This window comes from Melospiza georgiana, chromosome 1 (genome assembly GCF_028018845.1).
Source record: "Melospiza georgiana isolate bMelGeo1 chromosome 1, bMelGeo1.pri, whole genome shotgun sequence".
NCBI lineage: Eukaryota > Metazoa > Chordata > Aves > Passeriformes > Passerellidae > Melospiza > Melospiza georgiana.
In genome coordinates this window covers 13299729-13371817 of record NC_080430.1, presented here as the reverse complement: position 1 = coordinate 13371817, position 72089 = coordinate 13299729, and positions in this window count along the sequence as shown.

The window sequence follows — 72089 nt, the reverse complement described above, 5'->3', positions numbered from 1 at the left end:
ATCTGAAAATAAACTGATGTTTGAGATCCATGTCTTTTAACCACAGGCAGTCATACTTCAAAGACCACAGTGTTACACCCACATTTTTTGCACACATCTTGTTAAAAGAGTCAAAAACACCTGCCAGTTTCTTCTCGTGTGCCTCATCAGATTACCTGCTCCCAGTGATGGAAAAGGGGGCAATACCCAGCTTAAGTTTGTTAGGATGTAGAGGAAAGACACATGCTCTGCAGGTAATGCTGCTGCTATAGAAAATGTGGGCTCTAGAACCCATTGTGCAAGACTCCAGGTTGTGCTAACAGCCCAGAAAGTGATTTTAGGAAGAAAGCAATCAATAATAAATGTGTCAGGATCTCAGGAATTATGGTTTTGCTGTGGGGTAATATTTTCACGATGGCGTTCTCACAGTCAAGAAATTGTGCTGTTACACAATATATAGTTATCATAATTGAGAAGATGTCTTTTGTTACACAATCTGTTGACTCAATACCTGTGTGAGAGAGTTGATTGTTCACTTTGGCTCCTTCCATAATGAAGCAGCAAGGAAAAGGACAGTGAGATTTCTACCTCTGTACTTCTGAATTACTGCAAGCTACAAATTTCAGCTAAAAATCCTGTCTGTTCTTAATTTACCTATTCATAGATAAGACTTTCATTCCCTAAAGTCCTAATTCCTGCTGCCTTCAGGAAACTGTCTGTACAGCCAGGTAGTCATGCTGGTCAGCCAGCAAGAACAAATAAAGGCAGAGCAGGCAGCGGTGACATCAGGAGCTTTTTCAGCAAGCTTCATTACTGCTGGGCTGCCTTTTCCTGCCTCGTTAGTCACTGCAGGCGCTCCGGGTCCGGGCAGTGATTCAGGGAGCTGGCTCTGGGCTGTGTCCCGGGGCGGGATGCCGGCACCAGGCAGTCTGTAGGGATCACTCATCCCTCCGTGTCAGGAGCTGCCGCTCGAACCGCACAAACTCCCCGGTGATGAGAACCAGACTGCGCCGCTCGGAGGCACGTTCCGTCCGTCCCTGCTCTTTATCTCCACCTGCTGGGGCTGTTCCAAACATTCCCCGCTCCGAGCTCCTTCCCAGAGGTGGAAGTACAAAAGATGTGGGCAGGATTAGCAAATCCTAGTGACGGTTGTAGCAACGCTTAACCAAGGATGCATTGTGGATATGGAAAATTGTGGACAGAAAATTGTGGATATGGAAAAAAACCCCTGAAATTTTAGAACGATGCAGATGGACTTTTCTCATTGCACTGCACTTTGAAATGTGCTTTTATTTCAATCTTTATGTTGCTATGCCACAAATAGTAGAAATTAGAAGGATTTTTAAAGTGAATAATCCAGCTCAAAGAAAAACAGTCCCAAAAGGCAGATTTATCTTTTTGTTCGTGTTTGAGAGGCACACCAGTTTCTGTTAGAACTTAAATAAAGCACACCTTTCTATTATACTTTAGTCCTGCTAATTTTCTCTTTAAATGATAAAAGATAATGTTTATTTATAGAGATTTACAACATTTAAATACTAATGGTAAAATCATAAAGTCATAGAAGGGCTTGGGTTGGAAATGACCTTAAAGATCATCTGATTCCAGACCCTGCCATGGGCAAGACCACCTTCTACCAGATGAGCTCAAAGCTCCATCCAACCTGGCCTTGAACACTTCCAATTATCCTTGAGCACATGATGGGAAGTCAGCAACTTTGCTGGGCAATGATATCTTAAGAAAACGATATGTTTAAAACCAATATTTTCTTGACAATACTTCAAGAAAAGCTGAATTTTTTGTCTGATCTCAAGGCTAACTGGATGTACAGGAGTATCAGTATCACCATTTAAAAATAAATAGGAGAAAGACTTCAATTCATTAATAAAGTATTGTATTATGGAAATCTGTGTGAAGAAAAAGGAAATGGAAAGAATGAATTTTTCACATACTTTGACAGTGAGATATCTGTGGTTTATTTATTTCATATAGAAAAGTGAGTTCCATTCCATAGGCACAGTGCTTTTGAATTTTCCATCTCCTTTGCTCATACATTTTTTAGAACACAGTTCTATCATTGCAGCAGAAGATATCTGCTATGAAACATGATGGTCACAAAAGGAGAAGTGATTTAGTATTGATGGCTGGGATGAAGAGAACCCTTCAATCCAAGCTGCCTATTTACAGTTAGTTCAGTGGTGTGGGATTACCCCAATAGATTCAACACTGCTTCCAGCCTGAGGAGGTCCAAGTTGGCTATTCCATGGACACAGGAACTAAGCACTGCTGTTGTCCCTGCAGGCACTATCATGCCTATGGTGTTTTCACCTCGGCTGGATGTGAGAGGTGCTCTGATGACACAATGAGGGGCACTCATGACTTGGCACTTGTTGGTTCTGCCAACAAGTTGTTAGTGGCACACTTAGAGCTATGATCCGGGATGTAGATGTCTTCAGAGCTGATAAAATGATGGCACAATTAAATGTATGGGTTACCAAAGCCTGGAAACATTGCAAAACAAATATCCTGAATAACCTCTTTTAGTTGTGTAAATAGTGTTGAGTGCCTATGGTCTAAATTCCCTAGGAAATGACCTGAGTTTGGCTCTGAGGCTGGTGTAGAGTGCTGACACTGTTTGTTTGTTTGTTTTTATGAGGGAGGATGGGGCTGGGGTTTTGTTTGTTTGTTTTGTTTGGGTTTTTGTTTGTTTTCCCTTTTTTAAAAAATCTCAATAGGAGAGACGTCAATGAACCTGGTTAAATAAAAGCAGCTTTCCCAGGATCAGTACTATGTCTTTGATAAGGAAACACAGAAAGCTGATGCTATCAATGGCTAAGATATCAACATCAATGAAGAGATCATGAGCAATCAGATTTTTAAAGAAGAAAGGAGAATTTTCTGAAATTGTTCTGAAATTGTTTCTTGTCAAAAAGACAAAACTTGGGTAGTCGAGAGACTAGAGGTTAGCAGAAAGTGGTAGATACTGTTTTCACTAGTCACAATTTGGATTAACTCAGAGACTAAGGCTCAGGAGAGCTTATCAAAATTTTTTTGTCTCGGGATCTAGATCTGTAGTGAATGAAACTCTTCAGAGAACAAGTTCAGCTAATATAGAATAAACTATCAATCAATTTTCTGTGATCAGAAAATGTATTATATTGCAGCATTAATGCATGAGATATGCAAGTGTATTTTTCATAGCACATCATTCATACACTACAGAATATTTCATTTTGCTATGATGTATCATTTAAAAACCAGAATCTGTAATGTGATGCTACAGAAATTCTATTAACTTGCATGTATTCAAAGCTGTACAATGACTTGGAATATTCAGAAAGAAACGTTTAAATAAGTGCAAAATTTTCCATTGAAACTACTTTATCCTATATAAAATACACTCCTAATTATATAAAAATATTTCAATCTATAGATATTTAAAATTTTTAAAATTATGTTTTAAGCTAGTTTATGGGGCATTTTAAGGTACACACATTGTTTACAAAACTTTAACTACTGTAGGAGAAAAAGGAATGTTATTAGTTTAAATATATGGCCTCTGTAGTTTAGAACTTCTTTTTTACAAAGTCAGACCTTAAATGTGTTAGTTTTGTCCATAACTAAAAATAAGAGTAACAAAATCTGCTCTTATTTGAATGAAAATTGGAGGATGGGTTGAGTTTCCTGAATTTAGGCATCTCTTTATTTAGTTTTTGTGGTGCTTCATGCCTGGTCTCCATTAGACACTCTTGATTCCTCATCGTGTCCCTGATGTCTTGTGTTCAACCTATAATGTCAGATTTTGCAGGTGATTTAGAGACTCTCATATAGCCCTGGTGCTCATGTTTAGGCAGCTGAAGTCACTGCTGTGTGCACTGTTAGGCCATCAACCAAAGAAGGATTCAGTTTAACACAGCAACATTTGGGGGATTATTTGTAATCTGAACTCCTTGCACAGTCCAGAGGGATCAGTCATTCAGCTCAGTTGCCTAGAAATAATCACCTAATGGCAGCATGAAATGCTTTGGGATCTCACCTGACTCCCCCATTTTGCTGTAGAAGCACACAGGTTTTCCATGAGTCTTATCTGTTGATCCTCCATGGACATCTTGGATTCTCCAGGGCATCTCAAATTGCACCAGAAATCTTTGTTTCAGCAAACCTATCCAGGCCTTAGTTGAGTCAGGTGATAGAATCTGCAGTCACCCAGCTGACTGGATGCTGATGTCCACATTGGGCTCTCTACAGCTCTCCAGACACCTTGGAGTAGGTACTTACATTTACCTGCCTCCTGCTGGGAGCAGATATGGATTTCTTTCAGAGGTAATGGGAGATAAGAGACAGTAGAGCCACATGGCAATGGCACTTCATCTGGAGGGAGCTTGGTGGCTAAAACCAAGTGAAATGAACACACTAAAAAGTTACAGTACTCAAATTTTTGTTGCTATTTCCTTTCTAGCAAGAAACAAGAAAGGATGAAAAGTAGGCAGATAGGCAAGAAAGAGAAAGTGAGTGGGGAGAGAAAGAGAAAGGGAAGTAAGAGGAAGGAAGGAAGGAAGGAAGGAAGGAAGGAAGGAAGGAAGGAAGGAAGGAAGGAAGGAAGGAAGGAAGGAAGGAAGGAAGGAAGGAAGGAAGGAAGGAAGGAAGGAAGGAAGGAAGGAAGGAAGGAAGGAAGGAAGGAAGGAAGGAAGGAAGGAAGGAAGGAAGGAAGTGTCGGAAGGAAGTGTCGGAAGGAAGGAAGGAAGGAAGGAAGGAAGGAAGGAAGGAAGGAAGGAAGGAAGGAAGGAAGGAAGGAAGGAAGGAAGGAAGGAAGGAAGGAAGGAAGGAAGGAAGGAAGGAAGTGTCGGAAGGAAGTGTCGGAAGGAAGTGTCGGAAGGAAGGAAGGAAGTGTCGGAAGGAAGGAAGGAAGGAAGGAAGTGTCGGAAGGAAGGAAGTGTCGGAAGGAAGGAAGTGTCGGAAGGAAGGAAGGAAGGAAGGAAGTGTCGGAAGGAAGTGTCGGAAGGAAGTGTCGGAAGGAAGGAAGGAAGGAAGGAAGGAAGGAAGGAAGGAAGGAAGGAAGGAAGGAAGGAAGGAAGGAAGGAAGGAAGGAAGGAAGGAAGGAAGGAAGGAAGTGTCGGAAGGAAGGAAGGAAGGAAGTGTCGGAAGGAAGGAAGGAAGGAAGGAAGGAAGGAAGGAAGGAAGGAAGGAAGGAAGGAAGGAAGGAAGGAAGTGTCGGAAGGAAGGAAGGAAGGAAGGAAGTGTCGGAAGGAAGGAAGGAAGGAAGGAAGGAAGGAAGGAAGGAAGGAAGGAAGGAAGGAAGGAAGGAAGGAAGGAAGGAAGTGTCGGAAGGAAGTGTCGGAAGGAAGTGTCGGAAGGAAGGAAGGAAGGAAGGAAGGAAGGAAGGAAGGAAGGAAGAAAGGAAGGAAGGAAGTGTCGGAAGGAAGGAAGTGTCGGAAGGAAGGAAGTGTCGGAAGGAAGGAAGTGTCGGAAGGAAGGAAGGAAGGAAGGAAGGAAGGAAGGAAGGAAGGAAGGAAGGAAGGAAGGAAGGAAGGAAGGAAGGAAGGAAGGAAGGAAGGAAGGAAGTGTCGGAAGGAAGGAAGTGTCGGAAGGAAGGAAGGAAGGAAGGAAGGAAGGAAGGAAGGAAGGAAGGAAGGAAGGAAGGAAGGAAGGAAGGAAGGAAGGAAGGAAGGAAGGAAGGAAGGAAGTGTCGGAAGGAAGGAAGGAAGTGTCGGAAGGAAGGAAGGAAGGAAGTGTCGGAAGGAAGTGTCGGAAGGAAGGAAGGAAGGAAGGAAGGAAGGAAGGAAGGAAGGAAGGAAGGAAGGAAGGAAGGAAGGAAGGAAGGAAGGAAGGAAGGAAGGAAGGAAGGAAGTGTCGGAAGGAAGTGTCGGAAGGAAGTGTCGGAAGGAAGGAAGGAAGGAAGGAAGGAAGGAAGGAAGGAAGGAAGAAAGGAAGGAAGGAAGTGTCGGAAGGAAGGAAGTGTCGGAAGGAAGGAAGTGTCGGAAGGAAGGAAGTGTCGGAAGGAAGGAAGGAAGGAAGGAAGGAAGGAAGGAAGGAAGGAAGGAAGGAAGGAAGGAAGGAAGGAAGGAAGGAAGGAAGGAAGGAAGGAAGGAAGGAAGGAAGGAAGGAAGGAAGGAAGGAAGGAAGGAAGTGTCGGAAAGAAGAAGGAAGGAAGGAAGGGAGAAAGAGAGAAAGAGAGAAAGAAAGAGAGAGAGAAAGAGAGAGAGAAAGAGAGAAAGAAAAGAAAGAGAGAAAGAAAGAAAGAAAGAAAGAAAGAAAGAAAGAAAGAAAGAAAGAAAGAAAGAAAGAAAGAAAGAAAGAAAGAAAGAAAGAAAGAAAGAAAGAAAGAAAGAAAGAAAGAAAGAAAGAAAGAAAGAGAAAAGGAGTGGGCTTCCAACTTGCTAAGCATCTCCCCACACATGACCACTCCAGCACATGTACATGTGTGAATTTGCATGTGTGCGGGTGTGTATCTATGTTCTTGTGAGTGTTCAGTGTCATCATTACTACAGGAATGCATCTACTGTTTAGAAACAGAAATAAACACTGTCAAATCATTCAGGATGTGTGAACGCACTGACCCTGTGTTTGTACCCTGGAGCTATTTATTTTGTCTTTATCCTAAGCCCTTTGTTGAATAAATGTCTTCTGCTTCCACAAGGAACTAACGACCACTTAGCTAACTGAGATCTAAAACATTTGTGTTTTTATCTGCCCCATGTTTATTAGAAGTATTTTAGTGACAGGAATAAATTTATCACTTGCTACTCATACTATAGTGCTCATTAATGTTCAGAATTAACATTTTTGCTTTTCATTATATCTTAAATGCATTGGTATTGAGAAGAAGTGGAAATTTGTTTAGGTAATTGTGCAGATCTACAACTAACAAGAACATCTGGGATGTCATGAACATGACAGATACTGAATAAAACTGAGTTTTGCTGTGTTGGAACAGAAAGAAGAGTAACTTTGCTGAAAAGTAATTCACAAAAGGCAGATGCAGAGAGACACGGAGATATAGCCTGTTCTTCAACTATGCACATATATGAGCTTACAAGAGGGAGGCTCTGCTGTCCCATCTGTGTACAAGCGATATTGACACAATTTCTTCCATCCTTGTAGTCTAGACCAAATAAACTTACACAAAAATAGAAAAAAAAAAGATATTTTGCATGAATATGTGACAAATGGAAATCTCAAGCAATGTGTCAACCTTCCTTTCTTTCCTTTATCAGTTACAGGCAATTACTCTTTTCTTTATCAATTACAGGCAATTATTCTTTTCAGTTATTATATGATTTTCTTTACTTCCTTGTTTTGCTACAGTGCAGTTTTGCTGTAGGTATCAAAGGTGGCAGGTGCATGAGGAAGGTAATAGTGAGGAAGCAGTAAAGCTGAGATGGCATCACTAGTTAAAGCACAATTATAGTTGGCAAAAAAGGAAAATAAACCTAAAAAATACATTTAATATACACTGAGAACTAAAATTTATGTCTCATGATGATCAGGGGCTTTATAGAAAGATACTGATTTTATGGCGGAGTAAATTCTCTATCCCTTTGCCTCTTTTTGCCATGTTCCACAGGACAATTTTCTTTCTCTTTTCTGTAGGCTGAAAGAACCTCACCATCTCACTGCTTCTCTTCTGCCTTCCCCTAATTACATCTCCTATACTCCACAGTCACCAACTATCTTTTCTTTCAAAGTTGATCTAATTGATACATGTCTAACTAAACTCTGAGTCATTGGTCTCTACTAGTATCTAGTTCTTAAAGTTCTTTCAGGCCTAAAAAAAGGCCTATGTGCCTGAAAGCCTGTCTAATTTCTGCAGCCACCCCAGGAGGTGGAATGAAAGGTACTGTGTCTGCCTGCAGACCTTGCCTGGCTTTGTTAGAGGCCTCCTATGGAGCACCGGTGTGAGTTCAGAATTCCCTCCACTTGAACCTGAAGTGCTGGGGAGCAATTTTTTGACAAAGCATTATGACTCATTAGTGACTCAGAAACTGAGCTGGCTCAGGCAATCCCTGGGGGATTTATATCAAGGCATTCAATATGACTGATTCCCCTAGCACTGAAAGCAAGAAGTTCCTCAAGGTACCTGGCAACCCCAAGAATGGCTTAAATTGTCATCCCAAATGGCTCAGTTCTGGCTCTCTTGTTTGAGGTAGTTGGTGTCCCCTTAAATGCCAGTTTCTTCTCATTTTCAAGTTGTTTTTGAGATATGGAAACTGCAGAGAACATAACAAACAGCAACAATAAAATCTAAGACTGAAATTGCTGTCAAAAGCAGATGTGTTACAATTCTTTGGGATCTAGTGTAGAACTTCTTAAGAAAAAGTAAGGAAAAGTGCAAGGAATTTATAGTAAAAATAAAATAAAATAAGGACTGCAGAATACTCTAGGTCTTTCTTTAGCTTTAAAACATAGAATAGTTGTCAAAAGCTAAATGTTTTTTGTTTTCTTTCAGAAGCCATCAGAACACTAGAACTTATTTAGGAAAGTTCTTATTTAGCAAGGAAAGAAAACTGAACACTAGTTCTGTAACCAGGGAAACAGTTATACCTGCCTTAGTAAAGACCCTTTTTAGCTGGTTAGTAAAGAAAAGAACCAAAAAAGCATATGTGCATTAAATTATACTCATCCATTTCGACTTAGAGGAACAATTATTAGTCTGGAGGCCTAATCTACAGGTTTTGAATTTCCACCATGCTTCGACCACAACTTCTGCAGTCTGTCTGCAGGTTTAGGGCCTCTTGTGAATCCTCTCAATCCTCATAAACTGGCTGTGGTTTGTCTGCAGAACTGTACTGTGAATCCAGTCTGAGTGTGTTCCTGGAAAATGTAGGAACAGAAATGCTGCTAACTCTGTTCTAAGAGACCTGCCAAAAAGAAACAAAACACAATCACCATTTCACAATTTCATTCCCCCTATAAACTCCACCTCTGTAATATTTAGGCTGACTTTTCTAAAGACTTTTGTGAAGGGAGAATACAGATACTTGAAAGGATTTTAAACATAGAATTTCTTCTCTTGTTTTGACAACAGCAATTGAAGCAATAGCAAGATTCATTTAAAACATTTTAAAATAGATGTTTGTCAGTTTTCTGTATAGATTTCCATATTTTATGCATTTGTCCAGAGAAAATATCAATAAAATTCATAAGCCTTCATAGGGCTCAAGGTACATTGGTCAGCCAGTGAATGATGATGAAAGTACAGGTATATTTGAGTCCTGCTGCATGTAGGCACCAAGGTTTTCATCACAGGCCAAGATCAGACTGAGATCTAGTTGAGACTAAAGCCGTAGCAGAATAAGACAAAACGAGGATTTGTTGAAATCATTGACAAAACTGGCACTGTTTTCCACACAAGTATCACCTGTTCATTATTTTATTTTTTAATGCTGTTCCTTTTTGAAATGAATTTTAATTTAGAAAATTGTAATAGAAAGGTTAGCATTTTTTCAAGAAGTAAAAATATAAAAAATTTTTTTCTCACCCAAGGTTAACTTTATTGTGTTGATTTTATGCCTTCTTGTTAGTAGCCTGTGTTTTCATTCTAACTCCTTTAAGGAGACTGCCTGTGTTTCTGTTCACTGTATCATTGCCCTAACTCCCTTTGCCAAAATTAAATTGATGTTCCAGATGCTTAAAGCTCTAATGAAAGTGTACATTTTAATTCCTTGTCACCTCTAAAAATCAGATCATAAATTTAGTTTTGGCAAAGTCAAGTAGAAATAAGTAAAACAAAAGAAAACAATGCTATAAGAAAATGAGGATTCAGACAATAATGCTTGAAGACTGAAGTGCCTGGAAATGTGGTTCTCCTCCATTCCTGCCTGCCTGTGTTAATGATGTAAATGAGGTCAGGGCAAGAAACTGAGAATTTTCATGCTACGCACTGTTTAATTATTCACATTTCTTTGTCATGGTTTTGGTTACGCTTATTAGCACTATCTCAGACAATGCCTGGGTGAGGATGAGGGGATGGCATTCCCCAAGGACAAACCAGTGAAATCATCCGGCTCTGGGACGTGTCACAGCGAGTGACAGACACATTTCCTTAGCCACCAAACCTCTGGAGCAAGAGGCAAGGGAGCTTCTGTCCCCTCTGACAGAGCAGCCCATGGAGCAGGAGCCGTTCATGGCAACCCTCACGCCCCGAGAGCAGCCTGGCACAAGGGGGTTTATCCATCAGGTATTTTAGGGCCTTTGCAGTCAAAGCAAGCTTCAATGTAATTTCCTGCCTTTCAGGAAACTGCCCAAACCATTAAGGGGAAGATTTTGAAAAAAAAAAGGTTTTGAATTATTTTTTCCAGTTCAATCCACACACTTAGGTAGTCAGGAATGGGAATTCAATGGCTGTGGAAGAACTGACACTCCTGCCTGTTGTCTGGGGTAAGTCAGAAGAGTACTCTTGGGATTATTTCAGTTTATGGTGTTTTTTTCCTGTACTAATTATCTAATAGAAAATTTATATATAAAAACATATGGAGAGGGGTTTAAAATCTATAGCTCACCACTCAAAGCCATTTCTTACTAGACTGCCTACTTTGTTCTTGCCCTACTGTTCTTGAACACATTGCACAGTATCTCCTTTCCACCTCTTGAAATTTCCTTATAGCCTTGAAATGAAGTCTGTAAAGGGCTATTTTAATATAGTATGCAGAAACTCAAATTAAATATAATGTACACAGTTGTATTTTCTATGGGTTTATGCATACCCATACATGATTGGCCACTTGATTTTATTAAGTTCGCAGCTGGTTTATTTTCTGTATTTTATTATCTTGCCTTGTGTCCTGGGTTGCAATGTTGTCTCTCTGTAACACAGGGTACTTTGTCATGTTAATATTTTATTGTGTTAAAAATATCCTGCAGGTCTGCACAGCGGGAACTTCTAGGAGGGTGGGGAGGGGAAAAATAAAATCACACACTTTCATACACTTGTGGAATAAGTCTGCAGCTTCTGGCCCAGAGTTAATTTCTCAAACAAATCTGCAATAATAATTTCCATTCTAAATGCACGCCCAAGGAAAGGTAATTATTGGCATAATTTCAATATGCATTGGACATTGAGGTTTAATTAATATATTATTTTTTTGCTACATAAAACCAGAGCCTGGAAGCCTATTTTATTGTGGTAGCTGTAGAAAATATGTCGAGTTTCTGAGGTCATGTGATACACACTCAGACATTACAGTGACCTGTAGTTTTGGAATGTAGAAATGCACTGTGTCATTATTTTACATGTGGTAAATGGTGGGAAAGTTTGCCAAAGTGATAAAAAGAAAATAATCAACAATACAGATAGACAAACAGAGAGGGGAGAGCAGTTACTCACCCAAATCCAATTAATGTTCCGTATTACAGAGAGTTTAGGCTCTAGTAAGTGTGTAAATGAATTACCATAATATGCCATAACCTGCTGTAAGAGTGTTTAATTTCCTTCTATGAAATGGAAAACCTTCTTTTTCCAACTGTTCCTTAATTTCTGATTTTAACATATGTACAGCATCTGTACATTTAATCAGCATAGTTTACCATGTGTTGCTGTCTTGTTACTAATATAGCTGATATTTTTCCCATTTTATTAACCCAGGATTTTGATGCTGTTCAGATCAAGGTGGATCATGCAAACTCGATATAAATTTATTATTTATAGATGCAGCCAATAATAAAGAGTAAGAGAACCTGATGAGGAGTTAAATAGATGTCATTATCCCTATGTATCATTTGTATTGCTGTTAAACATTGATGCTATACAGATCTAAATTTTAATTCAGCAACAATTTATCTTCTTAGGTGTATGAGCAAAGCAGGTTTCACATTTTTGCCTGAGAATTAGACCTTTTTATATTATAATATCTAATGTATGTGAAGTTATGAAGAAAGGTCAAAAGAAATGTTGCAATGTGACATTGGAAAAATAATAAAAGGGCTATGCAATCACTAAAACCTTTTTTCTGTAAATTAGGAATGAAGTTGTAAATAAATTATTTTAAAAAAAGGTTAATTTTCAATATGGAATGTTTTTATTTCAAGATAGTTCCAGTTTTCCGCAAATTGCAAATTTGTTTTTCCATGATCCCTCCTCCTAGTAAATTTCTGCTTCTCAGATGCTGCATTAATAACAAACTACAAACTATTATTTTGGTCATATGCAATACACACTCTTAAGAAATCTTGAATTTGTTACTTCCATATGTGCTACCACAGTGTAAATGTTAGAGTGCATTTAAATTATTTGCTTTACACTTGTATGGGTACTTTAAGATTCTCTTACCCAAAAACATTGGGTGCAGAGCTACATTTCAGGGCTTTTTTCCTGTCAGTGAAAAGGAGAAAATAATGTTTTGAAATACTAAAGGCTGCAATGTTTGACTTACTCAAGTGCACTGAAAAAGGAGAAAGATGATTTTTACGTACAGGCCTTCATCACAGAAGTGTTTCCCCTTATTCCTGTAATCTTTCTGCTGAGTTTCACTGATTTTGAATTCTGAATGCCATTTTACTTTCAATGTGAGAAAATTCAAAGAGCTGGACTTGATTTTAGTACAAACCCCAAGTTTAAAATCAAACATTTGTACAGCTTTATCTTTGCTGTCAACTGTCAGGCAAATGGGCATGATAGACACTGGTCTGTGCTCCACACATATTCACACTCACTGCAAAAATCCTTATTCTCTTTACTTTGTGGAAAAAGACAGAAATTCACTCTTCTATAAACAAACAAAGCTGAGTTTTGCAATGCCAAACCCAGAATTAGCAGAGGCTGGAACACAGCCAGGTTATAAGAATTTATTTTTTCAACAGTTTTTTAAGCCAATTAAATAAATGTGTTCAGATATTTTCATGAATCTGAGCGATTCTTTGCTAACAATTTGCACTCTGAGCTTATTAGGAAAGATCCAGATTAGGAAATATATTTTTTCCGCCCTACAAATTGAACAGGGCTGCTGAGCAGTGCACTCAGAAGTGAGAATAGTGAGCTCTGCCACTTCATCAAATTGCTTTGATTCCTACTCCTTCTTCCTTGTTTTAATAAGCTAACCTTGTCCAGCATAATTCAAGTTACGTAGACTGGGATTCTTAAATATTTTCACAGGACTACAGGGAGAAAGAGAAGTCTATTTTTTGATAATGTTTCAGATGCCAGAGAAGATTAGAACCTGAGGAAGAATGCTGGAATGGAAAGTTAATTTGATGGCATTACAGCAGTTTTGAAGAAGAGGTTAGGGAAAAAGTACATTAGTTTTGAAAATAAAGCCCTGCTTCAAAAGTTGAATAATGCCTTATTTTTAACTTCATATATATTACAAATTGACTTTGCTGCATAATTTTTAGGGTTAGAGGAATTTTTCTGCTCCCCCTTCTATCACTTTTAGAAAATTAGACTTGTCACAGCTGTAAATTTGACATTTTTAATGAGGAAATATTTCTTGCCTCTAAGCTCTAATTGTAGCAAATTGAGTTTTTATACATGGTGAAATACTGGAACAAGTTGCCTGGAGAGCTGGTGGATGCCCCATCCCTGGAAACCTTCAATGTCAGGCTGGACTGGATCTGAGCAACCTCATCGAGGTGAAAATGCCTTTGGACATTGCAGAGGGAATTGGAAAACTTGACCTTTGAAGGTCCCTTCCAACACAAACTATTCTGTGATTCTACGACATATATTTTTTTATTGTCAAGTCCTGCATTTCTTCATGGTAGCCTACTTTGCCTGCCCTCAAAAATTCCCCTTAAAAGTTACAATTGAGGATGATTGGCCAGAAAATCATCTTGCTTTAAATGCTGTGCTTTGAAAAATGTGCAGAACTTTTGGTGTGCTGGTCACCACAATTCTTCTAGCTATAAAGGGTGTTTGTTGAGGGGTTTTATGAAGTGTTTTACAATATATGAATATCAAAACAATTTTGGAAAGCAAAAGATAGGTTGATTTGTTTAGAAAAGAATATTTGTTACAATGTTTAGAGAATGAATTGCAGTATTAGTTTTGAAAATACCCCATGCTATTTTGCTTATATTTGCTTCCTTTATATGTATGGTCAGGACATGAAACCACTGGTGTGTTCTGTGTAAAGCAAAGATACTGCTTTGGTTCAAAGCATTCCTAATTAGAAATTTGTAGAGGGGCACTGAAGTCTTGGTGTGTGTTCTGAGCCTGGGCCTTAGGGATACAACCAGCAAAATAATTTTTGCCTAAGACTTCATCAAATGTGGGAAAATGCCCCAATTATTATAACTATTGATTAATTCATTTTCTGAGGGTAAATCACCTGTCATCATTACTATTAATCCCATACATACCTACCTTCTCACTATATCCAACATCCTATAGGATCTCAACACTTATGTTACTTCTCTCCATTGAGCAAAAATAGTTTAAATGTTTTTTTGCATATCAGCTCAGTCTTCCTGGTATTGAAATACAACACTTCCTAGCACAAGCAACTTATTATTGTCGTCTGCCAGAAAAAAATAAACAACAAAAGCAAAATTTTGGCAATAGCAGCAGCAGCAGCTGGAAAGGAGCTAAAAATAAGTTTATCAGTGTATAACTAAATGGTTTGTACACAGAGACTCTGCTGACAGTGATGAAAATATTCTACCCTAGATAATTAATACTTAACCAGTTTTTTACCACTTAGCATAGATCTTATTTGGAGCTTTTCTATCACTAATAAATGGTTCTTTAAAGTGTGTATCAGATTAAAGATGTGGGAAACACATGAAATTCTGTTTAGTTCTCTATCTCTTTTAAATATTTTTAATATTTACTTTTGAGTAATGCATTTATATTTTTGTGGGTTGATCTATGATACAGACAAGGTTTACTGCTAAATTGTAATGATATGCTTAGAAATAATTTTATCAGCTGCAATTTTTAATTTTTTATGAGCATCATTTCCTGTTTATCTGAATTGCACCTCATCTGGAATGTAAATGCCCAGTCACTGAATATGGATTTCTTCTGGTCTTTCCTCATTCTTACTATCCTTACTACCTACTTGGTGTTTTGAGCAAATGGTAATTTTCCTAATTTTTTCAGAATTTTAGAACCTTCAGAAATATGATCAATAGCAAGGGGACTGTGGCCTTTCACTTCAAGGGCAGAAAATAGCCATTCATTCCCAACTTTGGTTTCCTACCTTAAAACCAGTCTGCTGTGGTGGTATTGTTTAGTCATTTTTCTTGTTTGTTGTTCTTGCTGTTGTCTTTTATCATTTGTTTTTGAAAGTGTGCCTGCAGAGCATGTTTCAATGCAGTGAAGAGCTTCCTAAATTGATCTCATTTTTCCTATGGAGCTGAAATTGCTCATGTTAAGTTTAAGTTTTACAGTGTTAAAAACATCAACATCATCCAATATTAAGGTTTTCTGGTGTCATACTGCCCAAATACCCTTCACAACAGAAGCTTTATTTGTGCCTGTGCTTTGTCACAAGGAATCTTAAAAATGACCACAATGAAAGTGGCAGGAAATCCTAATACTGGCTTTTGCTTTCCCCAGTTTGAAGTCCTGTCTAGTTTTGGATTATTTAATTCCTGTTTCCTTTGGAAATTCCTGTACAGGATAAGAAAGCAGATAATTCCTTCTTCCACGCCTTTTTCTACAATTCCTTGCTGCTGTTCTCCTTTTCCATGTCTCCTTCTCCACCCAGTCACTTTTATTTCCACAATACCTTTCTTGTGTTTTATTTTCCTTCTGCACTCCTATAATTAAAAAATTTAACCTTTGTTAAATTAGGCTAACACACATAACCTCCCCAAAACTGTTTTGCTCACTTAATTTCTAATATTTTTTTGCCTTTTTTGTGTTTTTAGATGTCAGCATCTCTGCAGCAGTCTGTCTTTTGGCACACTTGTGTTTTTTACTCTAAGGAAGAAGGGTGCTGAATGATTCCCCTATCACAAAGACTCAAATGAGTAGTTATTTAGGACCATGTTGGCTGATAGTTTGGCTGTTTGGGGAGCAAGAAAGGAAAAAGCCAATTTGACATTATATTAAAGAGAAAATTAATTTCAAGATTCCAGAATGGATTAAAGGCTGGAAAATCAATTTACTTGGATTAGAAGTAATTGTTGTGAAAAACATGTATTTCTAAGAGGAAACCTTTGTTTACTTTTGACTTATGAGTTTCAAACTTCATTAAAACTTCATTATGGTTATTTTTAAATAGTGATTAGAAATTCCTGACTAAAGAAAAACATACCAGGTCAGAAAATACCAAGCAATATCTGTAGAGGCACTAAGCTACTATTCCATCCTCTCACTGAAATCAGAGCTGACAATTAGATTTTGCTCAGATAGGAGCCACTAGAAATTAGAGACAGCACAGGGACATTGCCCTCTGATGGTGTTATGTTTGCAAGATGGGAATTTGGTTTGTGAATAAATCAAGAATCCTTATGAACATAACTGATGTATGAATTTTTTACTTCAAGATTCACTGCATAGAAGATTCTTACACCTTTAGCCTTGACAAAGTACGGAAAAATGGACCAGAAGAACCTCCAGTAAGGACCTCTGCTGAATTTGTTGAGATTGTGCACTCAGCGCTTTGATGAAACATTCTGTGGATGTCACTGAAATTTGAACCCATAACTTCATAGGACATGGAATCAATCAACTGTGAAACTAATTTTAATTAGTCCCTTGCATGGAAAAGAAAGTTGCATATGCAAGCAACAGTCAGGCAAGGGAAAATGCACCTCTCCTTTGATAGGAAATTATTGGGAAAAGGTTGCTAGTGAATAATTATGGTCAGCTGAAGACATTTTAGGAGATGGAATAAGACAGGGCTTGATGGAAAAAAAAATTAAAGATTTAAAGTGGATTAAATCACTTGATATTTGCATATGAAGGCTTTAGCATATAAATAGGTGTTTGTCTTGATCTTGCATGTGTCTTTGTGTGCTGTGAGTGGAATAGCACAGGATAAAAGCATGTGGGGGCACACTGTTCTACCTCTTTTATTATGAATCATGGTAACTTGACAGCAAACCCCACATTTGCTATGAGGAAACAATATGAAAGAAGGAAGAAAAACAACCTTCTCCCCCAGCTTTGGTAACAATACCTTGGGTTTGTTCCCTACAGGTGGAATTCACCACTTGCCAAGGCAGAAATGTGCAGGCCTGCCCCAAAATCTTACATTGTACCTGCCAGCCCTGGCATTGTGTCTGTGACGTCTGAGCCATGTTAAAAGGAACTACACATTAGAGCAGGAATTGTCACAGCCTTGGCAAGGTGACACAATTATTCTGTCCTGAGCTACCTGATTTCCCTATTCAAGTAAGAAAGACAGGTGGAGAATTCCTTCAAGAAACATGTTAGCATTAAAGGACATCTGAGTGTCCTCTTCCTTTCCAGTTTGAGGTTTACAGAAACCACTCAAGGCTGTGGTTTAAATATCATGTCATCAACATGAATGTTTGCACACCCATGTCCCTGAAGTAGGCCTAACCCTGGAATACAAGGTTCTAATTTTATGACTATTAATTTATCCAAGAAATTTAAAAATAATTTTTCTCCACCCCCTCACCCCAATAGTTGATAAGAAAATGTTTCTTCTGTACTGTATCTGTCTCTATAGAAATATTTCATCAGAAGTGCAATATATGCAAAATAATAGAGATATTTTAGATCTCCTTTTTTTCTTTCTTTCTTTTTTTTTTTTTAACACTTCAGTGTTCATAGTGGCATTTAGTAATGTACACAAGTGCTTTAAGTGATTCTCCAGCAAGGATTCACTCTAAACAGAAAATTTTCCGAAATGAATAAACAATGCTTTAATTAACTATGCTGACTTTACATAAATTTTCCAGAGGAGATTTTGAAGATACTCCGGATTCAAGATGTGATATAAAATCTATACTTTTACAGTAGTCATTTAAAAAACAATGATCATTACCCATGTACCCCAAAGTGTGCCGCCTTTGCTGCTGCAAATCCTAACCAAAATGAAGCAGTTAGAGCAAAAGAATTTCCAGAAACTGGCTGATATCTTAATAAAGGTGGTACCCAAAGGAGAATTGATATTTCTCATATTTCTCATTTTGATATTTCTCATTTTGTGCAGAGAGAACAAAAGAAAACAAAAGGAGACTAAGAAGGCATGATGAGTATTAAAAATAAGCCATGTTGTGATGAAGCCCTTAAAGGACTGTGACAAGCAATGGAATGTTAAAAAAGTTAATTCAGTGAAGTACTTGGCAATTTTTTTCCTTTGAAGATGAGAGACTTGTAGAGCAAATAGGATCTAAAGTGTTCTGCTGCTCTCATAGAGCCTTGCCTTGTGGCATCTGTTAACAATGACTTGTTCCAGATTCAAACCCAGCCGTTATTAGAATAGAAATTTGTATTAACTACTTTTTCAATTAGAACAAGGCTTTCTCAGTGACAGAGAAAACAATGGAATGCAGCCTTTAATGGGACAGTGTTTCCTCTGAGAACACCATGGGATATGAAGTCTCTTTCTGTAGCTTTGAGTTAATTGCACACAAAAGACTGCAGGAGATGGTATTTGTTTAAAATTGTTGCTGGCATTGCAATAAGAGCTACCACTCCTAATTAAATTGGAACATGTAATTCTGTATGGAAAACTGGTTATGCCAATGCAGATCTTAAAACATCTAGGGGTGACAAATATTAGAAAGCAGACACAAGTATTAGTGGCAAATAGCTGAAAGAATTATAGTTCGTATCAAATAGATACATTTTCTGAAATACATTCTGTACAAGTGAAATAGCTGCATTTTTACTTACCCTTAATTAAAAAGTCAAGTTGTTTGACCTTACATTTAAGCAGATCTGAACATTCTTGGCTATATCTAGCTTTGGTGAAATGACCTAGATTTCACAAGGAATTAATAAAGCAAGTAATTTGTGTCCTTTAGGTATCTGTGAATGAATGCCCAAAATCACTGTTAAAATTTACATCTGCAAACAGAACAACCAGTACTGTTAGTTTAAGAAAAACATATATTCTCTAGCCTGCAGAGTAAGTAGAGAAGGTTCTTTGATAACTGACATTAAATCAAAAAGCAAAGTTCAGAATTAAGGTAGGTTGTGTGTAGTCTAAAAGCAGCACATTAACTGTCACGTCTATGCTTTCTTTGTAAATAAAGGAATTAAAAAGAAGAATGGACAGAACACTTATTCTTCAGTCAAGACACTTATACTCTAAATTCTTAACAGAAATTTTGTTCCTACAGCCAAATAAGAGAAATTACCCTCCTCACCCTGAAAATTTAGCAGGCCAGAAGTTGTCCTTGCACATTAGTAAATGATGTAATGGTCTAAAGTGGAGCATAAAAGAAAGATAAACACAGAAATAATTTAATAACATTTAGTCAACATGTCAGTAGACAATGTTTCTCACAATATCTCAGAAACCAGCCTCCAAATTTCTTGAGAGTCTGATCAAATTCAGAACAGTCATCACTGCCATCAAAGACTTTCATGTTTTCCTAAAACAGGAAAGTTTATTGACAATACAGAAAATAATACTAATACTAATAATACTAATACTAATACTAATACTAATACTAAACAGCCTTACATAAGAAAAATTATTTAGATGTAAGAAAAAACAATCTTCATTTTGCTCTAGAGGCAAAATGGTTTGGATATACCATCCCAGGTGTGTCTCCTGTTCCTGGAACCCATTTAGCTGCTAAATTTAATAAATCTACGACAAACTTCCATGTAAGATTTTCACCTGGAACTCAGTCTTTCCTTCACAATCTCTCTGTTCCAGATATTATTTTCCTCTTGCACCTGGTGTAAGCTCCTCAGAAGTTCACTGGGCTCCTGGACTCTAATCTGATTTGTTTCTATGAAATGACATTTTCAACAAACTAAAAAGTCTCAATTAACATAATCCAAGATGCCATTACTTATTATACTTTGACAATCCACTGAATGGCTTAGCAAAAGAAAATAGACTGGTGAACTCACATCAACTTTAAAAAATGTTAAATCGTTGTTTTCTCTGTAGTTTGCAAATGGTGGTGATCTATTTCATCACTTTCCATATTAATATCACTTTAATTAAAAATAAAACAAGATAAATACTCTCCTAAGCATTGTGAGACCTGGTCATGTATTCTTCATACTGTGTGTGCTACAGTTCTAAAATGCTAATCATGAAATTGTATTCATTCAGGCTAAGTTTTTTGACAGAACAGGCTTTGAAATGGACATTAAATCTTGCTGGTTCTCCTCATCCCCCACATCCCCACCATCAGCCAGTATTATCTACTGTCCCATCTCAAAGTCACGGCAAAATATGGCTCATTAACTACTTCACTTTAATAAATAACGAATGCATTTTAATAATGTTCTATTTAGAACCACAGCTTTTTTACCTCCTAACTTTCCAGCTCCTGTTATGTGAGACTGATCTGGAATCCAGTCCCAGGGATATTTGTCTTTTCCTTTCTGCAGCTGCCATCCCTCCCAGTCAAGGCCTGTGTGCTCTGCAGATCCATTTTATTTATCTTCATTCATTACTATGGTGAACAGACCTCTCTGTGCTGAGATGAGTCTTGCCCCTTTCTTTCAGTATTATTTATTTTTCCACATCTTGTCTCTAATTATTGAGCATCAAATTTCTAAAACACAGAGCCTTGATGATGGTTCTAAAGACCATTTATGAAAATAAAGAGTTTAGCAAATTAACTCTGCGGGCAACTTTGAAATTTACAGGCTGGACCTGCCAATAATCCTGAACTTCCACTGGTCCTTCCAGTAAGAACAGCTCAAATTACTTAATTTTGTGGGGCAGTGTCTCACCTCCATCCTTCTCCTCCTCTACAAAAATCTGTGAGAACAGATAGATCAGAAAGCATGTTTATAAAGTATGTTTTGAGTATGTTTTCAGTCTGTCTCCTGACCAGCCACACTAGGAAGGGAATCCTACAGCAGTTTAACTCCCTTTTGAAGGTGCCCTTGACAAACCTATTCAAACATCTACCCAGACCCGGGGAGAGTGAAAAAGCATCAGCTCTGTGAAGTGTCAAAAAAAGAGTGAGAAAAGCTTCACTGTGGTAATGCCCATTATAAAATCAGTGGGACCTTTGCAATCTCATGGACCCTGCCATGGTGCCTCTGCTCCCTTCAGCTCCCATCAGAAATCAGTGAGAGCCAAATGAGTTCACTCATCATTACACCCGTAATAGGTGGAAATACACAGTGTATATTTGCCAGAGACTTTTATAGGGAAAAATCTTTTGTCAAATGATTTTGTATTTTGACAAAACATTTTCATCAGTTCAACAAAAGAGAGAAGAAATAAAAATTCTTTGGACCAACTAAAAAGACGGTTTCTGTTTTTACTTGGAAACAGCTTTATCCTTCAGAAATGTGTTTTATGTAAAAAATATTTTCAAACGAACCATTTTCATCTGACAAGATGGTGATAGACATATATGCTGCTTTTCAGAAAAGATATATTTTTCTGAAACAATTTGGTTTTTCTTCTTCAATACATGAAAAATTCATTCTTATACCATCTGTCATGACCTCAAATTTGGTGTTTACCTGTGTTTTCCATTATTAGATTGATTATTGATTAATATTTCTAATTTACTTTTGTTTTTTCTCAACAATTAACAGACTTCTTGTTTCAGGCACTGTGAGAAGACAAGTCTCTCTAAGAAGACCCTGTATAGGTGTCTCACAATCCATTTTGTAACAGAGTTAAAAGTTTCAAACTGTACTACTGTATGGCTCAGAACAGAGTGTCAAAACACAAGAATCCCCATTCTTTGGATGATTTAATATTGTTGAATTAAATAACCACACAGAAAAATCTAAGTAGCAGTAGTAAAACATGAACAATCAATACAAATCTGTGTGCACGTGTGAAATTAATACCTCTGCCAGTTTCCTGAGAATTCCAATATACAATGTTACCTGGTAAGTAAGAAAAACATTTTTCTATGGACAAACACATTTACTCACAATTTAACAGTTTATAAATTAACGGCTGCTACAGGATTGCCTTCAACAGGATACATCACTGTCAAACCTAAAACACAAGCCTACATCTTTTGAAAATGTATTTTGTGGGAAAAATACAGTTGTTAGCTAATTTATCTCGATTTAAGATTTATTTTGAAAACAGCTTCTGTAACCCTCAAGAGCTTATGTGCATTTCCTAAATAAATAAACAAATGCAATCACAAAATGATTGCTCATGAGCCAAATCAACATATTTTTAAGAGTACTCATAGGCAGAGAATCAAATGGGTAGAGCTGAATAACCACAGATTAATAGCAGACGTACAAAATAATGTGCAAGCAGAAGACTGGTTAAAATGCACTCTTTGGAGCTTTGCAGAATATATTATGGTCAGCAGCACAGTGGCTTCTGCTTTAGGTATTTTACAGTGCAGCACAATGTATACCAGTGAGGCAGGAAAATGCTAATGATGGACACATATATACTGAATTAATTTCTCAAGGGACAAGTCTGTTGAGCCTAGCACACTCAGGCATCATTCCTCCTGGACTTCAGCTAATTAATGTAGTGCAATTTTAGAAGAGGTGGAAAGGATCATATTGATAAGTGTCAATAGTGTACATTCAAAACATCTATTATTTCTCTTCTGTGCCCTTGGAGGCCTGAACAAACCCCAAGTCCACCAATCACTTACAGTTAATTGCTAAGCAGAACACAATTACAACAAAAATATTAAACCCCTTCTTCTCTTTTGTTGTTGTTTTATCTGTGTTCCTTCCCCTCCCAGTTTATATAGAGAACTAGGACATATTATTGTTAATCTATTAATTGCAAAATTGTTTCCTCAGGAATTGGAGCATCATCTCATCCATTTAGATGTTCAAAGAATTGTTGTTTTTAAGTAAGTGTTTTGTGTGTCTGATTGAAGGATGCTGTTGAAAGCAGTGGTTTCAAGTAGAAAACACTTTTAAAATTAGGACATCCAGGAACAAAAAACTGCATAGCTGTTCTAAATCTTTCTACAAACTCAGATCCTATGGAAAAAGAAACTTTACTTGGGACCTAACATCTAGATTTTTTTTTTCCCAAGGTTAAAGAGTCTCCTTTTGTCCTTTGCTTTTACTGAGGAGATTTGTAATGCTTTTTGTTTAATTAAGTGACAGAATAAATTGACCAAGGCGATCAGGAAGTGTTTTGATCCAGATTATTGGAATGGAAACTATACTCAGCTTTCCCAGTACCTTGTAAGCCAGCATCCTTCTCCATTAGATCTGACAAGTACAATTTGCTCTGGAGCTCCTGATGCAGCTTGTCACTACCAACAGGCCAGTATGTACATGGCCAGGGGTTACAACACACTGATTCATTAGGCTGCAACCACGAATCTGCCACTTCAGAGAAAAGGCCCATCCATCTCTCTACATTTAGCTGTCATTCCTACCATGAATGTAATGCTATTACTGAGACAGCCAAGTCCATTGCTCATGCCAGATGTTGTTAGGAATTCAATCCATCCTATCTGTGAACACTGGTCCCTTCAAACAACAAGATGTTGAGTGAATTACATATTGAGTGGTGAGTTTTTCTGGCATTTAATTATCCAGCTGAAAGGAACATGCTTAATTGTTACTGTGGTTACTGGTCAGCTACTAAATAGAGGAATTTTATGAAGCGATGGTGGAGCAATGGCAGCTGAATAAATGTTTCACAGCACTGCAGTGCCTATGACAAAAAAATCTGTGTGTCTTTACTGAACACAGATGCCTCTCTTATTGGGTAAAATGAACATGTTTAATTTTTTTTAAAGTGAGAACACATGTCATTATTTCAATAAGGAAAATCCATGCTGCTCAGCCTCCAATTTTGGCCCTTCAAGCAGGATCACTGCCAGAGTGTACAGAGGTAGCAGCACAGTGCCAGCTATTCAACACCTTCAGAAAGCTGTGCTCAGATAGGCAGGGAAAAGTCTGTGGGACTGCTGTGTTCAGCAAAAAAAAAATAAATGTAATACACTTGGAGATGAGCTGGTCCTGCACAAGTCCAGAGGAATAAGACACCACTCATCTCTGCTTAGGTTTGCAAGGCAGGAATACCCAAGACCATTTCATACACCACTTCAAAGCAGAATCTGAAACTGGAACATAGTTAAACCTCATCCTTTCATTAGGCTGATTGAAATTGTCCACATTAGAGAAATATTCTTGTGCTTCTGTACTTGAGTCAAGCTGAAGAAAGAAATATTACAGATATATGTGATATTCTCAGTCCAGGCAAAAATGCTGTATAATCTCCATGAATGTTCGGTCTTGTAACACACCCAGCTACATTTTAACAATAAAACTTTGAGGGAATTGCATCAGGGCTTGGGACTGCTTCAATTTCCCTATGTGAAAATTCATTCTTATTTAGAAATGCAAGAAAGCAAAATAAGCAGCTGAAAAGGGAAGAGTTGATTCTTCTGGATTTTAACTGGGAAATAAGACACATGCACTTTCACAGAAGCAGAATAAAGCGAAGATTTTCTGAGAGTAAACATGTACGTTGCCTTTGGTTTCTTTTGTCATTTTTGCTTTTTTAATCTGACTTAATGATATAGTCTGGAATCCAGGAAGTACTTGTCCCACTAACAAATAAGTGATGACTTTTTCATTTTCCAACTTTTCTTTGTTGCCACATAGAAAGAAATTATTTATGATTTTCATATTCCTTTAATGAGGCCAGTTTGTCTAACATTGCTGAAATGACCATATTTAAAGAAGAAAAACGAGGGCTCAAACTGACTACATCAGAAGATTTTGGAAAGTATTTGAACTAACGTTATACTAGATTTAGTGATGATTTTTCACAGCTTATCAGAGATTAGACTGAACATGACCAAACATCTTGTGGAAGATTTTTATATATATTTGTATATCAGTATTATTACTTACAAGGACAATGTCATATAACTTGACTTAGTCCAGGAGAGAATTTTTCTGCTCCTGCTTTTTATTTGCTGAGACTAACAGCCTTCAAAACTCAAGGACCCCAATTAGCAGCAATATGTGGCTCTGTTAGATTGGCACTCTTGCACATCCTGACTTAGACTTAAATAATTTCACAGATTCTAATGGATGTCACTCACACCAGCACAGGGAATGCTGTTCTTTCTTTTACCCTAACGCTTTCAGAATCTTGGTACAAACAACAGCATTGCAGCCAGCTGTGTCTCATACCCTTGCAATAATTCTATTCTAATTTTTCTCATCTTAAACCAAAGCAATGAATGCTTGGGGCTGGCCACACCTTGGGGCTCTGGTTGCTGTATGTCAGTTCACCACAGCTTTGTAAATACTAAAACACTTGACAACTGACTCACAGGTCCCCTGCTAAGTATTAAGACTTAATCTGTTGACAGCCTGATCCCTGACAAAAGAGTGGGAACAGGTATTAATATAGGTAACTATTTAGGGTTAATAATCCATTTATACAGTGCCTTCTGCAAGACCTGATCTTGCAAGCTGGAAAACAGCCTGAAACTTCTTTTGCTTTGTGAGGCTCAGACCCATCAGGTGCTGAACCAGGACAGCTCTGTACTCTACATAACATGATCCACAGTGATAACTTCATATTTCAGTTTTAAAAATCTGAAACAAAAGTCACAACACCTTAAAGAACCTAGGTGTCTTGTATAACCACAACTCCTAAATGAAATGTTCACAACACTTTCCACAGATTCCTCAGTGTATGAAGTACAGCAGTAATATCCAGTATGATCTGACCTGGAATTTGGCTTCACTGAGGGTGGCATACAGATATTTGCATATTTCATATTTAAGGTAGAGACAGAGTCACAGTAGGACAGGGTTCCAGTTCACAGCAAGAAAATTATGAAAGAAATTCATAAATGTTTCACTTTCACCTCAATTGTTTTTCTGCAGGGTAACTATCCAAAAAAAAACCCCCAAAACCAAACCAAACTAAACTATTAAGCATTTCTTCAAATTTTTTTTGTTCTTAATAACTCTTTCAAATATTTAATTTTTTATAAAATCTGTTTTCTATCCTGTACTGTATCACAGATTCTGTTAGCAATTCACAAACTATTTACCCCAATAAGCAGAAATATAATCAAGTAATTTTAATATAATAAGGCAAATACTGACAAAAATATTCCACAAGTAAACAAAGACTGAAGAAATTGAATGGGAAAACAAGGTAATAAGCCTTAGCTGGAATCTAAACATGATTTTTGAAAGTGGTATCACTGAAGGGAGAGGGGATGTCCTTAAGCTGTGAACAGATTCAGCCAAGTAGGTCTAACTCAATCTGAGCTGCTAAGGGACTCAAATTGCTAAGTTTCCTAAGTGCTTTAGTTATTCTTCCATCCAATAAATTATTTACCAACTATTCACTCTATTGCAACTATTACCCCAAATATAAATTAACAAATAGTAGTATCATTTGAAACTGGTTTTAGGAAGCTTGAGATATAATTTTAAGATAAGACAAGTGATGATTAGCCATACCATTTTTTATAGCTGAGGTATTTCCTATTACCTTTGCTGAATTGGTTTAATGTGGTCAGCTTTGAATAGTTCTCAGGGAAAATATTGAAGTAAGAATTTATTAAAGGCAATTCATTCTGTGTTAACTTATTCCATGCAAGATTTTATTTTCCGGTTACCAAGAAAAAACACTTGAACTTTATCAATTCTTGAAGATGAGGGCATGGAGAAATTTATCCTGTCATATGTTCCATTGACATTAAGGAATGATTTCTGAGGGAATTGAGAAGGATATGATGCCTCGGGTTTTAGCTTTTATATTTTTCAGATTCTGAACTGCTTTGGTGTGTGGTTCTGAGCTTCATATAAAGGGACAGTAAGCTCTCTTCACACAGTAGGTAGACAAAATAATTCCTTCTCTAGATGAGGACCAAGGAGAAATGATCCAAATCTCAGGCCCAAGAGCACAAACAATATGGACTGAGGAGAGAAAAACAAGAAGGATGGGACTTCATAATCTGAAGCTGTAATTGGACAATTAGCTCCAATGCTCTAATGGACCAAAACTTATAAAAGCATGAGACCTGGTGACAAGTCGTCCATTTTGTGACCATTTTGGTTCATCTTGGGTGTAGCCCTGGCTGGGCTCTTGTGCTCCCCAAGGTGCATCCATTGAGGCCTTTTAATTAATACCTACTTTATTCTTTAACTCTGCCTGGCCTCTGTTCTAGGTCAGCCTTGGCGTATTTCTTAGAACTGGTGTGGAAATAACTGATGTTATTCCTGAGAAATGCCTTGAGACGTTGCCAGCTGTGGGATGGATGGATGGATGGATGGATGGATGGATGGATGGATGGATGGATGCAGGAAAACATGGCAAGCCTGTAGGAACCCTGTGTAGGAACACAGCCTCTGCAGGAGCACTGATGGCAGTCCTGATCCAGCAGAACTCTGAGTCACACCTTGAACATTGATCATTCCTTGGGTTTAGTGAAATGCTGACACTCCTTCATGGTCAAATCTGTGGTCTGATACAAAGCTCTGAGTTGAGGAGGCAAATTTGATTGGCTCTGAAGGTTCAGACTGTGATTTAAACATACTCAGCACTGGTGTTATGTGTGTTGAATAATCTGACTATTCCTCTACAGGTACTTGGGACTGATGCTTAGGCTGTAGCTTACTAAATGAAATCTGTCCCTGTTGACAGCTGCTGGTGTAAGTTGCAGAAGGAAGACTTATTTTGGGAAAGACTGCTCCATCCTAAAGCATTCCTCCTGGCCATCTACCAGGTTTCTGCAACTACTGGGGGAAGTATATTTAATGAAGAGTTGGAATGAGCACCTCAAGTGGAATGTGACAAGTATATTTAATAAAATATCACAGTATATTTAATGAAAAATATGAATTAGTGCCTCAAGTGGAATGTGTCTGTTCAGTAAACCTGTTTTAGCTGTTTAATTCTTGAATGTTTCGTTTCTTTTCATTTTACTGCAAAGTGTAGGGGCTAAGGTTCCAGCTATTAATTAGAAATAGGCCTGTGCATGAAGACATAAATGAGAAAAATTGGTGATTAACCTCAGTCCTACAGTTATGCATTGAGGTAGGAAAACTGGATTTGTGTATTCCATTAATAATACCACTTGGTGTTAATCATGATGTCAGTTTAACTCTCAGCCATTTGTCACTTCATTAAGGCTGCAGTAGGAATACAGTTATGGTTTTCCAGAGCCTGACAGAACTGTGGCAATTAAAACACGCTTGTGGTGGAAAAAGCCTATATTTGCTTTTTGTTAGAGAGTTCATATTAGCAAGAAATTGTTGAAAAAAGAGCAGCAGGGTGGGCGGGTAGTGAGGGAGTCTGAGGGCACAAAGGGAAAAAACCTTTCAGAGAATTTGCAAGGAGTGAGAAAATATATTCAAATATATTCAAGGTAGCAGTGGCTAAATGGCTACAGCCCAGATGACAGAACTGCAAGTGGTTCCCTTGGAAACATCCTTCTATTCAGAGAAGTAGAAGAGTGTAACTGGCTTTTAGGTCATGCAGACCATCTTTTCACTAATGCAGAAATATAGCCGAATAATGCAAAAATTTTAAAATAATCTAAAATTAAATTGATAGATAGACACAATATTTTCCCAATTTAAATCCCAAAGTCTTGCATCATAGGATGAAGTCTTATTCTACTTGGTCCTGTATGTCACATAAAATTAAGCATAAAAACTGTTTTGAGTTAGGAACTCTTTTCTCTCCTTTGGAAATGTGGGGGTTCACATTAACACAGGCTCTGTTCCTCTGATCTGTGGATTGTACCAAATATGTCCTTTTTCTGTCTGCAAGCTACAGTGTTTAAATAGTCATAGTAAAGAAATTTAAAATATATCTCAGATTATATATTTCTGAATTTGGCCCTGTATATATATTTAATAGAGGATTCTAACACTTAGGGAAAATTGCAAGCTGAGATAGAAAAAAAACCCTTGCATTTGCTTAGGAAAGTTTGCTTTCAACAATCTTCCAGCTTTTGATTCAGGGCTCTATGAATGCACCTCAGTTCTGAGTGAAGTGCTACTCATTGAACAGAATATTTATTGAAAATTAATTCTACCCTTTTTAGTAAAAAATTATTAATAATCTCAAATATTTAATAAATAAGGTAAACTTCTTGTGTGTGTGTATGTGTGTAACAAGTCACTGTTACTGATTTAGTTTTATTGTTTCTGAAAAGATCCATCCTCTGAGTGCAGCAGAGGGGAGGAAAATAAAAAGAAGATTCAGCTGACATCCTGGATGTATTCTGTAAGTTTTTCTCGACAGGATGAGGTACCTGAGGACAGGCTAAATTAGCCACTATGGAATTCCTTGTGGATGCAGCTGGGCTGCTGCAACAGATACCTGAACTAGGTCAGGTACCTTCCCCATCTCTGCTGGCTGATATCTTGCTCTTCAGCACCTGTAGTGTCATTATAGTTTTCATTTTGAGTGTTTAAGCCTCACTATAGCTGTGTAAACAAAATGAGGATTGTTTTCCACTCTATTTTATGACTTCACTGAAGTGTCACATCACTTATTTGTACTTGACTTCCTAATAATTTCTTTTCGAATTATCATCAAACCAAACCTCATTTCTGCTACCTTTACTGTATGTGAGCATGTGGTTTGCTAAGAACAGAAAACACCTGTGATTCCTTCAGAATGCATGCCTTTGATTTTTGTTGCCTGAGTACATTGACTTGAGTGATTATTTATCTTGGCTCAGCAAAGCTCTCTATTGATATAAAATTCATCCAGAGCATACTGCAAAGCAGAAGGATAAATTCCAATTATAGCATATCCTTCACCAGTTTTCTCTCCCCATCACTATTTGATAACCACTATGTTTCAGGTGTATTTATTTTTTCATGAGGAGTGAATTGTGTATGGGTAACAAAACACAACACCAATAAAGCCAGGGATACAGGGGATACAAATACCAGGGTCTTCTATGAAAGCCAAACTTTCATGTTTTGTGGATATTTTGATATCCATCAAAAGCTAAATGTGGTTTGAGTTGAACAAAATGGTGGGTACAAGATACTTCCCACACTTTGGTAAAAAAGTGACAGTTTTCATTTGTGTTTCAAACACATCGAGACAGCAAAGTAGCAGCTCAGAAAAGAGAAATAAATGTAAATGGAAAAGAAGGTAAACAGTGTGTGTCCCAGAGTGAAAAAGAGAGGATTTGTGCAATGCCTCTCTTGCCATTGTCCATGAGTGTTGGCCACAATGATCTGAAATCTCCTGGCCTCTCTCCCCTTGTTCTCAGCCTTCACTGAAGTTTGCTCAGCTCCTTCAGTGAAGCTGCATGGCACCACTTTATAGCCTGGATAAATGATCTGACCCTGTTTTTTGAGGGACAAAGCACAGGGCAGGAGGAAAGAAAAATAACCAATAAGAGAAATAATTAAATAATAATTAAAATCTTATAAAATATAATTGCATCCTGACACAGCAGCAGAATTCTGTAAATATATGACAAGTTAAAAAAGCAGAGTTGCTTGCTAGTGAAGTTGCAAGATTGCACAGCTGAATAATGCTCCTGATCTAGAAATGTCCTTCCAGTGCTGGCAATGAGAAAGGTCAAATGTGCTGCCACTAAAGGTTAAAATGGCTTCACAGTGAAAAAGAGATTTTAATACTGAGCCAGTAAAAAGAGAACAGATTTTCTTTTCTCAGGCTGTGACTTAATATAAGCATTTGTAGATTCTTGCTGGGTGAAATCTTAAATTCCATCTAAATGAAACATTCATCTACTTGACAGTTTGTGGTGAATTGCAGCTTCTGTTTTCTGTCAGTATGAATTATGCATGTTTGGAGAAAAGCTTCCAAATTTCAATTAGTGAATCTTAATTTTCTTTCTGAGACCAGATGGACTTTGTTAACAAAAGGATTGTATCTATATCTAATGGAACCTCAAATTGTTTTAATCAATTTCAATTGAGATAAATATTTGAAGCATTAAACCTGTCTCCACTATTTTTTTAACAAAGTCATTCTGGATATCAACAGCACACTGCTCAGTTTATGACTTTTTCATCCAATTAGAAAGCAGAATCCCCATGCACTAATTGGCAAGTGCATAAAAGAATCTACATGTTGCTTAAGCAGCAGAGACGCAAGGAAGTTTAATTAACTTGTAACAGGCAATTTGTAACTAATTACATTTGGTGTTAGATGGTGCTGGTTTACTGGCTTAGAAGGGGGAAAATTCTTGTACAGCTGATTCCAAGTCCTAAAATAGATAAACCATTTTTCCTACAGTAATGCCATGTGTCTTAATACTGAATATTTTATAGCCTTTTTGACCTGGTTAATGTCCTTGAAACACTACAGTACTGTACATACTGGGGACTCTAGGTTTGCATCAATTCTCCTTGCATTCAACAGAAGTCAAATATTTATTTTCAAACTGAGCACTTTTATTACAGAGTTTAGTTACCTCACTTGTTCTGTAACCTCAACACCTTTGGCAGTTCTCTCTCTTGCTTTCTGAAATGCCGTTTAGAAAATGTGTATGGAGTGTTGAGTAATTTAACATACATACCTAATTTGTTGACATTTTGTTAAAGCACACAATTTGTTTTATTTTCCAGAACACATTCAGAAGATACTGAAGATTGTGAAGATTTTGCTGGTACTTCAATAGTCAGAATAAGAAGTATTCATTTTGACTGGATATATACTTTTAACATATAGCTTGATGGTACTTTGATTTACACAGAATCACTCTTAAAATTATATTTAAATGTGAATTTTTAAACTTAGTCATTAAAATTCTTGATTCATTCTTTGCCCAGAAATATATTGTTTCATTATGGACAACTGCAAAATTAATATCTTTGTTACAGCATTTGTATGTGTAAGTGACCAGATAAACATTTTCATCATTCTTTTGGTAAGACTGCAGAGTTTTAGCTTTGGCTCAAAGAGGTGCAATGATTCTCATGTTCAGTAGTTGCCTTATCAAAATGGGTTTATGAATCCAAAACACCTCCTTGTGTTTCCATTATATAGATCATAGTTCTATAAAGGACATGAATGACAAATCAGAGAAATCAGAATAATAAATGTTACAGATATATCCAGGAAAGAAATCAGACCAACTGACAGTTTCTTAAACTGTAGGAGTGTTATTTAGCTTCTATAAACCACACACATGAGATTAAAAAGATTCCTTCTCAGATAGTTCCCTTCAGCCCTACTGAAACAGTGCAGCAGATGAAGAGGGATGTTTGCACTGCCAAGGATGAACACTTTTGGATTCCCCACACAGTTAACAGAGAATGTCCCTGCATTGGGTCTGGGTGAGATGCAGTTCACAGTGCTTTGCACTGGCATCTCAAAAGGTGCTGATAACACACCAGTTATGTTTAGAGGTGTGTTATCAGCACAAAAAATTGAAGTTGGAATCCTCATTGCTGCCTAGTTCAGGTATTCTGAATAGCCCCTTGCAAATATCCTCTTTCTTCACAGACTGTGGGGAACTGAATTGCTGAGGTCAAGCTCCTAAAGTCAAGGGATGTGATTTCTTCCACCTATTCCTTATAACTACACACTGTGACAAATACTATAGTGAACAGGTGACAGAAAGATTTCTCTGGCTGTGCAGCAGATGTTAGAACATTATTTCTCATCAGGAGAATGGTAAAACCACAATGAAATACTTATCTGTGAAACATGTAGGTCATCTTTATAGCATTTATTTTATGTATGCACATATAATAAATCAATAACTGCATCTATTGCCCTCAGTTTGTCATGGCTGTATGGTTCTTAATGGGATTGTTGCCCTGACTAGTGTAATATTTTTGTCTATGGTAAGAAAAATTCTCTAATCCTTTTTGAAGATTAATAACATCTGTTACAGTTTGGGATTATATGGAAAGATATTAATGGATGCCCAGCATGAATTCGAGTTAAGTATCAGTTTGTGTAAACAAAAATGTGACAAAAATAAAAGGAACACCAAGAGCAACACATCTGTTTATACAGCTAATGCAAACTACAAGTACTTTAGGACAGTAATTTGGGCTATTTTTCAACATTTCCTGCTTGACACAGAACCATATAAGACATGACAGAAGTTCAATCCAGTTGATGTGATGTATACCAGCCCTTTCTTTAGGGACAATAAAGCATGAAGCACAATCTTCCAGGGTCTGGAGGCAGTGAAAGGCTCAGTATGGGCTGTTAATTGTGATACATTTCTCCTCTCCTCTGTACACAGGCTCTGAATGTCTTACAGCATTAACCACTCTTTTATTTGCTCAATATACATCACCTGAGAAATAAAAAGTGATCTGAAATAGCTGATGAAGAGTACTTCTCCTACCGACTGGAATATCAAATGGTAAAGCACCCCTGAGTGTGCTGTTGTAACAGAAACAATTAAAGTTTGCATGGCCCTAAGAGGCACAACCCAGTCAGAAATAAGGTTGCTTGTGTGTGTGGCCGGGCACTCAGTAACTTTTTAGTTAGGTTTGCTGACTTAGGCACAGTTTTGTGAAGATGTGGATCTTATTCCATATTCCTCAAAGTTGCATGTGGGAATGTGGAGACTTGTGTGGAACTCAAGCTCTGATTTACACCTTGCTGCAACTGTCTGTGCAACTGCATTTATGCATCCTAAGAATAAGTTCTTTAAACATATTAAGTATAAAAATGTCAAAAAATCTTCTGAGAAATAATTTTTTAACATTTTTACTCAATATTTTTGTTAACTAAAAGTACTTTAATATTGTTTTACATTCCTAATACACATGATAGTAATCAATCTTTTAATTGTGAATTTCTAAGAGAAAATTGTGTGTGCATAAATGCTTCTAATCCTATTTTTTTTCTCCTTTGTATACTAGAACATTTTGTGTATCCAGATCTCTTCAAATGAAAATCTGAAGGGTTTTTGATTTGGGTCTCCAAGGTAAATTTACAGTAAATCTAGCATGAAAGGTACCATCTATCTTTGGCTTTGTTAATGCTGCTATTGTTTTTGTTATTTTGTTTATTCAAGTACCAAGTCTGTATTTGTACAGCAAATTAGTAAGCGTAAGGTAGATCAAAATGAGAAAATATTTACTGGGCAAGTACAGTTAGTGAAAGTGGTGATATTAAGATGTCTTTTATTTCTATGCAGCATGAAGCCGGGCCATTTTATGAACCTAGGAGCTCTTCTATGTGTGTGTAGGTACATAATGTAACAAAAAAAAAATCCCAATTCCTGGTCATTAAAAAATTGGTCATCTGTAACAGTGATGCCAAGTTCCAGGATGAGCCCCTTACCTGGCTGAGGAGTTTTACCTCATTTCTCCTGTTGCTTACAGGAAGGGCAGAGATGGGGCCTCCTGTGCGTGTGGCCTGTGCAGGTCACCTGTGCAGGGCAGTGGTGTCTGAGCACCCTGTGCAGAACAAATGTGCTGCACCTCACCAGTAAAGCTCCATCATGGCCAGGCTTTACAGGATATGATATCCACAGTGATGAAGTTAGGGAAAATGTGGTTCTGATTGCAGCTTGTACAAAACTATAACTGATACCCTACTGATTTAAGGCCATAGCCCTGTTGATAACACTACATCAAAAACACTACATCAAAAATTCAGGCAGAGAACTTTCTTTTCTTGGTCACGGGCATTCATGTGTGACTTCACTTTCCTAATTTTCTTCCTTTTATTCCTTTCATTCCTGCATTTACTTATTGACTCAGGACATGGAATCATTTAATTGAAATATTTCATATAAATCTCTCTTTAATAGAAGTCTGCTTATAATTATCTTTTAATACAAATCTGGTCTTGATTAGATTTTCTAGACACTACCATAGTGTAAATAAATAGTACAAGAAAAAGTTAGGATTTAATTGGTTACAGTTTATAAACCCATTTTTTTGTGACTAAATTTTGCCAGGATCAACATAAGGTAGCAGTGCCAAATCCATCAAAAGTACTGACATTAATTAGAAGCAGATTTTTTTTTTTATTTCTGGAAAGAGAGAACTGTGGTTTGTTACACATTTTGTATCGAATGTACAGCATATCTATTTTCATTATGAAATCATCAGATAAGCACAAGGTTGAAAAAACACATTGAATGTATTTAAGTTAACTATTATTGAATAAAAAAACAGTATCAGAGTGGCTGAATGGCTGATCAAGTTCTGGCCTGTTGGTAATATAAAAATCAGTGTAGTACAGAATTTAATATTAGCCAGTGGCTTGGGGTATTGGTAATGTTACCTGCTGGGAGTCCTGTTAAATGTTGGTCATCTGAATTTTCACACAGGCTAAACTGCAGACAGAATTATGCATTTATTTTACCCAAAACTGATCTAAGCAGAAATTCTCTTTTAAGGAAGTGAATCTCCTTGGGAAATGGGAAATGACAAGGAGGGAAACTGTGTGATGAAGTTTGTTGTGCTTCTCTGCCCTTCTTTAAGAGCTTTTATGGTATTGGCTCCTTGGGAAGGAAAACTGTCGGAGGAAAAGCAGGGATTACCAGAAGGAACAAAAATAGTTATAAAAGTTATTTCATATGCTCACATTAGCACAGACCAGGATTATATTTTCCTTAAAACAGGTACAACTTTGTCTGATCTGTCAGACAATGAATCTCATACACAGCAGAAGTAATGGAGAATTTCACATTTTTACCCGGCTAAGAGCAGATCTTACTAATTTTTTAGGCAACAGCTGACTGAGACCTTCATTTTGTTTGAAAAGCAGGAGATAAAGGGCAAGGATAGAGAAAATACCTCTTTGTGGGCTTGCTGTGCCCACAGGAGCTTTCTCGAGATATAAACCTTCAATATCTCTACTTGTGTCGCTTCCTTAATCAGCCGTGGAAAGAGGGAGCTTAAAAGGTTCATCCTATCTGAGGAGATTCCCCTGCTGTAAACTCAGAACGTCATGGAGCTCCAAAATGCTGTTTTGACAGATGTCTTTTAAAATAAGGCACTTTCTCACAAAGACTGTTACAAATTAAAGAAACCTCAATTCACAGGAGCTTCAAGAAAGACAACAAGAGTGAGCTGTGTGTATTTTGCTAACCTTTCAGCATATTGGTTACAAGACTTGCTGTAGCCACTCTGTCCAATTGCAAAACAAAGCAGAACCACAGCAACACTGTCTGCCAAGTGTTGAGAAGTACAGAAATGGAAGAGCCAAACCCACAAAGATCCCTCAGGCAATACAACACCCAGGACAGACAGGTACGCAGACATCTGGAAATTTTAGGAAACACGCCTTTAAATTTTATGAATTTATGGCCTGATTAAAAATAAAATAAAATAAAAAAGGCAGAATAGTGGAACATTTTCAGAGTAAACAATCTATTTATAGTTTGAACAAATTAAAATATGTTTCAGCCCAACCTGAAAAGTTGCTAAGTAGCTTCACCCTTCAAAACGAGTGAATGAATGAATGAATGAATGAATGAATGAATGAATGAATGAAAGAAAGTTAATGCTATTTAGATATGTTGGAAAATTGACAGCACTAATAAAATAATAATAATAATAATAATAATTATTATTATTATTATTATTAGTAGTAGTAGTATTAGTATTAGTATTATTATTGTATTATATTATAATGATAACCACAATATTGCCTTTCATTGAATATATTTATATTCTATTGCAATTGAGTATGGTTTGCAGTTGTTAGTTGGAAAAAAATCAATCTAGAAGTCATTTTACCCCTAATCCATTGAAAGTTTTATCTCTTCACAGAAGATCGCCACTTGTGAATGTAAGGGAACAAAATATTGTAAATGTTTATTCCATGGAAACAAGTTCATCCTGTAGAGATATTCAGTTTTTAACTCTCCACTAGACTGTATGCATTGGATTAAACACTTTAAAAGGGTCAAATTGCTTACCAAATTACTTACCCTGAAACACAAGTGATATCAATAACGGCAGACATGAACTAAACTATTCTTACTGTGTTGGGCAATGAGGAATGTTAAAAATTCTCAGTGATTACTCAGACATAGTGAATGTAAGAATGAACTTGAAATCAAACCCCGAGCAATGGGGTTTTAAGTCAGCTAGTGTACTTTTGTTAATGATAATTTTAAGTAGAACTGTTGTATGGATAAATAAATGTGGGTTGTGTTTCAATACCTTTCTTATGGTCAGTCCTAAGGTGGGGAGGTCTCATATCCTCTCATGGAGTAACCCAGAATTAGTCAACATAAACAAATCTGCATCAGAGAAGCTACTTCAGTATGCTGTAATAAATGTGATTTTTCTTAGCCATAAAATTTTTCAAAACTATAGATAAAATCCTCGGAAATGAATCAAAAAACATTTTAAGAAAAGCTGAGTGTGGCCCAACATTTGTCAAAAACTATTCAACTTTTTATGTTAGTGTTCATAAAAAGGGGTAAAACAATGATTTATCTTCTTCTCAGGAAATGTAACATGCAAGATAATTAAATATGTCATTTTATAACTAAATTTATCAATCTGAAATATCTGGTCTTCACTTGCAAAAATAGAGCCTGTGCAAGAAGTTGCTTTCTTCAGTTGCATGGTCTTTTTCTAGATGCAGACAAAGGTACTCAGCATGGCTAAATGGAAACACAACAGGCCATGATCTCTCCATGAATGAGTTACCTGGAATAACTTCTTTATATCTTACTTGGCGATTGTCAACAAAGACAGCAATAAACATTAATTAACTTTCCATGCTTGCTTACTCCTGCTGGAAGGTTTTACATTTCTTTTAGAGAGTCCACAAGCCTTGGCACAGATTTCTGGATTTATTTATATGAGATTATGAAAATTGGTAACATGCATATCAGAAAAAGTGAAAGTTACTGTATTTTATCTTGTTTAACAGGCTTGCTGTTTCTTCAGATTCACTGTGGGCAATGCTGAAGATGATTAAAGAAACATCTTAATTACAGCCTAAACTCATTTCTTCCTTGAGGTATACTGCAAAAAATTCAGTGCTTAAATGTAAATGCAAATATTGTGAATTACCTGAAAAGGTCTTTCTCTCTAAGCAAAAAATGCAGTCAGAGAAAATACACATGATTTACTATGTAAATCCATCAGTTTGGGTATTGAAGGAACACCCTGATGATTCAGCTAATACCACAGGAAATTTTTTCTTTTTCCTGTACTGTTCTTGAGAATACCAGAAATATTACTTGGGGTTGTTTGATTTTAGTTTACTCTGTAGTTTGGGTCTGGTACTGCTCTCACTGAACTCTCTGCTAGTTTTGTAGTGATTCCCATCCTCATGTAGGACCCAGTACCTGTGGACAGCAGCCTGGCTGTAGAATCTGAAAATTACATGTTCAGTTTTTATCAGGCTTTTGTCAGCAGCTGGACTCATGACCCCTTACTGCTGGCATGTAGGTGTTGTAGAGAAGATGAGGAATGACCAGCAGGCCTTTGGAAAGATTGATTAAAGACTGGGGCTTCAGGACAACTGCAGTGAATCCAGGAAGCCTAGTTCAAGAGGAAGAGATTAATGTTATTCCACATGTACTTGGCTAGGTTAGATAAGTGGATATATTTCTTGTTTTGTCTTCCTTAATGGAGGCATTTCATACAAATTCAATGGAAACTTCCATCTGGTACAGTAGGAAAACTTGCAGAAAAAATCCTATTATTGAGAACTTCTTGAACTCCCTTGTAAACAGTAAAGTGAGAAATGAAGACTCTCCAAGCATATTTCTTTCACTTTGGAAGCCTAGTGGATGATTTACTTTTGAAGAAACTAAGCAAAATTTTGCAACCAAATATTTTGTCATAAGAGAGATTTTATGTCCTCTTTTATACATGAACTATCAGAATAATTTCTGAATAATCATTACTCTTGTTCCTTGCAGTGATTATGATCTTGTAAAATTTTAACTGTTTCTTGGAATTGACAGTAAAGGGAAAAAATTCAGTAATTAAAAATGGATAACAAATTTGGAAAACTGAACCTCTCAAAACCTTAACAAGTTTTCCAAAATACTTTGAAAGGGATTTTGAAAGTGAACAAGCAAAATAGGCTGAATTTTAAAGACTAGAAATAATTAATCAAAAAAGTCGTAACCATTTGCTCTGACTCTACTATTTGTGATGAGCATCCTAGAATTAACATAAGATCTTCAGGACAGAGCAAAGGAACAGCTGGATAGCACCTGGAACACTAAACTGGTCCTTTTCCATTGCTTAAGGATTTAAATTTTTTTTTTTTTGCCATGTTTTCTGGAAGTCTACAACTAGCCTTAGTGGATGTTCAAACGTTCTGTAATGTGACAGATAATTTCTTGTATTATTATGGCTATGGGGAACTTGAATTATAGATGAATATCCAACCAGCATCTGGCCCAAGTGATACAGAGAACTCTATTTTATTACCCACAGAGTGCTAATACCTACTGAGTTACATTTTCTGCTGTGCAAAATTATATTTAGTTTTAGATTACCTCATAACTTTAATATGTATTCTTAGTTTTGTTCACTTGAAACTGGGGTAAAAATGTTTGTAATCTGTCTCATTTTCATCACTTAACATTTTCTTTAACTTTCTTTGTTTATTCACTCTTATAGGCCATATGGTTTAGTTACAAAAAAACTCACATTGTTACCTTTTCTTCATGATTTTGCCAACCCTGATTATTCAAAACTCAATTTTTTTTTTCTCCTAAGTAATGTTATGTGTTCTTGCATATATGTGTAGTGAAAGGCACAAATAGTTTCTTTAGGACTAAAAGACATATCAGTATGTTCAGGATAATGAGGCTGATTCAGTAAGACTAGACCTTCAAGCTACATTTTCCTTTCACATTCTCCTTAAAACTACAATGACACATGCATGAATGAACAGCAATGAAGTGGTTAATTCACCAGGAAAAGAAAGAACAGCTGTGGGCACCTTATGAAAAACCATGTTTGACCTGTCCATCATGGAGACATTTGTTCTTTAGTGCTGCAGGTGGCAGAGTTACTAAGAAAATCAACTTAATTCAGCACAATCTTTGGAATGACTTGTTTTCGGGATAGTTTTCTGAACAGAGCACCTCTATGTCAAGTCATGATCGCTGCTGCAATACTTAAAGATCGTGACTGGGAACCAAAAGATCACTGCAAAGAGCATTGTGAAGGACACATTATGCTCAGCATCTTTTAGCATATGCAAATACAAACCACAATGTGAGATTAGGACACGAGTGAAAGAAGCATTTCACCATTACAGAGAGAAGTACCAATAAACACACTGTTGTTACTGGTTCTAAGCTGTTATCCATACTTTCTAATAACTAATTCTACTAAAAAGCTTTTTGCTGACGTGAACTTTCTGTAAGTTTAAAAATTGCTTACAGATTTAATTTTCTGTATCTTGTGTTTCAGTAAAACTTAGGTCATTCTTACTGCATTTAAACAATTAACCTGCAGGTCCTCAAACAGAACTCTTACGAAAATCAGTGATAATGTACCAGAAAATAAGATGGTCAGTTAAATATTGTGGGAAATAAAGCTCCCAGTTATCTATAGATTTGGAAAATGCATGCTTTAGGAGCCTATATGTTTCAGGCAGGAAAAGAGCAAATTGTATTTGACCATGAGACAGGTAGCAGAGAATAATATGTTCTTTAGAAATGGCTCCAAAAGTCAGCAGTGACAACTGGTAGATCTTCTATTATTCTTTTGCTACATATGAATTGCTGATGAGCATTCTCTTTTTTCAATCTGCACAACTGAAAAAGATCCACTCACGGAGGCAGCAGGAATATGCAGAATATAAAATGCATATCCATTAATACCAGGACATAGGACATAATCCATTAAGCCAGGACATGGGTTGTGTAGGCTGCTGAATCCCTGTTCTTTTAGACCAATGACTACTGTCACACTTCTGATATCTTCAGAACTCCCAAACAGGGTCCAGGTGCCACTCAGTGAGTTAGCAGTGTAGCGTGACCTCTGTGGATCTGGTCATGAACAGAGGAAGTGATTGAGTCAGCTGAAAATGATGGCAAACTGTGAAATGTTTCGTGGGGGTTGTACTTACGTGCCTCTTACACATGAGAATTTTGTGAGTTATATTTTGGATGAAAACAATGAACAGATAAAAAAATTCAATTCATTTGAATACTTTTCCTTCACCAGTTTTGGATGGAAAAAATATACACACAAAAAATCCTAGTTTAAATGGAAATTAATTTAGTGCTCTTTACTCCATTAAACAACCATGCCAAGAGAAATATTTTCAGTAGTCCAGGGCTATCCAGCTGGTAGACTTATCCTGAAATAACTAGAGAGACATAAAAAGTCTGTTTTGAGCCAGAAGAATACAGTTCAGTTATTGCTTTGTGTATTATTTTAACACCCAAGGGAAAATCCAGAAGAAAATCTGTTATTCCAATGTGAAAGGTGCCTGTCCTAAAAAGTGTATCATGTAAATTGACCCGAGATAAATAACCATTAAACAAATGTCATGATGTAACTTTAAGAGGTCTAATTATTTCCTAGATACAACATACTTGATATTATGCCTGTCCCCTAAAAATTGTGGGTTTTAAATTTCGTTTAAAGAAATGAATTTGCATTTTTTGACTTTCTAAGAAAATATTTTTATTTTGCTGCTACTTTCTGGGGTTTGTCTCTTGGTATTAAATTATGTTTGTGCATCTTTTGGAACTGAAACTCTGAAAGGAAAACAGAATAAAACAGCATAAAGTGGGACTCTGTGTATTGTAGTTGCTGACATATATTCAAAGTAAAAATATGCTTAAAGCTTGGAAATTATTGCAATTTCATTGTGGTCATTTGCATAGCACTGATAATGATGGGGTTAAAAAAGAAAAAAATAAATGTAGATAATAGGGGAAATGTTCTGCTTTCACACAGGTGATAATGAAATTCTTTAGACCTCTGCAGGTGTAATTTAGTCAATTAGAGCACAAATTGAACAATTTCCTAATTGTTAAAGCAAATAACTAATACAATGCCTGTCCCCTGAGCCATCAGTTGAAGAAAGAAACATATAATTATCAGCTCATCAACCTAAGGGCAATTTACCCAAGCCTAGAACAAACAGGTTGTGATTCTCTGTATTTTAATAGTGACCAAGTTAAAAATAGCTTCTTTTGTGTGACTAATGGGCAGTCATTTGTAAATAACTGTCCTGGACAACCTTAGGATTACCTTTCTTTATTCAAAAGGAGACACAAACAAATTGCTGAGAATCTAAGTAAGTGAAGATGTTAAAATAGTGTTAGAAGAGCTTTTCTTTTCAACTACAGAAGGTAATCACAGGTAAGCAAAGATCTTAGGAAAACTTGATCTGCTATCTATCAGGTTTAAAGAGAAAAAAGGAGCCTTATCAGATATCTTTTTGTTCCCTTAAGATTCCTGTTTAATATTTTTTACTTTAATATTTTCTTCATATGCAGGGAGGAAAGAGTCTTTAATACATATACATACATACATATATATATATATATACATACACACACATATACATATATATATATTTATTTATTTATTATATATATATAATATATATACATACATATAAGTATGTAATATAAGTGTATATATATATATATATATATATATATATATATATATACACTTGGTCTCCAGTACCTCTGGTACAACCACATATCCATATATTAGGTCTATTGGTTATGTTTCATAGAGGTCATAGCTCTGTGTACATATAATGATGTATATCTTTCCTGAATATACCTCTGCTATGTTGGTTGTAACTGTGTTGAGATTCTCTTCTCACAGGATTGTTTAAGATAACAGTTGCATAAATATAACACAGTATAAAGTAAGATCTGTCATATAATCTAAAAAGCAGTCTTTCTCTTACCTTATGCTAAATACCTATGGTGCAGAGGCCTTTGCCATCCAGAGAAATAAGTCTCTGTGAGCTGTCATGTATCACATCAAGGACAGAGATTTCAAGCTAGAAATTAGAAACTTCTAAAACTATCTGTTCAACTCTTGTATGACCCTGTTAAAAGCAAGAATACCCATGGCTTCAACACTTTATAAATTGCAAACATGATGGTCCAGCATTCTGCCGTGAGTACCAAGGCCATCAAGTTACACTGAAAAAACTCCTTTTCTTCACCCCCTGTGCCAGTGGCATTTCCTTCAGCTGGGTGATGCACGGAAGGATGCTTGCACAATAGTGCAAATAAACCATTATGGGTGGAGAACTCCAGACAGATGTTCATTATATTTTCTTCATTGATTTGTTATACTATGCAAGGAGTTGATAACGGGTATGCTTTAGACTTAGAGTCCAAATAATTTCTCTGTTATTTTCGTGCAGTTTGACATATATCAGTAACAGTAAATATCACAGAAATCCTAAAATAAAAGAAATAGAAGATAAAGGAGTGAAAGGTCTCTACTTTTTCTCAATTTAGTGAAAAAATGGTACATGCTGCAACATCCTATAATACAGCTTTTCAATGTACTTCAAATCAAGTCTGAACTAAGCTGAAGTCTGACCATAATTAATCCTTATTTCTTTCTGGAACATTGCACTTATTAGTTTCCAAGCATCTTGCCATTTAACAAAGAGACAAATTGAGGGTGGGGTTTCATAGACTCACAGAATCATTGAGCTCGGAAAAGACCTCCGAGATCATCAAGTTCTATATTTGACCAAACACCACCTTGCCAAGTAGACCATAACACCTAATGACAAGGCCAGTCATTTCTTGAACACTTACAGGGATGGTGACTCTGCTACCTCCTGGACAGCCCATTCCAATGCTTAACCACCCTCTTAGTGAAAAAGCTTTTCCTGATGTCCAACCTGAGCCTTCTTTGGTGCAGCTTTAGGTCATTTCCTCTTATCCTGCTGCAGTTGCCTGGGAGAGGTGGCTGACCCTCACCCTGATGTTAGCAGCCATCAGAATTCAGGCCCCTGTATGTCGGCAAGGTGTCCAAGATAATAAATATCTATCTAAGATAATAAATATCTATTGTGTCTATTGTATCTAACAAGGTGTGTAAGCTCCTGTTGCTATCAGTGGACCTCAGTTAATACAGTCACTGAGCTGGTAGAGTTCTTCAGATCACCCTGAAAGAGAAACCTGTGCTGGCCTAGACATAAACTCTCCTATCTATTGTACAAAACCCACTCTGACAATTTACTGACACATATGAAAACTACCACCTGAATCTTAGGCATGATTGGATCTTGAAGCCCATGCCCCTTACACAAAAATGGGACCAGCTTCATGTTGCCCATGTTGAACGATGATGGTGAGTGTTTAAATCACCTAGTTCTATGCTAGGATTTTGAAATGGCACACTAATGAAATGAATGAAAGCACAGGTTAGCTGAATGGCACACAGCTTCGTTTACACTTCAGTTCTCCTAAAGATATTATAACTACCTACTCACATTAAGTAACTAATTGCAATTCCCAATCTACCTCATTGTCGATTCAATTGAAATGCAAGTTGGTAGTGCATGCTTTACTATTCACTAGAAAACAAGGAAGCATTAATCTTGCTTTATTTGTACCTGTGAGATCTCATGCCAACATTTTCAAGTGTAAAAACTTGTGGCATATAAATTAAGCCTAGCAGAAATAAAAAGCCCCCATTTGATGGAAATTTGACGTTTCCTATACGTGCTGGTCCCTAGGCAGTTTGCATAATTTCTTTGTCCCAGTCCATTAAGTAACTGTATTTTCAACCTGAGTTTTCAGATGAATGTATGCTTAAAATACAGAATGTTGAGATGTTGATTTCAAATGGCTAAATGTTGAAAAATTATGTTGTCAGATTTAATACCATTCTGCTGGCAGCTGTTTTAAGCTGAACCTGTAAAAATTACTTAAGCAGAGCAAGAAAAGAAGGGGTGGGGAGGAATTTAGTGTCATTAGTGTTCTTTATGATTTTTGAATCAAAAAGTTGCATATTTTTATTTCCTGACCACTATGAAGACCACTATGAAAGAGTTTTAAGAAATAATATGTTCAATTCTACTTTTAAGCTACACATGAATTCACAGAGCAGGTATTTAAATCAGCTTATTAAAATTTTCTTTAGCACAAAATGGAGGAATGCTAACTCACCTTTATTGCAGCTCTATTAATATTCTTCATGGCAGTAATTAATTTGGTCACATTGATTTTCCCGTAGTTATTCTGCTCTTTCTTCACCTTTGACAGTAAAGATGTGTTCTTTATCTTAAAAATAATGTTGAAATTTTTGCAGGTTTGATTTTCCACACAAGTTTATGACAGTAACTGCTGAATCATAGATATTTATTTCACACAGGACAGAGAAATAGAGACCTAAGAATAACAAAATTCTGGATTTTTTTACCTTTTCTTTTTGCTTTTATAATCTTTGCTCTAGTGTCATCATAAATTAGCAATAGGCAGAATAAAGCTGTGTAGAAAAAAACCATTCCCCTCCACTAATTAATACACTGGAAATGCAAAACAATACAATAACTAACGAGTCTTGCCTAGCACAAAGGCTAATTATTTTATTTAGGTTCAGTTTCTTTGGTATATGACTAACATGGGTAATACAGACTACTCTGGTCTTGTAGATTGAATAGTTAAGAAATCAAGAAGTGGAATAGCAACCCATCCACCATTTCTCTCAACTTTTTTTTTTTTAATGCTTTTATTTTTATACATTATTGAAAATTTTGCTGGTGCACAAATATACAAGGAAGCAGGAGTCTGTGAATCTTAGGAATATTCCTCTAAAGTTTAACCTAAAAATTGTTTTTCCCAAATATAGCTTTTTAGGAAGTACTTGATTGTTCTATCACGTTTTATTCCTTTGGTTTATTCTTCAAATTTCTTTCATTGTCTGTCCTATGAATCTCTACAGCCTAGATAAAAAACATCATAATTTCTCCATTTTGACAGTGATTCTGTGACAATGTACACCTTCTAATCTGTGAGCATGTGAACATTCAGACTCTTAAAAAAAGAACCTTAGAAAGCTCAATGGAACAATGCCAGTAAAGATTTGCAATGTTGCCAGTGTATGTTGCCAAGAAATTGAATTTTGCTATGAAGCTTTGAACATGTTCTACTGGTCATTGAACTTCCTCCAGCAGAACTTGTGCTTATCTGACAGGTGGCTGAACTATTGATTGGCCTCCAGCTGGACACTGCCACTGATCACAACCCTTTCAGCTCAGCAGTTCAACCCACTCCACCATCCTCATACCTAGCCCACACTTCATCAGCTTGTCAATGAAAATGTTATGCCAGAGAGTGTTCAAAATTGAAACCCTTATCAAAGGCAAGGCAAACAACATCCACTGCTCTACACTCATCTACCAGGCTAATAATTTTGTCACCAAAGGCTGTGATATTGATCAGGCATGATTTCCAGTTTCTAAATCCGTGTTAATTGTTTCAAATAACCCTCATGTCCTTAATAAATTTGGAAACGGTTTTCAGAGCTATGTGTTCCATCCCTTTCCCTGGGAGAGAGGTGATGCTAATCAGCCCATAGTTCTCTGGATTCTTCTTCTTGCCCTTCCTGTAGTTAAGAGTGAACTTCCTTTCTTCCAGTCCTCAGGAATCTCCCCAGACCATCATGATCATTCAAATGTGATTCACAGAACCACGGAATGGGTGAGATTTAAAGGGGCCACAGTGGGTTGTCTGGTCCAGCCTCACTGCTGAAGCAGGGTCATCCCAGAGAACATGGTACAGAATTAATTCCAGAAGGCATTTGAATGTCTCCAGTGAGGGAGATTCCTCACCCTCTCTGGGCAGCCTGTTCCAGTGTAATCAATCACACAGTTAAACAGTTCTTCCTCATATTCACATGGAACTTCCTGGGCATTAGTAGAAACTAATGCCTGTAAATTGAGAGGGATTACTTAATAGCATTTTCCAAACTCCTTATGGACTTGTGTACATCCAGTCAAGTTTTGGTCATTGTCATTATTCCAAGAATACACCAGTTTCTTCTTTGCTCCTTTCCACACAACCAGCTTGGCTGATCATAGTCTTTTGAGCTCCATACCTTTTTCCTCACTGCTAAAAATTGTATTTGGTCTTAAATCCTTTCTGTTTAGGCAACACACTGTATTGTGGGCATCTTGTCATGAGCTCCAGAGATGAAATCTATTAATTAGAGCTAATTGTTTCACATCAAAGCTAGCTGTATTTCAGCAGGTATCACAAATGGCTAAGAGCCTCACATCAGCATTGTTTAATAAAATCTGGTTATTTAATATCAACACATATTTTATTTCATGGTCATTTTCACATACAAAACTAAGTTGTTATTGATATTATTAACTATGACAGGACACGATGAAAGTTAGAAATTCTGAGTTCCCAGATGCTAAGAGCACCAGCAACATAAATCATCAATACTATACCAAAACTCACAGCCACCTCACTGACTCTTCAGACAAGTAACATCCAAAGGACCACCAAATATTTTCCCACAATAGAAGCTTGCAACCAAGACAAAAGCACTTACTCAGATATTCAGACTGCACAGGTAATACAGAGCTCTGGCTAGTATGTGGTTCTAAGTGAACACATTTCCTGGAATTTCTGGGAAAAGAATATCGGTTCCAGGTAATTTTTAAAACTTAATATGGAAAGAAAGTTTTTCCTTCATAGTGAGCCAAATCATACCCTTTATTTCATAGGAGAGGTTCTACTGTTTCTTTTTTTAGAACATTCCTTTAAAATTTTCTGGTGGCAGGGAGGAATCATCCTTGGGACTAAATTTTTTTTTGTTATCAATCTCTTTTACTGCTGATGAGAAATGTCTTCCATAAGGGGGAGACCTTTGCTCCTCACTGCTCCATCACGTTTGCACAATTATTAAGTCTGATTTGAGAAATTATGCCTTCTTGCACCATGGTTTGTAATTTAGGATGCCTAATCCTGTCACTGCTAAAAAGCATCAAATTCTGCTGAGTGAATCACCAGGATTATTTTTGATTTGAATAAATCTTGACAGTTACTGGTTTGCATGTCTAATCTGATTCATTGGCTCTACTCTGGTTGCACATGCTCAATTAGAAAAAAAGAAAGAAATAAACCACTGAAGCTCACCATTTAATATGTGGAATATTCCTTCCGAGCAGTCATAAGCCTTAATGTGGTATTTTTCTAGAGATGTGGCAGACCTTGAACTAGTGCTTTTTAAAAGCAAAATAGTAAAAAGTAGAGCACCCAATGCCAGAATTACTTTTATGTGTATAGTCCCTTGACAAAAGCTGATCACACTGGCAATGGGAACGTGCTCTTGACATGATCAATTTGATTATGATAGCCTCAGCACTCACAGGATATATTTGTAAATTGTGAGGTTTCAGAATCAGGTCATAAAATCAGTCATTATAAAATCCTGGTAATCACTGAAACCCTTTCTACATTCTTGGTCTTCTCTATCAACAAACATATATAGGTAGATATTACTAATTTTTTTCCTCTTCTCTGACTTGAGTCCTCTGACTTTCTTGAGGAATATTTTGTAGGAAATCAAGTAGGATGATATTTCCTGGCAGCAAACAGAAGAAAATAATGTAATAATATTAGAATAAGTAAATAAAATTATCAGTATGCAGGAGAATGGATTTTTCCTCATATTGATTAATATAATACCCTGAGAAACAGATTTATTGATTAATGGGACTGTAAATGCGAAAGCACACTGTTTTAATCAAATGAGGAAGCAAGGGACACAGAAAATTAAAATGCATAAAGAAGGTCATAGATGTATTTATAGTAATTAATCATTCTCTGCTGGAAGAATAAGGCAGAGACTCTGTAGTGTTAATGCAAAGATGTTTATTGGTTTCAAACACTTATATTTATACTTTTCAAAGCTGTGATAAGATGCTCCCCCTAATGCTTGCCTGGAGAGCTGAGTGTACTGTGGTTACACTGCACACATGAACAGGATGAGATGTTTCATCTCCCTGGACGTGGTTCTTGCCTCCTGATCAGCTCCAAGGTTGCTGTTGCTTTAACAAATATAACAATATAAAAAGCTCCAACAAATCAGCTGTGCTGCTCATGTCCTTTCACTCATTCTACTCTATCAGCACAACAGGCTGGGACCTGGTAATATTTGACATAGATTCCATGCACTGACAGAAGGCTAATAATCTTCATTAAGAAACTCATGCTTTTATATCCTAGTTCTCTACAGGTGGACCTAATTGGTCCTCCAATGAAAACACCATCACCAATGGCTAATTAAGAAACTGCCCTTTGGTCAACACATCTCCATAACATATTCCACATGCTCACAATACCAGCTGCAGCAAGATATGAATTTTTTCTCATTCTTTTCTCTGGTTTCCTCACAGCCTTTCCCAGAACAATGCCTGGGAAAGTTGTTTCTCTCTGTGGCCAGAGCGCTGCTGCCACCACACTGCTCTGCCACAGTTTTCCATGCAAACACAGCATAACCAGCCAATGTGATAAGAAGACATAAGATCAATTAACAGGAGTAGAAGGAAAGGCATGTAAATTCAGTCTGCTCAGGCTTACAGTGGAGAATAACAAATCCCTCCTTGGAGTGGTTCATCACTCTCACTCATATGAATAAATCAATAGTTGTGTTAGGTCAAATTAAGAGTTCACTCCAACCATTATTTCAGTCTCCGATACTGATCAGGAGCAGAGGGATTTAAAGCAGGAATAAATTCAGTTAAATGGTGCCCACAGGCACATGACGCTGACACTGATGCCTGACACATGGGGACTGAGCCTTCCCTGAAGTGGATAGGAAACTCCATCTGTGGATCTTGGTGATTTGGGATTGAAAGGCAAGAATGCCTCTGGTAAAAGTTGGACAGAAATCTGGGACATTGTAGGGAATTGTGGCAACTGTAGGAATGTTTTAGGCTCCCTTGTCCTAGCCCACCTCCATAACTGGTCAGAACCTTCAGTTTCTCAGACGCCTTCAGGGAGCATTAAATGCTGCTGTGGTTTGTTCCCTGCTGGCTGTACCCTACCTGAGGAGTAGGAGACTCTGATTCCTTGCTTTTTTACTTTTTATCCTTTGATTTTTCCCTTTTAATCATGCATTGTCCTCAATAATGACTTATTTTTTATGTGTAGTTGATTTTTTTTTAACCTTTGATGATCTCTCCCTTTTGGAGGTGGGTGGAAGAGGGCATCTATTATTTCAATGAATGAAATGGCAGCTTGTCATTGCTAGAAACAGATGTGACATTTTCATATGGGCAATGACATATATAGAAATGTTTCCTCTTCCTGACTGGAGCTTCTTTCACTACTGCACAGGTCACAGAACCTTGATTTTTTCAGCAGAATTGTATTCAGGGTGTCATTGTGATGGTAATTGAATGCCAGAAGTTTAAGCAGTTTTGAAACAATGCAAGCTTAAGAAAGTATAAAGAGAAATTTTTGTTGTCACTCTGGCAACACTTTCAAATCATCAAAATTTTAAAAATCCATATGTCAGAAGTTTTACTATTTTTTATTAAAAAACTCCAAAACAATAGCAAAATATGAATACTAATTTATTTTTTAATTTCATGAAATTGTTTCCTCCCAAGCAGAATTGTCTAAAGTATTAAAAAAGAACTACTTAAACATCACTGTGTAACATGATGGTTCTGCTTTGAAAGTGTTTGATTCCTCTACAGTACCAAGATTTGAGAAGGGTTATTAATATCCTAGCCAGATTAGAAAAGACAACCTTTAAAGGCACTCAATATAACTCTTTATTTAAGGTCCAAACAATATTTTTAAAATCAGTGCTAAAATATCAAGAGGAAGTTTTATTCATATTTCTGAACCCCTGTAAGTGGTGATTTTGACTCAGGAGCCAAAAATAGTACTTATAAAAAGCAAAGGAAGAATATGAAGCTTAGAATATTAATCCTAAAATACCACATAGAAAAAAATATTTTCAAAAGAATTAAAATAAAACAGATTAATCAAGAAAAATCTAAATTTGGATCAATTCTTTGAAAATATTCATTGTCAGAACTTTCTTTCTGTTTTAATTTACCAACAAATGGATTCTAGTCTTGAAGATATAAATTAGAAAAAACTATAATCTGGGATGATTGAAAGCTGGATGATGCCTCTACATGATATGGCTACATCCAGCTTGTCCACATAACCTCTCCATGTAAACGTGGTTGGGTGAAAACTACCATTAAATTACTTAAGTTTGGCCTCACTGATCTATTTATTCCCTCTGATATTAAATAGTATGTCACATGCATAGAGCCTCACAACTAGACCAATAAAAGCCATGTTTCTGAGAGAAGGGAGATGTGATAAAGAAAGCTAAAACAAACTTCAGATCAGTGGCTATGTCACCCAAATGTCTATTTCTCTAATCAGAGCTTCTCAGATTTGCTTAAAGTGGAATTAACTCTATGCTGATCTAACTTCATCCTCTTACTAAAAGTGATAGCCATAATCTACAATTATAGAGTTCCAAGAGAGGAATTAAATTTTAAAAACAGGTCTCACTCAGCTTTAGGACCGTGTCAGCCATTCATGGCTTGTGACAGAGGTGCAGCTGATTTTATCTGCCTATTTTTCTCATGGTTTTTTTCTTTTCACTTACATTTCTCTGTCAACAAAAGCCGCACCAAATTTTATGGAGTCTGAAGTAGCTGTCTGTAAGGAGAGCCAGAACTTACAGCAGTTAGCTATAGGTAGAGGTATTCCTATAGGTAATTTATAGGATGCAGTTTAAGGGAAAAAGTTGGAAAACACACATGATCCAGGCTTCCCAGGGGGCCTGTGGAGATGCAAAACCCTGATTCTCGTAAATTTTTCCCTATAAAATCATTCTGTATTGTTTTAATTCAAATGTCCTGAATAGTTTTTATTCAATGCACACATTGTCTTCATCTGTAACACTGGCAGTGATGCTTCCCACTTCAATAAATGCTATAAATGGAAGCTGCTTCCTGAAAAGAAACTGCACCAGGGGATTTTATGCCTTAAATTTTGAACAAAAAAGAAGTGAAACAAATGCTTTTTACCCTGAAAATGTTGCTTCTTACAATAATTTCTCAGCACATGATTACAAATATAATTAATTTTTCAAGGGATCACAGGATAAATCAAAGAACTGATTAAACCATATTGTTTGTTACATGAAAATCCTATTGAAAGAAAATCAGATGTTGAAGACAAAAAGTAATTTTGGGTCACATTGTTTATTTTCAGTTACTTTCTCTTACTAGTTCAAAAGGAGATTTGAGTTGCTTATTCAGCCCTCCTTCTTAATAAGCTATCACTCTGATTTTCAATGAGAGCAAACAGATCTTAAAGAAAACTTTCTGAAAGTCAGAAACAAACACAGAACACCCAGAGGCAAGAGGTCTGTAGAATCCTTAAAAGGTAGCTGGAGGCAAGAACTAAATCTCTGGGATGTGATAACCAAAATCTTTAGCCTGACAAATAAATGTTTAGGGGATAGACATGTACTCCACAAAAACAACCAAACCTAGGGGTGAACCCTCCCCCCAAACACCCAAATTGAATTTATTCTGCATTGTTGTTAATGTTAATTCCTTGTAATATGATTGTTCCAGAGACTCCAATTTCTATGAAAACATTGGAGAAAGGGTTTTTTTTTATGCCAGTGAGCTGGATCATCGCTGTCTTTTCAATGCAATCTAAATCAGACTTGAAAATGCACCTGAAGTGATGGTGCATTTACAAGTCTGATTCAGATTGTGATTTTTATGAACTGCATAATATGAAAAAGGCAAATTGCTTGAAGACCATGAATTTGTTACTTCTTCTACAAAAAAATAATAAATTTATTTGTGATCAAAATACTTTAATGGTCATTCTTATAACAGGGATTTAGAGAGCTTGAATGGGTCAAAATCTCATTGAGAAAGTCGTAGGAAATAGGAAAATTGGCTTTAATGTCTGGTTTAACACCTTTTTGTGATGCCTGATGGAATGAATAGTCAGTGCTTCAGCCTTCCTACTAGAAATACTCAGGAAAAGGCTAACAGATATCTGGAGGCAAAGCTGGCAACACAATTGCAGCAAATACCTCTGCCCTATATCTTGGTTTCCCCTTTGCCTTTGTGAATTTCCCCAAGAATCTTCAGACCTGGACAATCTTCCTGTTGCCTTTGTCAGAGCTCAGAGCTGGCACTGCTCTGCTCCAGGCAGGGATCTGCCTCAGCCTTGCCTGCTCTCCCAGTGGAAAGGTTTTACTTTGGATTTGGACTTATCTATCAGGCCATTCTAACACTAGCTGGAGTTTTTTCTGGTCACTTACTGAGTTTTTTTGAACTGCTGCAGTAAATTTTGTGAGGAATAATGGCAGGGTTGAATTTTCTATCCTTGTTTTGCCTAAAGTCAGTTTGAAACCTTCTGTCCTTATAAGTTCAAACTTATCAATGTTTTAATGCAGCAAACTAATCTATTAAAAAATATACGTTTGAAGATCAGAAGCTAAAGGTTATTTGGATAACAGATGAGCATATGCAATGTTGAAAGTACATAAATGTAATGTTTTTCCTAAAAGTTAAGCTGTTATGAAACTAAGTACACAAAGGAAACAATTCTAGTAGTAAGAAATCTTTTTATATTTGGATATCTGATAGAATATATTATTGCCTGAAGATAGTACTTCAATTTTCATAAACCAAATTAATCAGAACAGTTCAAGAATTATTTACTGAAAAACCTTGCATACCTATTTCAATTTTTCATGTGTAAGAAATGCCCCTGTACTGCAGCTAACATTCCTTGCAAAAATGGGTCAGTTGTAGATAATTTATCAACTGATAAAATTTGAAGAGATGTTTAAAATTTTTCATTATTTATGGTACTTTGCTAAGACTGCAGTCTGTTACATGTCCAGATAAGTATTTATAATACAGTATTATGATCATGAATGGCTAAAAAAAGATAAGACATTAAAATCCTTAGAGAAATATTCTAAGTAATTTGAACTGGAATATTCCTTATTATATTTTCAGTCATTAAGTAAAATAGTTACCATAATCATCAACTAAATCAAATAAAAGGGAGAGAAAATTAAAACCACGGGAGGAAAATTAATTCCACAGTCAACCAGTAAAACCCAGAATTGCACAGGACTGATGGCAGCTGGAGCAAGTGCTCATCCAAGGAGCCATATGGAGTTTCTCTGTTTCTGTGTTTTCTGGAGAGCTACTGAGGAGCAGCTGGTTTGGTTCTGCTGGAGCCCAGCAGGGGCTGATGGTGTCTGTAATCCTGATGTGGGGGCCAAGGGACAGAGATATCACTGAAATGCTGCTGTCCTGAGCAGGGAGTTGTGCATACAAAAATGAGAATGAGGTATTTAAATGGGCTCCTTCTGAAGATTTGTCCTGTTTCTTGCCCTGTCCTTTTTTTCTCTGTAGCTTGCTAAGTGCATCATCAGGCTATAAAGTGAGTTACTTCTTTTCACCTCTTTGCTGCCTGCACAAAGCACAGCACCTTCCACAGCTGCATTTGTTTTCCACATACTCACCTTTCTCCACTTTGGGGGAAATTTGAACTACAGTACACTGCATATGTTTTTCCCATGATATGTTTCCACAGGGAAAATATTGATTTGTCAAACCTGAAGGCTTTTATACAGACGCATATTTATCTCAGTAAAAGTTTTGTTAGGAACATTTTAAAAAAGAAATTGTGTTTAGATAGAACTTGATATTCAGCTGGATTGATTGAAAGCAAATTTTTACCTATATCTTTGTCTTATGTTGATCAGATGATTCAGGAGTGGGAATTCCTAGGGACTTCATGACTTAGTTCAGTCCAGGGTCTTTTCATTGCAGTGAAGAATTTAATTAAAGCAACAGCTTAAAATCTTGTGTTTAGGTTGAATTTGTGGTGCTCTTATGCTACTTGCTTATTCCAAACAAAGTTTTATAATCTTAAAAAGCAAGAAAAAATGCATTGCTGATAAATATTTGAAGACTTCTAATGTATTTTTCTTTCATTTTCCTACTTTACCAGGTGATTTTTTTTCTCCTCAAACCTAATTGCAGAGCTGTAAAGACTAACTGCTTTGATATTATTAGAATAAAAAAATACTGCTTTGCTTTGCCTTTCCCCAATATTAAATTATTTTCACAAGGTAAATTCTAAGAGAGTGACATTTAGTATCAGCACTGTATAAACAATAGCTGCCCTGCAATTGCTAATCTATTTCCTTCATTACTGCTGATGTCCTGAAATTTGTGGAACACCAGAACTGACAGAAAAACAACTCATTTCCTCCAAACTTTCCTGCTGAATAATTACTTCCTATGTTTATCTGATATAAGCTTCCTGTGGGCAGTTTCCATAGGTTTTTCCTGTGCATGGGTTTTTTTAAGGACTCCAAGAAAAAACAATTTTGCAAGTACCTCCTCAAAGTAAGAAGCCGAACAGCTTAACAGGAAACAGAAAGAGCTTTAAATATCTTTTAAAATATTTTCTTTAAAGATTTTAAGACTATTTTTACAAATAGTACGGTCATAAAAATTTACATTGGATTCAGTTTTTACAGGTGGGTCAACTTTGCCTATTTATGACTGCTGTTGTAAACAAAACAGGTTTTAGTCTTCCTTGTCTACACAAACCCTTTATTTCAACTAATTAATTCAGAAAGAAACTACTGTCATATTTAAATATGAGAGAGACTTTATAGGAGCTTGAAGAACTCAACATATTCTGCTCTTCAGTTGTGCAGGATTATGGGAGAGCTGCACTTTTCTGTTGGCATACCCTAGACACCAGCAAAAACCCAAAGTGTAACAGGGCTTGGGGCCGTAAATCCTCCCATTTTCCCTCTCTCCTGAGGATTCTGATTTACACACAAGACTCCCAATGCAGATTTGGTGTTTCTGCACACACTCATAGCACCAGTCATTTTTTCTAGATGTCATCTATCAAGTCATTTTTCGAGAAAACTGAAGGAGGTGATCTCATTAGGCAGTCCTGGGTTTATGTGTCGTGTTGTTAATGTTGCTGCTGCTGAGTGTGGAGAGGCTTTTCAGTAACATTAAGCAGAATTTTCTTGGGCCTCCAAAGTTTTTTGGCCTCCAAAGTTTTTTATTGTTCTTTCTTTCTTTCTTTCTTTCTTTCTTTCTTTCTTTCTTTCTTTCTTTCTTTCTTTCTTTCTTTCTTTCTTTCTTTCTTTCTTTCTTTCTTTCTTTTATGACTCACTACTGATACCAGGATCTCTATATGTGAGAAAATTTGGAATTCTCCCAGGAATTCTCTGATAAATTATTACATCTTCCAGTTGGATGAACCTTTATGAATGGTAGAAGATTAATTCAGTTGCTTATCAGATGGAAGACTTGAATGTTTCCAAATTCCCAGACACTAGTGTCTTCTTAGGTGGGAAAATTCTGATGTTGGTTTATGGAGATAAATGAGTGATTCAGCAATTAATTCAGTTATTTATGTTAATCCTTCATCAAAACCAGTTTTCCAAGCACAAGAGGAGTGTATCTCATAATGGAACAAAAATGTAATTTCGTGGTATCTTGGCTAAGACAACCATCCTTCATGATGGAATTACATCCTTCTTGATGGAATGAATAATTTTCTATTGCCAGAAAGGCATCTATTATTTGGAGCCATAACATGTATTTTAAATATATTTGACTATGTGTGTACCTGACTTAAGGTGTTATTTGAAAATAGTCTTTTACTGTAAATTAGTAGAACCTTCCAAATACTTTACTAGAATACCTATGTTGATAAATATTCTGTGATAAATTGTTTTATATAGAAGAAAAACCATAATTCTTTCGGCAACATATCCCATAACAGTTTCATGGGGTTTCTAAATTGTGCTGAATGCATTCCATAATGTAAGCTTGTTTCTGTAGCAGGGAAGATTTTCCTAGTGAAGGAAGCTCTATAATAAAGGGGCAAAGCTGAACCAGTTATGAGACGTGGCTGTGTTTCCAGGAGGCAGGTTTCATCTGCTGAATAATGAAGGAGGCTGGAAGTTCCTCTGCTGTGGAGAGAGGGTCACTTACATGATGAGGAATGACAAGGTGAGCTCCTGAATCCTTCCAGCAGTGGGTGGAGCTTCAGCAGAGTTTTGATAAGATTCCACCATCTGTCCAGGACAGGCTGGATAGTGCTCTCAGGCACATGAATCTTGGGTTGTCCTGCACAGGACCTTGAGTTGGACAAGTGATCCCAATGGGTCCCTTAACTCAGCCTATTTTTGATTCTAGGATTCCGTGGAATCCTAAATATGCAATCTTCTTAAATTACACTTCTATTTAGGAGAGTGTGTGTGTGGGGTAATCTCCTTCAAATTACGTTTTAATTTAAGAAGTAAAATCTTAGTGCAAATGATTTTAATTAAAACTCAGTTATTGCCAGTTCTTATCTTTCTATTAATTGGGTACAGTGAGATACCGTTGTCTCAAAATTGAAACTCTTGACTAATTTTAGTATTGTAAAAATAAACAAATGTATTTAAATATTTTAAGAATTAGACTTGAACAATGAATGAATCTCATTAGTTTCTGGAGGATTTTTCTGCTGTTCCTCCTCCTGACATTCCTCCTCATGATTTCATTTTAGCAAACCTTTAGCTTTAAACACAAATCCCCAGGAAAAATACAAGAGTGGCTGGATTTGATATAAATCTAAAAGTACACATATCTGTCATTATGGCTGAAGCCTAAATAAACAATACAAATTGTACAGTGGAACATAAGATTAATTTCTGAGTTTCAAGGTTCTACTTCGTTAATATTCTTTGCATGAAAAAGAAGAAAAAAAATCAAACAGGATTAAAAAAATAGGTCAGCTGAACCTGGGATTTCAAACATTAACATCCATCATTCATGGTTCCATGGTTATTTCATGGGGTCATTACCTTGTAAAACAGCAGAACTTATGTTGTTTTGACTGTCTTCCTATCTTAACATATTTGGAAGTCTTTCAAATTTGACTTTAGACCTGATTTACATAACTTTATAGTGTTTATTTCAGTTCAGTTACATCCTGTACTTTGGCACTCCTGTTTGTGGAATATGTTGCCTTTTGTCAATATTCATGCAAAAAAGCTTAATGCCATCCTTCACTATGGTCTTAAATGTGTCTTTCTTGGATTAGTAGTTTTTTATGCCTTTCTCTAGCTTTTAGTTCCTTTTCTTTTCTCTAGTTAAATAAAAGAATGGATATTCTGTAAGTGTAAGTATGATTACACTTTACCATCTTTGCTGTGAAGTCCCCTCTCTCTGCAGTACAGAAGCTTTCAGCCTTCTTCATTATTCTCCAAATGAAGCCTGACTCTTGAAAACACACCATCTGTCATAATTGATTTACTTTCGTCCATTTATTACATAATAGAGGATCTTCCACAACCATTACCTACGCAGCCTGAATAGTCATACATCAGCTTAGGCATCCTCACACCAACCTGCTCAGACCTTGTTTGTACAAGTGAAAGTATGGGGTGGAAATATTGCAGTGTAGAGTGACAGAATGACCATGATGTTGCCAAGAAATGTCACTAGTGGCCACCATAAGTGTTGCAGAGCAGAGTGACTTCAATGACATGAACAGTATGTTTAAATTGCTGAAGATTGTACTTGCAGACAATTGTGACAGAAGCTCAGGCTACATTGCCTCACATATTCTGCAATACCTCCATGGTATCATGCATAGATAATCTCAATACTTGAGATGATCATTTACCCCCTACTTCATCAGAACCACAGCAACTTGAAATTCTGGTATTGATTAAGACAGATGTCTGAATATACTTCAACTATAGCAAACTAGAAAAGTACAACAGAAACGGTGACCCATCCTACAAGAAGACTCAGGATGCTACCCCATGTCAGTTATTATTCTGCAATAGTTCTTTGTGGTACAATCAAACCGTAACATTCAAAGTCTCTGTGTGTTATGCATCCTCAGATTCTCTTCAATGAAAATTGCTTTGAGGAATATTTTAGATTTGTGGTGATCTTGCCTGGCCTACTTTGTCTTTATGAGTAATTGGAGTACCTTGCACAATTGGCCACCTCACAATGTTAACTCCAAATTTAACCATGATTATAAATCAAGCACGTAAGGCAGATCAGGACCAACACAAGTGTGCACTTATGAATTTACCAAAGACTTTGACCTAGATGCACAATTTTGGAATCCCCCAATGGTTAGGATTGCTTCAATTTTTGCTCCAGAAGTCGCAACAGCCAAAGCTCTTACTACTTTATAAAAGCTTGGCTGATGGCTAGCTCAACAAACTCATGCAACTTCCCTCGCTCTTTCTGGTCTTTTGACAGAGCTTGATTCTCTACACCAAGCTACTTTGCAAAATCACACTGCCAAAGATTTTTTCCCGTTAGCCCGTGGTTGTGGATGTCAAGATTTTGAAAGAATGCGTTGTACGAATTTACTCTCAAACCATATATGCTAGCATTCAGAAGTTGGAAGAAGGTGTTAGGAAACTGCAGTGGGATGACAAAGCAGGCCAGCTAGGTCAGCTGTTCCAGTCTTTTAACATTTCTGAATGATCTGAGAGGTTATTTATTTTATAAACTGAGAATATTTTTTCTGCCTTTTCATGATTGTGCCCTGCTTATTGTAATGTATGCAAAAAATGGTTAATAACACAGTTCAGCATGTGCTATACATAAAACAGAAAGGTGGAAGTGTTGCAGAGCAGAATGAGTTAAATTACATGAGCAGTACGTTTGAATTGCTGAAGATTATACAAGATCTGTGAGAAAAAGTTGTGAAAAAGAACTGCAGAAACTGAGACAGATATATACAGAAGGAACTGCAAAAACTGTTCCCCTCCCAAGGAACAGAAGAGCCTGCTGTGATAAGTAATTGCACAAAAAAAAAGTATACATTATGGCTTGCTATGCACTAAATCATATGTAAACAATTGGAAATTGTTATGCAAAAGCTAAAACAGTATAAATATCTTTGCCTTTTGTCAATAAACCTCCTTGCAGCATCACAGTGCTTGGTCCGTCCTTCGCTGTTATATAAAAGTTGAACTGATTATAAGTCATGCCATACAATTTAGTAAAATTCCAATATTTAAGTAAGAAACCAAAGGGTGTATTTCTTGTATGAACTTCCTTGACAGCAGATGTTGCTTTGGAACACCCAGAGTTTATTGGATTCCTGCTATTTTTGCATAGTATTACAGTAAATAGTTAAAACTATCTAAATCAAACAATCAGTCCTTTAGCTATACTGATAGTGCACAACTTTGATTTCTTACTCCATATGCAACAAGAAAATAAACTCTTCTATTCATTAAGCTACTCCTATCTCCAGAAAAGAATGAGCCAATCTGTGATTTGGTGAAATTTGATGAAATCATCATCAAAAGTTTTAATAACTCAAAACACTTTGAATCTTCAGTTAAACTTATGATCTAATAGTCAATAAAAAGGAGACTGGTATTATGAAAAGAGTGAGTGGGATTCAAACATGAGATGAGCCACTGGAGAAGCAATGCATTTCTTCTGTTTCCATGTCATCAGCACACTGCTAAACAAAAAGACAACCCAAGACAGTTGTGTACATCATGGCAGATGTAGAATGTTTGCTGTGTTCCTACAGAATTAGTCAGAGTGATACCAGACAAGATTTACATGACTGCAAATGGAAATGGATATATTATTTTCATAATTATCTCAGATTTGCTCATCCTTTGGTGAACATCCTTGATGACAATTACCAACCTGACTAGGATCAGAGGTTAGGTGAGAAGATAATGCATGTGGGGTCTGGGGTCACAGGGTTTCACCAGATCATGTTGCCATCTAACAGCAACGAGGCTGTACAGGCATTAAGAGACCAGCAGCAAACACTTTTACTTATGCCTGAAACAGTCTCCTGCTTAAGTGTGGCATGTTTCTAGTCTGAGTCTACTGGCTAGTAATTCATAAAGTTCATAATTTTGGACCCAGAAAAATGTGACAGCACTTGCTCCCCTCTACCCCAGTCATAAAGCACCTTGGGAAACACTGAGACTTGGACAAATCTAGACCACCATGTTTAAAGACAATAGCATAAAAAGGGTCTTAATTTAGATAGTCTATGTTCCAGACAAATCTGTCAGCCTAGGGCTTTAAAACTTCAGTGTTTTCTTCTCTGGAAGGTGTTAAAGGAAAGTCTCTTCCTTTGGGTAGACTTCTTCAAAATATGCTTGGAAACAGGTAGAGGAAAACTATTTTTTGTTTTCTAAATGGTCTGATTCAATAATTTTAATACTACTGACAGTTTAATTTAAAATCCTGCAGGATCATGATTTGTGTCTCCCTCACTTGGATCATTTGTAAGGAAAAAAGTAAATTTGCAACATGGATCAGAATTCAATTTCTTATTAGGAAGCATTCAATACATTTAATAATCCTGCTATTACCACCCCATTTAATGGGGCTAAAAGTATGACAAATTTGGCCTATATATGAATGTGATTCCTATCATGAATTTTATTAAGTCGCCTTTATTATCTGGGGTAAAAACATTGAGGGAAAATGTCTTGAGAAATGGGCCATTCTCTTGTGTTTTTGATGATCTCAGAAGTTTAAAGATGTGAAGTATTGTTTATTTTTATGACTATTGCACTCTGGTTGAGAACCAAAAGCTAAGACATGTCCTTTGGAACAACATCAAGAATGTTGAATGCAGTGTTTTCTACTCATCTAAAATGTTATTTGTTATGTGGGTATGTTTCAATGCACTTTGTCTCAAGGCCTGTGTGTTGCTTGGTACTGCACTGTGTGCAGTAGATATAGCATTATGTGGATTGCAAAACAGCCCTGAGCCAATGTTTTAAACTGTGGTGGCACAATAACCATGAGTTGAGCACCAAAGAATGTGGCAGGTAACCACAAGCTATAATTCTGGCAATTACAGCAATGATATTTTGAGAGACTGGATGGCAGCAGTGGTATTTTTATGTTCCTTCTTAAGGTCTCCCTCCAAAGTTAACTACACAGTTTTGCTTAGCTGGGCTGGAATGAATCTTTAATACTGGAAAACCCAGCAGGATGTTTAATTTCTGTGTCTTCCCTCTGTTTAATATGTCAGTGCATGGAAAGGACATGCAACATCAATAAGATTATATCCAAGAGATCTAGAATTTAACAGTGCTTTTCATTTCATTATTTGTATATTTATTCTAAAGATTTTCATGATGTCTTATTAACATGGACAGAGAAAGTAGATATTCTGGATTTTGCAAATAAAGTGCAAAAGAGATTGTGTTTTTCTCATAGCTGCACAAATACCAGGTAGGAAAGGAAAAGGAAAACAAATATTATCACTTGAATGACAAGAGAACTTCAAGTACTGCAAACATATTCAGAAAATCACATCAAACTGGCAGTTGAGGAAGAGGTGCTGCTGCCATGTGTTTAAGGTGGTAAAACAGTTTAGCTTTTTCATGGTAGTTTAGCCATAAAGACAAATGTTGCCTCATCTAATTTTGGCTTCAAATTATCAGATAGAATAAAAAAGAAACTTCACAATTATGTAAAAGCCTCATTAAAATTGATGTCACCTGTGCACGCATGTGGTTATTTTATCAGCCATTTTATTCATGCTGCACCTACTGCCACTCCTACCAGTTGTATAACCACCATTCTTTCCCCTCCAGTTCCATTTGCTGATAAAACTCATGAAAAAGTGCTGCTGCTTTCCACCAGCTGCAATTACAAGCTTGCTTTTGTCTCATTTTTCTCATTCGAGAATTGTAGCCACTAAATTTGAGCATTTCTCCTAAATTAAAATTCCAAGTGAATCTTCATGGATAAACTGTTACACATGATACTTGTTCTTAGCAGATTTTTTAAAATAAACTATAGCATTGGTCTATTAATTGTATATCTTAACCTGATGTTTCATTTTTCATTGAGTATACTATTATTAACCTCCCATATATGTTGGGATTTTCCCCTTGAAGCTTGCTTGAGTAGTGGAAATAATAATAAATTTTGCTATTTTTATTTTGACTACTATTTGATGTTTGATGGTCTAGTAGGGGCATGATGCATCATTTTTCCTGAGAAAAATCTTTCTTTCTTTTTTTTCTCATTTAGTATGTAGTATCTTTTTTCCTCTGGTAAAAATTATGTGGTTCAGGGGCATGAATATATGTGCATATATAGGAAGATGACAGAGCATAAATGATAGCACTGGTGAGAGAAAGTAAAATGTAGGATTTATACTTTCCATGCAAGAGCAGAGATGCATTTTTCATTGAGGTGAATTAAAAGATAAACGTTTTTAACCTATGTCTTTGATACTGCATATTATTCTGTCTGTTAAATACAGATACATGATTTGCTTTTCATGTAGCTTTCATACCTTGTTTTGTGGAAATCTGGAAGTATCATGTATTCCACCTGTAAAATGGGATTGAGGATTTGAAAACTGCTCATTTTCTTTCCTGTAATGACAACAGGTTTTGTATTTAATCATAGCATAGTTAGTTCCCATGTTTAAGTGTTGCCTGAGTTGAAATAGAACCAACACTCCATTGTAGGTGCAATGCTGTAATAATTTCCACATGTACTATTTTCTTCAATGTTATTCCTTAAACTTAAAAATACTTAACTCACAGAGAAGCCTGTCAGTGTAGAATAATCATAAAAGTACCACTGATTAAAATCTTGGTGAGAGGTTTCATATCTTAATAGACTGTACAGTCTAGATAGTGTGTCAGACCTCAGAACTCTGATACAAAATACCAGCTAGGTCAGGGTGCTTGCCTTGAATTCTGTCCTAGCCTGAACATCCTGACATTACTGACAAATCCTGTATAAAATTATACAGGATTCAGAATTTCAGAGAGGAGCAATCTGCCAAGAGAATTCCTGAAGCAGCCTTCTGTTTCTAAACAGCTTTTGGCTTTTAAGAGACCATATATTTAGAAATTGCCTTAAGTGCTGTTTAAATCAAACTTTCCCTCTAATACCTATAAGATTTGTCAGTAAGAATAAACTAATGAAACTGTTTGTCTGCAATGTCTGAAGAGAGTAAATCTTCCTATTAATTTTCTTCAGTGGTTTGAATTTTGGAGGAGACCTTTAGGATCTCCCATTGTTATGGAACATCTTTCCATATCTTCTCTTTAGGTCTACAGGAAAACAATCACTTTATTTTTGGCCAGAATAATGAGAATTCTTTCCTTGTTTTATTTACAACAAAAAATATAGGGCCAATCTCATAAACAAATTAAATGTTGATTTATTTGTACTCTCTATTATGTATATTTAGTAGTAGCAAATTCAAAGTGAAGCATCAATATTTGCATAGAGGTTGGATTTTATTGAGAGTCCCTTGTTCATTTATGTAATCCTTCCAAAATCCTCTTGATATGAATCAGCATGGTACTGAATTTGATAGAGAAATAAATTTATTTCTATTGACATTATGATCCATTATATATCTTTTGGACAATTTTCTATTTCATAAAACTTGGTGAATTCTTGTTAAGTGTGCAGAGTACATGACTTTTAAACTGTAAAGTCTTCCTTGGAATGAAATACACCACAGTTAATCCGTCTGTCTTTGTTTTGCTCACCCACTGGACCCTATCGCTCACACACAAAATATTATTTTTTAAATAAGCAAACTCTCGCTGACAAGGAAGACCATAATGGTTCTGCAAGAGATAATGTGGTCTGCTGTGTCAATAGTCCATGTTTCATAGCTACTGAATTACACACTGAAAGAAATTGTTGCTTCAGGGGCCTGAAGACTGAGCATGACAAGAATGTCTCCTTGCATTTACTGAAAATTCTTTTATTTTCTTAAGGGGGAAAAAAAAAGGGAAAATGTCAATAATTTGATTTTTATTACAAACTGAATTCAAAATTCCTAAAGATATACATATAACTTTATTCTTGGATATAAGTTTTGTCTATAGAACATCTAATCAGATGTTCTATATCTGATTTATTTTGAATTTTGCATAATAACACTGTAACATTCCAAAATGCACTCAAACCACACCACAGTGTATCAGCAGTGTTTCATATCTACACCAGAAATCTCCAAGAAGCACAAAGTGAAGCCAGAATCCAGAGTGGTTATTTAATAAGGCAGCTTAAAATAATTGGTGATATTGTTTCATCTTTAATAGATCTGAAACTTGATCTGTTTAATTACTTATAAAATTCTAATAGAGTTACAAAGTAAGGTAATCCTTGCTAAACTATATTGATCTGTGATCCAATCTTCCTCTCTATTTTTCCTCTCCATTCCTTCTTACTTATAATCAATCTCCAAATGTCTCCTGTTTAATAAATGGTCATCCTTAAAAGTTTCTCCTGAAGTCACAAGAGTTTGAGTGGCAGTGGAAGTTACTGGAGTGAACCAGAAATAAATTCAGATCTATGGAAAATGATGTTGAAATTCCTAGGGGATGCAGGAATCTGCCTTGTTCCCAAGCCTGATTATCCTTCTTCATCTGATCATTCAGGAGCATGCAGACTGGGATTTTCAGGGGTGGCTGGAAATTTTGGAAAATTTATTCTCCATGAAGATGCCTTTCCCTCTCTGGGTGAGGGAAGGAGTCAGATGTTCTCCTTCAAATATAAACACTGAAATCTGTTCGGTGAAACTCGGTTTCCAGTAGGAGAATGAGAGTTACATCTCTGTTCTTGTGTCAGATTAATGTTTACCTCACCTCTCTGAGAGTCAGAAGTAGACCTCAGCTAGTAGAAAACACTTGGAAAAAAAACCCATGAAACAGCATAGGAGGGAAAATGGAAGAATGTGAAGTGAAATTTGAGTGCAAATATTTAATACTTTGTTTAGAGAGTAAGGAACTTAAAATTTCTAAGCAGAAATCCATTAAAAAATCTATTTCTTCTACTTAAATATTATTTTCCCAGCCCAAAAAGCTCATTTACTTTGCGCCTTCAAATTTTTAAGAAAAGATGAAAATACTTCTCAGGAATTAAATCATTTTGAGAAGCAAGTCAGCTAAAAGAATTTGTTCATCTACAAGTCTGTATTTTAAAGAGACAATATTGATGCTCTCTTTCTCATGTGAAGTCCGTTAGAAAAATGAGAAGTTTCAGGTGGAAGTAGGAAGGAAGAGAGAATGTTTTTGGCTTAGCTTCACCACTTAAGCAGTGACCAGTGCTCACTGGGGTTTATAATTGCTGTAGGACTTATAAATTAGAGTGGGTCACTGTAATCAGAGAAGCTCTAGTCAGAACTGGGTAATACCTGTCTCTCTGTTTGTTTTGTAATACAAATAAATTTCCTGCTATTGAAAAAAAGGCTATTTCCATAAGCTGTGAATATCTGGGATTGGTATTGCTTGTCACAGCAGAGGCCATAACAGTTCATGGCAGCAAATGTTACCAACTGTAAGTGAAATTTTTTTTCATCTTTGGGCCATTGGCACATTTTGTTTGAGATTGAGCCACTTGTAGAATAAGTTATGTGGAAATGGAACTTATTGACACCTGGACAAATGTGACAGGCAGATTTGTAAGGAACAGCAGCCAAATCAGATTCACTTATCTATATTAAGCAACTTTTTGTTTTTTTAATTTATTTCTGGTGTATGAAACACAACTTTCTAGTGAGTTGCTGGTAGGACATATCCTGGCGCTGTATCTGAAAATCTATGTTGCATTTTAACCCTAATCTAATAATTTTAAAAATTCTCAATATTTGCACCAACCTGGGTAGTAATTTGTTCAATTAAACAGTATTTATGCAATTTACTTAAAGAAACAGGATTTAACATTTTTAATGTCTTTACAAACCAAAATTTTCATCCTTTCTTTTTGTAATAACATCACAAAATGAAGACGTGGAGCAGAAAGAAGTAATAGAAGCAAATTTTTCTAGACTTTTAAAGAATTGCAAACTATTTTCTATTTGAATTACTGTAACTGTTATTCGCTTTGATTTCAAATCTATTTCAATTTCTGCCCTAGAAATAGTCCTGACCAATACGTTGACTTAAGTAGCCAATATTGTAGACAGATGTTAGCTCAAATCTGCTTGGATTAGCTTTCTTGCAGAAATTTACAGATATGGACACACTATACAGACATCTAAGTTTTCAGAAACTAATGTGTTACAGATACACTTTAAGCTTTTCAGGCTGAGTGTTTGAAAATGCTTCTGCATCGTGTCATATCAATTTGCCACTTGAGAGCAGAAAGGGGGAAATGAAGTGTTACTGTCACAATCAGCTACTAGAACACATGATTTCATTTCTATATTAAAAGGTTACATTCACAAATGCTGATGGCTTTGTTTTTTGAACTCAGAGGAAATAAAGGAAAGGTGTTATGAGTTCTGAGCATCTGGTTTCTGTTTCTAACTTTCCTATGTTTCTAAAAGTTGTTATGTACCAGTTTATAGAGCTAAGGAAGAACAAATGATACGACTGAGTAGCCAAAATGAATCACTATGTTTCTCTTCTAGTTCCCACTGTTTTTGGAACTACTGTAGGGTCCAATTACAATTTTACTTAAATACTTCTGGCTTTTCTTGCTCTCTGTTCAGTAAAAAGATAAATAAGGACACTGTTCATATTGCAGTAGGGAGGTAGCAACTGATCTTGCACAAGACTGCAATGACTTTGCAAATCCTCTCCCCTTCCCCTCACTTCCATCAAAAGCCCACCTTTCAAAGAAGCAAGGGGTTTAACAGCAGAAAAAGGTGGGAAGAAAGCACTTTCCAGCTTTTGTTTTGATTCTATAAATGTTTCTCCTAATGAATGTGTTCCTGGTTTTTGTATCAGAGTTGGTGTGTTTACATTCAAGCAGCTACAAAGAAGAACAAAACTTGAAAGCACTTTGGATTTTATATTGAAATGCTGCAAAAATGTGTGTATTTTGTTCATTTTTTCTATGTTATTTGAATGCTACTTGCCTCTTAAGCAATCTCATCTCATTCATTTCTGGGGAACCCACTTTGGCTGCAACAGGGAGGGCACGAGAAGGTGATGAAGTCTGATGAGTAGTACATACACTACACTAATGATTTAGTTTCTTATTAATCTGCATGAGGACACAACCTCTTAGCTTTCCTCAGCCTTTTGGCTACTTCAGGTAGCTCAGCAGGCTGGTTTTATATACACCCCTCTCTTAGATATTAATTATCTTCTTTCACTCTGTGGTTATCCTAAATATCATGGTTATCCTAAATATTAAGATTATTAAGAATAAGGAAAAAAAGTGCTTGCAAATTAAATTGCATGTTTTTTTAATAAAATCATCTGTTTTAAAACATGTTTGGATGTGCTTAGTGTTCCACTTGGCTAAATCTTGAATTGGGAACATTGGTCATGCAAATAAAGTTAAGAAAGTGAATAAACCCTTCCTACAATCTGACCCCTGGTTTCAGAAATTTAATAGCAAAAGTTCAGATGGCTACTGATTAGGCAAATTCAATATATTCCTTCTTTTGGAAAGAATATGTTCCTTTGGAAGGAATATTTTCCTTTTCTTTTTGATTATATTAGCCTTGGGTAGTTTAGGCTAAAATTCTGTTTTCACTTTACCAATCTAATAACCAAGACAGGTCATTCTAAAGTAATTTAAAAAGGGCAATATCCTGAGTAAAGAATCTGCACAGGGTCTGATGCCTTCTCTAGAAAGATGACCATGAGTGCTGCTCTTCCAACAACCAATCCCCAAGTTCATCTGCAATCTCCTACAGACTACAATACTTCGACTAGTAGCTTACATGGTTTGTGGTTACTTTATTTGCTCAGTCATTTCAATATATATAATTCTCCCACAGGCTAAAAATCTTGCAAATCATCTCTTGCAAAAGATCGTATACAACCAGCCATCACATACAACTAAAACACTGTTTTGTGACATTTAGAGAGAGGATTTCAGTGAAATGTTCAGCTAAACACAGGGCTTGAATTAAGTTCTAGCATCCTCCACAGTAGGTTATGCATTGCAGCAGGACTGAATGTGGAACTGCAGACCAGTTAACACTGTTTGACCTCAGGAGTGACTCAGAAAGATGATAGGAGGTCTAGGAAGAAAAAGAATATATCATGACACATCACAGTAAGAGAGGAATAAGCACAGTCAGTGCCTCGAGTGCATGCACTTGGCAGTAGCTGAACTTCCTACCCTATTTCAGTGTGTGAGTGTGACTGCATGTGCAGCAAGAGAGTCACAGTGGGAACATCTTCCCATGTGTGCTGAAAACCTTACCGTGGTTTTGAGGCAGCTGCAGAAATACAGCCCCACATTTCTGGCCCAATCAGACAGCTTTTCTCTCAGGCAGCCCTTCCTGGGGTAGTATTTAAAGTAGGAGAAAAGGGGCTTTTTCCTGACATCGCATCTCATCTGGGTTTGTCTAACTCCCCATCTTGAATCTGTTCTTGCCTTAATAGCCCTCAGTTTTAATGTTTTATTCCAACATCCCTCTAATTCACCAGCTCCCCAATCTACTCACTTACAGACCCCATGAGACAACTGAAATGTTGGCAAGAGAGGTCCTGGATTAGAGGAATTTATTTTCCTGCATGCCTGTGAAGTGTCAGTCATGCTGTTAGCACTAGATAATCTGAAACTGGCAAATGTGAGGAAATTAAATTTAAAGCTGGCAATTGATCTTTAATTCACTGTTCTGCATGTTGTAATGATATAATTTTACAGCAGTGTGAATTAAGGTTGGAGTAGGATCAGACTTTAATCTGACTTATCTGGTTTTTGTCATTTTAATCTAGTTTAACAGCATGTTTAATTTGGAAGACTTTTCTAGTCACCTTTGGGAATTGCCTTGTAGTACATTGCAGTATTTGATACTAAAAAATATTTCATCAGGATCTCCGTTCTTTGACCTGATAGTACTGATATTATCACATATGTTGGAATATAGTGTCTCTGCAAGAGCCATAGGCTGATTGAACCCTGGGTCTTCAGCACTGTAGGCAAAGGCCTCGCTACATTGAAGAGAAACTTTTTGAAATAATTTTAATGTCGTTGATGTCAAAAAGAGGCAGTGAAACAGTCACTAGCACTAGAGTAATGTATTATATACTCACATTTTACAGATATGATTCTGCTTACATTGTTTTCACAACTAGAGCTTATTCATGAAGTAAGGGCTCAGTATATTTTTCTAACTTGATATTTTCCTGGACAGGTTTTCATCTGACCTTAACAGGGCATCTATTTACTACACTTACTCACTTACCGCTACATTTTTTTCCCCAGATCTCACTGTCAGTACAACAGTTAAAATCATTACCCTCTCACCATGCTGTATTTTACTGCAGTCCATTTTTAGATGGACAAGGGGAAATCTATACTAGATCATCCATACTGGATTTCTGTCTAATTAGGTGGTTGTTGCTGCAGTAGCAGAAGGAGAGTGATAAGCAATATTCTAAAGTTTTATCAAGATACATTTTATCATGTGTCTTGATCATAGATCTTGTCAGGGAAAGTATTTTATCACATGAACCCAGTGTTTTACTTGAGCTTGGGCAGGACTGCTGGCCAAAGGGACCCCAGAGCAGAGTTGTAAGAAAAGCTGTGCATCTTGCTAAAGCCCATCATGCTGCTGGTCTTACCTTCTTGGTAGCTAAAAAGCAACATGAAATACCAGCACAGCTGGAGACTGTAGCCAGGGTCACTTATAATCATGAAGTAGCATGTGACAAAGGATCTTTGCACCTCAGAGGAAGGCAACTAACAACAGGAGTAATTCCTCTTTGGACTGTGCCCTAGAAGTAGAGAGACAACCTTAAAAATGAATGGGGACTCCATTGGCTTCACAGACTGAAATTATTTACTGAATTTTTCCAGGAATACCTTAAAGCTACAGGTTTGCCTTTTTAACTTGAGGGTTAGGTCCCAAACAAAGGAACAGAACAAAATTTGCTATATGTAAGCTTGGACTTATTCACCAAGGCAAAAATGGCCATCTGGTTTCAAATGAGAGCTACGATCTGACATTGAGTTGTACTATCTACCTCTGAACACAACAAATTTCTATTTAAACATACCTTCAGAGGCCAAATATGAGAATCTTGGTGTACATCTTCCATGATTCAAAGGCATTTTGTGCCCTCTGGTGACCATTTACAGCTCCATTTTGCAAGAGTGGCTGCAACATTTTGGGTATCAGTATTGTACCACTACTGTTGTTCTAGTCACAACTTGGGCTAAACAAATAGTTTATTAAAAAATGATAAAAAACCCAAACCAGAAGGAGGCTAACTGTCTACATACTCTTTTGTACACTAGATTCATATGTATGTGAAAGATTTTTATTTGAGCTGTTCTGGGTTTCTCAGTTCTATTTTGATCTTGTAATCAAAGCATGTAGAACTGATCACATGAGGTAAAATTGGGAAAGAATTATTAAGTGAGCTTTCTAATATAACCACTCAACACAAAAGGAATTTTGTCAAAGTACATAAATTGTGCATAATAATAGCATGTCTTATGTTACAAAAAGTAAGACAATTTCCATACCAGAAGATCATTAAATATCTCCTGCTTTTTATGTATAAAAATATGTGAGAATCTATGTCTCATATTTGGAGGTCTCACTAGAACTAATGTGCAACCACATTTGGAAGTGAATCATTGCCTGTTTCAAACAGTAGGCAGAAAGAGAACAGCAAACCAAATCCTTTGTGGCATATTGAAGGGCATATGCATAAAAGAGTGACAAAATTAATAACTTCATATAACTATTTGAAAATTTTGAGGTACTATAAAGAGGCACAAAATAGCTAGTTGGATAGTTGGAGTTGTCATCAATATTTTTGCAAAACTTTTCATTTAGTAATAGAAACTTACTTATTCATTTCATAGAAAAATAATGAAGAAGTGTATGGCATGTTGTCATACCACACTGAGGCACTCATCCAGTACCAAAGTGGACTTTTCCCCTGAGATTGTCTTTTGCTGTCCAAATACTACCCTAAAGTAGGAGAAGGAACAGTTGGTCCTTACCCACAACACCATGACATTTCTACCACTGCAGTGTTGTATTTTTACTGGCAGTAGCCCTGATGAGAAGTCTGATCTGTCTCTCCATGGGCAATCCAAGGCCCCACGAGGTCAGCTGGATGACTGCTGCTGATTTTGTAAGGTTTTGGATCACGCCCTAAAGGAAAGTGGTCTGACATTAAGACTAAGAAGAAACCAACAAAGCAGGCAAGATCTGTTCCCCAGTCTGACATG